General features: G+C 30.9%; 1 protein-coding gene and 1 pseudogene across 2 annotated transcripts; both read right to left on the bottom strand.

The window, feature by feature from the left end:
• LOC114175447 overlaps window positions 1-2,489 on the bottom strand; it is a 4,302-nt pseudogene extending 1,813 nt beyond the window's left edge.
• Window positions 2,490-38,782: 36,293 nt separating this feature from the next.
• Window positions 38,783-40,172, bottom strand: LOC114176983 (two-component response regulator ARR17-like). 2 transcript variants are annotated; one of them, XM_028062188.1, is made up of 5 exons: window positions 39,912-40,172; window positions 39,708-39,796; window positions 39,513-39,593; window positions 39,326-39,396; window positions 38,783-39,241 (listed from the first exon to the last, which is right to left on the bottom strand). In XM_028062188.1, the coding sequence occupies exons 1-5, from the start codon at window positions 40,072-40,074 to the stop codon at window positions 38,986-38,988; spliced, it is 660 nt and encodes a 219-aa protein (XP_027917989.1). In that variant the 5' UTR covers window positions 40,075-40,172; the 3' UTR covers window positions 38,783-38,985. The 2 variants fall into 2 exon arrangements, with proteins under 2 accessions (XP_027917989.1, XP_027917990.1); XM_028062189.1 differs by having other exon boundaries at window positions 39,513-39,590.
• Window positions 40,173-72,089: the final 31,917 nt, after the last annotated feature.

Raw genomic sequence — 72,089 nt, 5'->3', positions numbered from 1 at the left:
ACAAAATTTTTATAAATAGAATTAAATAGATTAATTTTTTTATTTTTTAATCAAAATAAAGTAATAAAATAATATCTTTTTTATTTAAAAAATAATTTATCAAAATTTATTAAAATTTTGTATCTCAAAATATCACTATCCATTAACAAATTAAATTATATGATAGGACATGTCGTGCTTGGACGCCATCTAAAATAAAATTGTTGTGTATGAAGATGATTTATGTTGTGATGACTTATTTGTAATTTTATTAAACTAAAATTGTTATAATTGATGACGGTTCTATAATAATTGTATTGATCTCGAGACGTTATCATTTATGATTGACTTTATTTTTGTTAATTTAAGAAATTATCATCATACATGACCACTTTATTTTAAATATCGTTTACACTTTACATAACTTGTCCTTATCATGTAATTTATTATTAAACTTTTCCATTTTTTAATTAACGGAGAAGTTGTCCATTCCAGTAAAAAAACCTGAACTTCAGAAATTATGATAATTTAAAATTTGAAGGGAAATAATGATTGAATTAAAATAAAAAGGTTAAATTATTCAATTAGACCCAAATTTCGTATGAAAATTTGAATTTGGTCCCTTAATTTGAAAAAGTGTTAAATAGGTCCCTAATTTTGATAAGTTGTCTCAATGAAGTCCCTTCCGTTAAAATGGCAGAAACGGCGTTAAGAGTACAGTGACGTGGAAATGGTAGACGGAACTGAACAGTGAAGTGGCATATTAAATGTGGTACACGTGGAATTTTGAAATGCTTTAATAAATAATTATTTTGTGAAAACTGTGTGGAAAGTTATTAAATGTTGTAATAGTGGGTGGTGGGAAGCTGAAAATTGAAGAAATAGGTGGTGGGAAGCTGAAAATTGAAGAAATGGGTTGTGATGGGAAGCTGAGTATAAAGAATGTTGAAGAAATGGGTTGTGGTGGGAATAAGAATGTAGAAAAGACTACTGCAGTGAGGTTTGTGGTGGCAGAAGAAATGGAGAAATATGAAGTCAATTGAAAACACTACTGCTGAGGTCTATGGTGGAATTGCCCTGTAATTCCAGTATTTGAAAGGTCTAAAAACCGGAGATGCATTAGATCGCCTATAGTTTCAGGTACCTCTTTAAGGTTAACACAACCACAAAAAGATAAAACGTGTAAGCACTTCAACTTAAATATCAACTCAAGCGTCAAAGTCTCACAATACCAAGACCAATAAGATATCCTAGTTACAGGCAAAAATGTCCATAGCCTTATTGCATCATATATATTCTCGTACTCATTACATGATACTCCGTAGTCATCAACAAATGAAATGTGGCGTGTTTCCTTCAATGTTCTCTTTGCTCTATCAACTCCAAACCTGAAACATATGTCACCAGAAATATATTTTGCCAAATCATTAAGAAGGTCGTGCATGACAAAACATGATTTCAAGCCTCCGCTGGATTGTTGAAAGAAGCACCTTGATAATAGAACACTATGATTCCACTACGAACACTATGATTCCAGTTGTTCGAAAGCTAACTTTCCAGCACAAAGATCCCACACTCTCGCGATGCTTCTGCGAACCACTCCTTCGTCCAATTTCAAAAGACGCAGGAAAACCCTAGACGAACCCTGAAGCCCCAATTTTGTCAATGCCCTTTCTGTTTTATTACAGCCCTTTCTGTTTTATTACATCTTAATTACAGCATTTAGTAAATTCCAACAGCGTTTTTGGAAAAAAAAATTATTATAGCATTTAATAACTTTCCACACAGTTTTCACAAAATAATTATTTATTAAAGCATTTCAAAATTCCACGTGTACCACATTTAATATGCCACTTCACTGTTCAGTTCCGTCTACCATTTCCACGTCACTGTGCTCTTAACGGCGTTTCTGCCATTTTAACGGAAGGGACCTCATTGAGACAACTTATCAAAATTAGGGACCTATTTAATACTTTTTCAAATTGAGAGACCAAATTCAAATTTTCATACGAAATTTGGGACCAATTGAATAATTTAACCAAATAAAAAGGAATAATAAACGGCTGAAAAAGAAGTATTACGGAATGTGGTTTACCTTGAAGAGATGATGGAGCAGGCCGTTGAGGTGGGTCAGCATGAGCTCTGTAAAACGGGAATAATTGAAACCTGATATTGCAGCTTGGATATAGAATTCTTCCATTTATATCTGTGAGACAGCCCACACAGTCGTCACTGGACAAATCCTGCGTACACTGTTCATCATTCAATGCTGTTGATTCAGTCACATATTTCACCGTGGTTTTGTTGAAGCCGGTTTCAGTGGTAGCATTATTAGATAATATCCATAGGAGCGTTTTGAGGTTGGATTGGAAGACAGTGCCGGCAATTGTGTCTTTGGAGCAATTTAGGTATACATAGTCAACGAGGTCGGTGAGGTTCCTATAATCTGTGTCAGCAGTTGCAAAACTGAGGAAGCTAAGGCAGACAAATCCATAGGAAGCCAGGGCCATGGTTTGTTAGTGTCTCTGCCAATGTCACAGTTACGGTGACTTGTGTGCATAAGATGGTGAGAACCTGTTCCACAAATACTTTTAATTCATCGTTCCACAATAATGAATGGATAGCTATTTTTGTCATTCAATTAAGAGGTGGTCAAAAGTTGATCAACAAAATGTGTGTCACGTGTTTGATGCTAATCACATTGATTGGATAAGCAACACGTATGCTTTCTTCAAATCACTTAATCATGTATAATACCTAAGAATGATATTTTACTATTAAATTTTGATAATTTTATCTTATAATATTAAGTGACATTTTTTAAGTGATTTAGAAATATTAAGAATGAAAAAATAAAAAAAATATCACTTAAAATTATAAAAAAAGTTGTCAAAATTTATTAGTCAAAAATATCATTCTTCTTTTAAAAAATCACCACTTTACACTTAACTTTAATATATATATATATATATATATATATACACTAGTATTTTAAGTTTAAAAAAAAAGAGTATAATCAAATTATATATATGGGTTATCAAGTGAGTAACTTCTTTTTTTAGGAATCTCCTTTTTCGAGAACCAGTACTGAAAATAACAAGATAGAAAGAAAAAGGAAAGAGAGGTGACGAGGGAAAAAAAGACAAAGAAGATAAAGAGAGGTAACAGAGAGGGAAAAAAAGACAAAGAAGATATATAAAAATCCAAAATATATTTAGAAAATATAAATTTGGATTTATTTTCATTCCAATTATTTGAATTTTGGTTGGATATTTAAAATTCAAGTCATGCACATCTATGATATTGTTTATGTAGTAAGGAGAGGAGATTAAGTATATTGTTTAGAATATTTTGTACATTATATTATTTAAAATATACTTTTGTATTTAAAAATATATTTTAAATTGTATATATATAATTTAAAATAAATTTTTGAATTGTATAATCTTAAATATAATTTTGAATTCTAAACTCACAATCCAAAATAGACTTTCAAATTATTCAATACAAAATAAAATATTTTTTAAACACTTTACATTTTTTTTGCCCTTACAAAAACGAAAGAAAGAGTGAGGGTTAAAAAAAATGTCACTTTGATAGGAACAGCAGCCATCCCAATTTATTATCTACCGAACTGACCCCATAACTGATGGAGAAAGGGAATTCAAGACTGTAAAATGTAACAACTCAATTCATTTGTTTAACTTTTATATTTTTAATTATATGATGTTATTTTCTGTATTCAATGACTTTCTATGCATAATTATTTTTCTTTGTAAGGACTATGTCCTTTCTTATTTCTTCAATTATTGTCTTCTATATTCTTCTAAAATTGATTATGCTTTACTTTGGATTCTTTTTAAAATTTAATCTTATAATCAAAGTTATCATAACAAGGTCTGAATTATCCAAACTTTTATTGAGGCTAGATTAATCTAGTTCGTTATACGATATTTAAAACTATTCCATATCCATGTTAATCTTCTATTGTAATTTTGGTTATATATTTTTTTGTTGATAGAATTTTGGGTATTATGTAGTTGATTTTTAAAGTTAAGATAAAATTTGAATATAGCGCGTGATTTGAGAAATAATATTTTAATAGTAAAATTTTTTACTATTTTCCATCTTGATTTTAATTTGAGTTTATTAGAAATCTTTTGCCCCACACTTCTATTATATTTGTTTATATCGGATTAGAAAATCATTTAAGGGAAATAGAAGAATCTAAATTTTAGCTTATATTACATTGTGCTAAGGAATGCAATTTTTTTTAACTTTTTTTTATCAGCAAAGAAATATAATATATATATATATATATATATATATATATATATATATATATATATATATATATATATATATATATATATATATATATATATATATAATTAATATAGAAAATTACAGAGTTTTTTTTTGTGCTTTTTTTGGTTGTGCTTTCCTATTACAAAAGCATTTATCTATTGTAAACATGATACATTTAAACTTAACAAAATTCGACTAACTCTCCCTTTAGACATTTATATAAAGTGACTACAAAGTTACATCAGATCTAAAGTTTGGGTTTGTAGTCAAACATCATACTCTAACAAATCCATAATACATTGTTGAGTCCTTGATATCCATTTACTGATACACCTTTGTTCTGCATTTGATCTTGGTATTTCCAAGTTGCCTCTAAATATGATAAGGGTTGCATGAGACAAATCTTCCCTAATTTCCTGCATAGACAAAACGAGCACTAGACTAAAAGCCTGACATGGTTAGGATGTCTTGAGAAGAGACGAAGCACCTGAATCACATTTCTTGCTTCCTCATAGGCATTCGTGGTCCTTACCTAGTCACCTATTTATGATTGTGATTATGTTTCTAAGTAACAGAGTGGAGGCACTGAATTGGACAAAGAATCCAGTCTGAATAAGAGAAATTAACCTTATCAATTTTATACTTTATCCAAGTCCAAGCATTTAATTGTGCCATAGTAAATATTTCTTCTACATCTACTTTCCCTTGCCTAAACACAATTTTGTTCCTGTGATCCCATATGTTCCTTATAATTGAAACCCAAACACCCTTCCATAACTTATTTCCCTTACTATTAAGGGTCAATACATCAAATTGTTGGAAATGAGCTTTAAGTTGATTGTGATGCGCCGTACTCACTTCCACCCACCTATTACACATGTTCCAAATCTTTTTTGTTACATTGCAAGTGAGGAATAAGTGTGTATTAGTCTCTTCTTCTAGCCCACAAAATACAGAGGAAACATCAGTTAATTATACTCCTCTCCTCCTCAGATTTATCCTTGTAGGAACCTTATTCATGATTACCCTCTAAGTCAAAAATTGTGCAGAAGGAGCTACCTTTACAGTCCATAACATATGGTACAAATCTGAGTTTTCCCCACTAGGAAAGTTTTGTATTTTTGAATACCCAAATTTAACAGTATATTTACCTTCCTCATCTTTCCAAAACCAAGAATCCACACTCTCCTTATTTACCATTACTTGTTGTATAAGGTTCTCAAATTCATCTACTTGAGGCAACTCCCACTGAAACCATTTCCTTCTCCATTTTACTCCCCATTCCCACTTGTTGTTTTCCCATTTCCCAAACTCCTTTATAACTTTATCCTTAAGTATGGAATTCCATATAGCCTAGGGAATCTAAGCTTTAAGGGATCTAATCCAATCCAAGTATCTTCCCAAAATTTTATAGTAGAGCCTGACCCTACTTTCCATTCTACATTTTGGTCAAACCATCTCCCATTTTCCCCTTCCCCGCATACCTCCCTTAAGTCTTTCCACCACGTAGACATATATTGATTACTTTTCCCAATGAGACCTCTCCAAGATCCATATTTTGATTCCAAAATATCTTTTCAAAGACCATGCTCTTCCTTACCTAGTCTCCATTTCCATTTGGCTAACAGAGCTTTATTGAACAACTCAATGTCTTTTATACCCATTCCTCCTTCCATTTTTTATTTACATAATTCCTCCCATCTAACCCAAGCTATTTTCCTACCTTCATTTTCCCACCCCCACAAAAAGTTTCTTTATAATTTCCTAATAGTCTTACACATACCTTTTGGGGCTTTAAAAAAGGAAAAATAGTAAAGGGGTAGGGCTGTGATCACTGATTTTATTAGACATATTTGTCCTGCAAATGATAAGTTCCTCCCTTTCCATGTGGACAACTTCTTTTGGATTTTATTGATAATTGGCTGTCAAAAGACTTGCTTTGTAGGATTTCCCCCCACTATCATTCCCAAGTACTTAAATGGGACTTCCATAGTATTACAATTCAATATTTCAGAAAATGCTTGTGTTACACTATTGTGTACTCCCAAAACCCCAACCTTGCTTTTGTGGAAGTTAACCCTAAGCCCTGAAGCCATCTCAAAACATCTAAGCATACTTTTAATTGCCAAAATATTATCATTATTCACTTCACAGAGAAACAAAGTGTCGTCAGCAAATTGTAGTAAGTTAACCTTGATTTTATTGTGCACTACTTCTATGCCTGTATAGAGTTGTGTTCTAGCAACCTGATTTACCATTCCAGAAAGACCTTGTGAAACTATTAGGAACAGGAAAGGTGCTATGGGGTCACCTTGTCTCAGTCCTCTTGATGGATTAAATTCTTTCGTTGGACTACCATTTACCAAGACTGAGATAGAGGTCGACATTAAGCACTCCTTAATCCAACTTATCCATTGCCTACAAAAACCTAATATTTCCATCATGTAATAGAGAAACTCCCAACTTATCGAATCATATGCTTTCTCATAATATATCTTCACTATAACCCCACTTTTATTTCTCTGTTTGATCTCTTCCACCACCTCATTGGCTACAAATATGCTATCAAGATATCTTTTCCCTGATATAAATGCAGATTGGGACCGTCTATTACTTTATATAAAACCTTCTTCAATCTATTAGCTAGGATTTTTGATATTATCTTGTACATGCATCCTACTAAAGAGATAGGTTTTTATTCATTTAATCCAATGGGGTTCCCTACTTTAGGAACTAGGGTGATGAAGGATGCATTGCTTCCCTTTGGTATAACCCCATTTTTATAGAAATCATGGACAACTTCTATGATTTCCTTATTTATGACATCCCAATATTTTTTTATAAAGCTGAAGTTAAATCCATCTAGGTCTGGGCTTTTGTTACTACCACATTCCCATACTACCTCTTTAATTTCATTTTCATCAAACCCATTGATTAACATCTTGTTATCCTCCTCTGTTATTTGTTGGAAGTGAATGTTATCCAACCTAACTCCACTATCTGGTGTTGCTGTCAATCTCTTTACATAGAACTCCCTTACAACTTCCTTTACAATTTCAGGTTCCTCACTCCATTGTCCTAACACTTCTAACCCTTTGATATTATTCATGAGTGATCTCCATTTGATATATGAATGGAAGAATTTAGAATTGGTATCTCCATGTGCAATCCACTTAGTCCTAGATTTTTGTTGCAATATTGATTCATTTTTCAAATTCAACACCCTAAGTTGACTAAGGAGTTTTATACGTTCAGCCTTACTTTTCTCATCTAAATTACTCTCATCATCCAAACTGTCCAACTCTCCTATTCTCCTAATTATATCGATTTTTAGTTTTTCAGTATGATGAATATCACCATATAGGGCTTTTCAGCTTGGGTCAATGGGCTAGCCCATTTAGTTTGATGAAGGATTATCTTGTTTCCTTTTAGAGTTATAAATATGGTGAAGTTGTTTAAGAAAGCTTTTTAAAAATTCCCATTGGACATTAAGATAGCATGCTATCTAGATGTGAAGGTTCATTTCTCAAGCTCATCAAAGGAAGAAGAGAGTTGGATTCAAGCTTAAACACACACGGCAATAACAGCACTAAAGAGCAAAATGAAAGAAGAAACAATAAAAATGGAAAGCATAGAAGATGAAGAATGGCAGAAGCATGCCACTCATAGGGGGGGATCTAAGCCAACCAAGCCCTAGAGATGAGTGATGGTGCCGCCACTTGCAAGCAAGATAAGGCAAATGTGAGTTCACTTCTAGGAAGGAGAGCTCACGAAAATTGGTGGTTGAATGCACAAAGTTTATAACAAAATGATGAACCCTTTTACAAGACAAGGAGCACCCTTTAAATAGGAGTTCATAGGGGTCCTTTAGCAAATACAAAAATATGAAAAATTATTAACTAGTAAACCTTAAACCTAATGTGAGAGTGAGTCTTGGCCAAGTGAAGGGAGATGATTGGTGGAGGCATTCCCATGAGGATTCTAGGCCAAAAGAGGAAGGAGACCAAGTGACCTTCTAAGGCATAAACCACAAAGGCAAAAGGAGACAAGGTATATGTCTACTTTTGCTTTTGCTTTATGCTTTTTGCTTTCCTCTCTCTTCCACTTCATCCAAGTGCTTCAATCACCAAGTGCCACCTAGCCATGCTCTACTTTCTCTTAATTACCTACAAAACAAGACAAACAAGGATTAGCATGTTAGTTTAAGTTAATCTAATCTTGGTAAAAGTCAACTTTGGATCAAAGTCAACAAGTCAACTAAATTAAATCAACTAGAAACCAACTTAGGGAATTCAAACTAAAGTAATGCAAACCAAAGATAAAGGTGATGGAATAGAAGACTCCCCTCTAGACATGCTTCTAGTGATCCTTCTTGAGGGAGCTTCTAAGGAGGTGGTCATGCCTTCATCATCCTCCCCTTCTTGGAGAGAATTCGACCACAAATTCTTAAACCCTACATCGAAAGGAGAAAGGTCACAAACATTAAATGAGTTACTTATGTTGTAGCTTGGGGGTAAGTCTAATTCATAAGCATTGTTGTTAATTATCCTAATGACTTGAAAGGGGCCATCCCCTCTAGGGAGGAGCTTAGACTTCCTTTGAGTAGGGAATCTCTCCTTTCTCAAGTGAAGCCAAACCCAATCTCCCTCTTAGAAGATGACTTCCTTTCTTCCCTTATTACCATCCTCTTGTTGTTTCTTAACTCTCCTCTCAATGGTTTCCTTGACTTGTGAATGCAAGTCTTGGATGTACTTGGCTTTGGCCTCACCATCTTGGCAAGTCCATGCCTCATGAGTGGGTAGGGGAAGGAGGTCTAAGGGAGTTAGGGGATTGAACCCATACACAACCTCAAAAGGGGAATGAGAAGTAGTGGAATGCACAACCCTATTGTAGGCAAACTCTATGTGGGGAAGAAGTTCCTCCCACTCTCTAATGTTTTGCACTATCATACATCTTAGCATTTGCCCTAGGTTTCTATTAACCACCTCGGTTTGGCCATCACTTTGGGGATGACAAGTGGTGGAGAAAAGAAGCTTGGTGCCAAGTTTACCCCACAAGGTTCTCCAAAAATGGATTAGGAACTTGGAGTCCCTATCACTTACAATGGACCTAGGTAGGCCATGTAGTCTTACCACTTCCTTGAAGAAAAGATTTGCAATATAAGTTGCATTATCAATCTTATGGCAAGGAATGAAATGGGCCATCTTAGAGAACCTATCCACCACTACAAAAATGGAATCCCTACCTTTTTTGGTCCTTGGGAGGCCTAAGACAAAATCCATAGAAATGTCAACCCAAGGCTTGGAAGGGATAGGCAAGGGGGTGTAAAGACCATGGGGTTGGACTCTAGACTTGGCTTTCATGCATGCTATGCAACCTTTGCAATGCCTATCTACATGCTTCCTCATGTGAGGCCAATAGAAGTGTTCTTTCAAGACTTCCAAAGTCTTGTTTGGCCCAAAATGCCCCATTAATCCTCCCTCATGTGCCTCTCTAATGAGTGAGGCTCTTAAGGAACCTTGGGGAATGCAAAGTCTCTTACTTTTGAAAAGATATTGATTGAAAAGGTAAAAATCTTTGTAAGCCCTTTGGTGGCACTCCCTTAATATGATCAAAACTAAGAAATTTAGTTTCAAGAATGGAAAGGAGGGAATGCCTTCTTGAAAGTGCATCCGCCACAATGTTAGTCTTTCCTTGCTTATGTTTGATCACATATGGGAATTGTTCTAAGAACTCTACCCACCTAGCATGTCTCTTGTTTAACTTGCCTTGGCTTTTCAAAAATTTGAGTGACTCATGGTCACTATGTATCACAAACTCCTTTGAAAGAAGATAGTGTTGCAAGTTTGCAAAGTTCTCACAAAGGCATAAAGCTCTTTGTCATAGGTGGAGTAGTTGATGTGACTCCCCTTGAGTTTCTCACTAAAATAAGCTATGGGGTGCCCTTCTTGGAGAAGCACGGCCCCAATGCCTACATTGGATGCATCACACTCAATTTCAAAAGTTTTGGAGAAGTTAGGGAGGGCTAAGAGTGGTGCATTGATCAATTTTTGTTTTAAAGTTTCAAAAGCCTTTTCTTGATCTTTGCCCCACTTATAGGCCACACCTTTCTTGACCAATTCATTGAGAGGGGCGGCTATGGTGCTAAAGTTTGGCACAAACCTTCTATAGAAACTAGCTAACCCAAAGACCTAAGCTCACTTACATTCTTTAGGGGAGGCCAATCCTTGATGGCTATCACTTTTTCTTGGTCCACATGGATCCCATGTTTATTTATTTTGAAACCTAGGAAGATCACATGATCCACCCCAAACACACATTTCTCCATGTTAGCATACAAGGATGCCTTCCTTAATGTTTCTAACACACTCCTTAAATGATGCAAGTGGTAATCTTGAGACATACTATAAATGAGAATGTCATCAAAGTACACCACAACAAACTTCCCTAAGAACTCTCTAAGAACATGGTGCATGAGTCTCATGAATGTACTAGGTGCATTGGTCAAGCCAAAAGGCATGACTAACCACTCATATAATCCAAACTTAGTCTTGAAAGAGGTTTTCCATTCATCACCTTCTTTGATTCTAATTTGATTGTACCCACTCTTCAAGTCCATTTTGGAAAATATGGTTGCACCATGTAACTCATCAATCAAATCATCTAATCTAGGAATAAGATGCATATACTTGATGGTCATGTTGTTGATAGCCCTACAATCTATGCACATTCTCCATGTTCCATCCTTTTTGGGGACAAGAATCACGGGCATTGCACAAGGACTCATGCTATGTTGCACCCACCCCTTTTCTAAGAACTCATTCACTTGTTTTTGAATTTCCTTAGCCTCCTCGGGACTAGTCCTATAGGCTGGCCTATTAGGCAAAGATGAGTCTTGTATGAAATCAATTTGGTGTTCTATACCTCTTAGGGGTGGGAGACCCTTTGGAGGTTCTTGAAAAACATCTTTGAACTCATCTAAGACTAATGACAAGTCTAAGGGACATCTAGAGTGAGGGTTTTGGAAGGAGGGGGAAGATTCACTAGGATAAGCTAGGAAGATGGGTTTTTGGGCAAGCATTACCTTCTTCACCCCTTTGAGGGTGATCATGCTCTTCTTGGACTCATTGCCATGCCCTTGCGCCTTCTCTTCTTTTCTTTTCTTTATCATTTGCAATTGGTCCTCATTGACTTCTCTTGGTGAAAGAGGTAGTAATGTGATCTTTTTGCCTTGGAAGCTAAATGTAAATTTGTTGGCATGGCCATCATGAAAAGCTTTCCTATAAAATTGCCATGGCCTTCCTAATAAAATGTGGGTTACTTCCATGGGCACTAAGTCACATAATACCTTATCTTTGTAGTTTCCAATGGAGAAGTTAATAAGGACTTGTTTGTCCACTTTAATCTCACCTTCCTCACTAAGCCAAGAAAGCTTATAGGGCTTGGCATGAGGGATGGTTTTCAAACCAAGCTTGTCCACAACCCTTGTGCTAGCCACATTAACACAACTTCCACTATCAATTATGAGGGAGCAAGTTTTGTTGTTGATTTGGCACCTTGAGTGAAAAATATTTTCTCTTTGGTTTTCAAATTCTTTATGCACTTGGCCTAGCATGCGCCTAACCACCAACAAACCTCCTTCATTAGGTTTGATTTCATCCTCACTTGAAGATTAGGAAGAAGTGTGGGAGGAAGAACCTTTAGGGGAGGGGGGAGAAGAATGTTCACTTTCAACCTCTCCTTTAGGGTTCAAGATCATGTTCCTCTTTGTTGGGCAATTTGAAGCAATGTGACCATAGCCCAAACACTTAAAACATTTGATGGAACTAGTTCTTGAACTTTGAGAAGAGTTTGCACTTTCATGGGAGGTTCTAGACGAATTAGTCCTAGGTGGGTGGTCTTTGGAAGGTGGTTTCTCATCCTTTCTTTCTTTTCCTTTCCAAGTTCTAGAGTAGTATTCATTGTATGAAGTATTCCTCTTGGCCTCTTGTTTCTTTTTCAATTGACTTTCAACTTTTAAGGCCAAGTGTAAAATTTTGTCAAGAGTGGAATACTCATACAACTCAACTACATCTTGAACTTCTCTTCTAAGACCACTCACAAATCTAGCTACCTTTTCTTCTTCACTTTCAAATTGGAGTCCTACTTTGAGAAGCATGGACTCCATCATTTTAAAATATTCATTCACACACATAGACCCTTGTTGAAGCCTTTGGAGCTTCAAAAGAGTCTCCCTCCTATAGTAGGAAGGAACAAATCTAGTGCGCATCAAAGTCTTAATGTCCATCCAAGAGGCCACGGGTGGCTCTTGGTTAATATTGTTCATACACAATTGATGCCACCATGTCATGGCATAATCTTCAAATTCTAAAACTACTAAATCTACCTGTTCTTGATCACCAACTAAATGAATGTTGAAGATTTGGTCCATTTTTTGCTCCCACTCTATGTAGAGGTTTGGGTCATTCTCCCCCTTGAACTTTGGAATCTTGATTGGTGGAGGTTGTCTTTGTGGGAGTTGATTGCGCCTTCCACCACCATCATAGTCGTGCCTTCTTCTTCTTCCACCATGGCTAGAGTCCTTGGAAGAGGACCTCCTCCTTCTCCTCTCATCTTCCCTAAGCTCAAGTCTTTGGATGTGCTCTTGTAGGAAGATCTCACTTTGCCTCCTATCCGCCCTCAATTGGTCAAAAGTTTCTCTCCTACTCACTTCCATCTCACGTAAGATGTTGGCAAGGGTCATTTGTTCACTTTCTTGGGCCATAGGAGTCACCATGGGAGGGGAATAAGGTGAGACCGACTCCTCCTCTTCTTCTACCTCCAAGATTGGATCCATATTCATGTTCCTACACCAAATACTCACCAAAAACCGAGACAGGGAAGAGGTTAGCTAACAAAAAATTCCAAACCCGAGACCAAGTGTGGTCTTCTCAAGCACCCAAGTGTTTTTGATCACACTCCCAAAGCACACAAGCAAGGCTAGCACTCAAAAACCTTCCAAACAAGTGAAAATACCTTTAAAGAGATGAAAACCTTTTCAAGGCTCAAACAAGTGGCTCGGCCACAACACTCTAGGAAAACAAGGAAAAGAAAACTACTAAGACAAAACAAAGATTACCTAAAGACAAGCAAGCAAAGCTCAAAAAACAAGAAAGTTTAACTTCTAAGGAAACTTGTTTTTAAAGACAAAACTTGAACAAGACTAAAGTAATGAAAAGCACTTTCAAAGACTCTATGGAAAGCACTTGAACAAGCCAAGATTATACCTCAAATTATGCATACACCAAGAAAGATCATAACCAAGTTAAAGCATGGAACTAATTTGCCAATATCACCCAAAATCCAAGTATAAAATTTGGTAGCATAACACCTAGTAAAAATGGCCAAATGGATTCACCAAGCAACACATTAGCTCTCGGCCAAACTGTTTTTGGTCATGAAAATAATTTTTCTTTTCAAAACTAGGTACTTAAGATGATGAGAAGGATATTTTAGGGTGTCTTGAACACTTAGTTCACAAAAAAATTAGGTCAAAATCAATTTTAAGGAGCATACAACAACAAAAAGCAAAGATCTCATGCAATAGCTCAAATACTTAGAAACATGAACAAGAAAACTCAAAGAAGAATATGACAAGAGACTCAAGCATCCAAAGATATGTTATCCAACCACATTTAGGAGCAAAAGAGTCACAAAACCGAAGCCAAAATTGCCACAACATAACCTGAAAACGTTGTTTTTCGTATTCTCGGCAACTCTGACCTTTTCTCACTCATTTGATCATAACTCTCTCCACAGAACTCCAAATGCGTTAATTCTTTTTTTGTTGGAAACTAGACTCACAGGGCTTTCTTTTGATATAAAGAACGTTACTTTTGACCACTGAACTAGCTGCAGTAGTTTTTTCAAAAACGCACACGTTGCTGTGAGCACTGTTTTTATGTGGACCATTCAAAGATAGCTACACAAGACAAGGTTAGAACATGAAAACACCATATTCAAGGACAACCAAAGCTCTGGATACCAAATGATGAAGGATTATCTTGTTTCCTTTTAGAGTTATGAATATGGTGAAGTTGTTTAAGAAAGCTTTTTTAAAATTCCCACTAGACATTAAGATAGCATGCTATCTAGATGTGAAGGTTCATTTCTCAAGCTCATGAAAGGAAGAAGAGAGTTGGATTCAAGCTTAAACACACACGGCAATAACAACACTAAAGAGCAAAATGAAAGAAGAAACAATAAAAATGGAAAACATAGAAGATGAAGAATGGAAGAAGCACGCCACTCATAGGGGGGGATCTAAGCCAACCAAGCCCTAGAGATGAGTGATGGTGCCGCCACTTGCAAGCAAGATAAGGCAAAGGTGAGTTCACTTCTAGGAAGGAGAGCTCACGAAAATTGGTGGTTGAATGCACAAAGTTTATAACAAAATGATCAACCCTTTTACAAGACAAGGAGCACCCTTTAAATAGGAGTTCATAGGGGTCCTTTAGCAAATACAAAAATATGAAAAATGATTAACTAGCAAACCCTAAACCTAATGTGAGAGTGAGTCTTGGCCAAGTGAAGGGAGATGATTGGTGGAGGCATTCCCATGAGAATTCTAGGCCAAAAGAGGAAGGAGACCAAGTGACCTTCTAAGGCATAAACCACAAAGGCAAAAGGAGACAAGGTACATGTCTACTTTTGCTTTTGCTTTATGCTTTTTGCTTTCCTCTCTCTTCCACTTCATCCAAGTGCTCCAATCACCAAGTGCCACCTAGCCATGCTCTACTTTCTCTTAATTACCTACAAAACAAGACAAACAAGGATTAGCATGTTGGTTTAAGTTAATCTAATCTTGGTCAAAGGTCAACTTTGGATCAAAGTCAACAAGTCAACCAAAATAAATCAACTAGAAACCAACTTAGGGAATTCAAACTAAAGTAATGCAAAACAAAGATAAAGGTGATGGAATAGAAGACTCCCCTCTAGACACGCTTCTAGTGATCCTTCTTGAGGGAGCTTCTAAGGAGGTGGTCATGCCTTCATCATAGTTTTTCGTTGTCATTAAATAAATACATATTTTTGAATGAATTATTTTCAGTCTAATAATATGGCTCTATTTACAGCACATTTTCCACGTTGTGGGCCTTTGAAGGCTAGAAGCCCGTATCATGCTAACTAAGATGAGAAGCCAATTTAAGTTGCTGCTAATTCATCATGAAGCATCCGCTGCAACGCTCCTTCAACTTGGGCTTCCATTTGCTAAAGGCAACCCAACATTTGATTCCAGCACACAATTCAAACTGCAATAACGTACCTCATATGTTGGGCATGCAAAGTGAATCAGCCAAATTGCTTCCCGGGCTTACATCACAACAAGTGTTCTCCACGTGCAACCCATTTTCTCTAAAGAATCACGCTTCCAGCTCACAACCATTTGAATCAGAGTTCCTTTCACGCATGTTTTCATAAAGCGTGTCTGCTAGGGTACTTTCCGCTGCCCCTTTCATGCGGTCCACACCTTTTGTTCATGTTTCACACCTTCACACCAGCCAATCTACATCTGCACGGGTTTCACACCTTAGGGTTAGGGTTCATCTCTGTTAAAGCTTATGTTAAGTTTTCAAACCCTAGCCTCTAGAGATGATATCGCCGTTAGGATGCTGTTAGACGATGTTCTTTTCTTCTCCGTTTTCTTTCTGGTTGCCTTCATCTATAAAAGGCAAACCAAATGCTTTGTAATGGAGCTTTGATGAATGAGAGTGATAAGTTTTCCCTTTCGTCTCAGCTCAACCCTAACCCTAGATTAGGTTTTTAACCTCGTCGGGTTACCAATTCAGTGAGAGTTCCCCACATACCTCGTTGGTTCTGATCCACATATAGGCTGACTCTCTGCTGCTTTGTTTACATCGGTCTATTCTGCTTTGTTTACATCAGTCCATTCTGCTTTGTTTACATCAGTCCATTGCTTATTGTGTCCAGTTGTGTTTAGTGCTTTTGTTATGTCTTTGCTGCCTTGATTGAATCTGTTATGGTGCAGTTCTTAACTAGCAGACACATTTAAGTTGATTCAAATTGTTATTGGACTTCAGTATCTGCAGTTTATATTTGTATGACTCAGTGTTGAAACTATTTTACACTTGTGCATAAGTGATTCCTATTTGCTTAACTCAGTACCGTGATTTTAATTCCTGCTTGTGTATCTGTTATGCAAACAGTTTTTCATTACATTTTTGTGTTTAATCTAGTGTAACTTTCCAATCTGATTCATAACTGCTGTGACCAAATTCTTGAAACTGTTGGATTGAAATAAAGTGTTGGCGCATCAGTTCCTTAGCAGTATACAAAGAGTGTTTGAACTGCTTTTCTTTTTCGTTGAGTCTTGATTCATGTTGATTGATCCAGTTGGTGATCGTGATGCTGTTATATATGCATCAGTCTGAAAAAAATTGCATTCTCTTCATTTAGTTCTGTTGCACCACTTTTGTTTAGAGTCAAGACCATGTCATTGTGTTTTACTGAGTTGATTGTGTATTTGACTTGTGGCCAGATTTTCATATGCAAATTATGCAGCATTGCACTGCACTTCTGGTTTAATATGCTATTGTGAATCTGATGCATAACTTTTGTTGCCTAATTCTATTCTTGGCTGAGTGTCACTCTATTTTTCCTTGAGTCTCTTTCAATTTTTTTTAAAAGTTAAGTCATTTTCTTTGAACATGATTAAGCTTTTTGTTAGCTGAATGAAAATTAACTTGAACTTTGAGTTGTGAATTGTAGCAAAATTATTTCAAAATATACAAGTGTGTAACAGTATGGCCTTGTGATCTGATATAAATAGAAAAAGAAATCTGGAAAAGAAAATGATAGTGCATTTCACAACTCCTTTAAATACTCTTGATGCCTTCTTCACTTGCTCAATGTGCTTGTATGGGAGCTTCATTGAGTTTTGATTCTATATATATTCATTCCAGCTGCATCTATCTTGTCATGTATGATTCAACTTGTTTGTTTTGTGTCTTCTTGATTTTAGTTTTGTTAATCTTGTTCTAGACACATTCCTTAGGTTCTACTTTGTGTGCTATCCTTTGTTGCTTTGCCTTTTTCTTGCTTGTCCTTCTTATTTTTTTCAATTGAGTTTGTCCATTTAATTCTATCACTTGATGTTGTCCAATTCTTCCATTTGAGCTTTTCTTGATTTTCTGCTTTGTTATTCTTATGTGGAAGACCGTGAGTGATCTTGGTTCATTTGGCTTGATACTCACTAATTTGGCCACTTTGTAGGTGATTTCCTTATCTTGAAGGTAGAGCTGCAGTGAAGGAGGAATTGTGAGGAAAGACATTGAGATAGCATTACGAGAGAATTTTGTGGAGATAGTTGGGACTTGGATACAAAACAGTTGAGGGGTACATTTTTTTTTGGGGCTGGCCGAGAGGGAGAGATCTAAGAGGGCTAGACCGAGAGAGATATATGGGAAGCAGCCAACATCCAGTTTTATTTTTATTTCTGTTTTGATATCACAGAATTTTGTGGTGTAATTTTCTTAATTTTAGTTTCTGTTTCATTTGGCTTAGGTGGAAAAATGCTTTAGAGCAATCCTAACCTTAGCTTGGTGTGTAATAGCTTCTTAATGTGTAGTGTGAGGTCATCAAGGGGTTCCAAGTGCCACTTGATTCTTCACTTAGGAAAACTTTTCGTCTAGTTTATGTTTTCTTGTTTTTATGTTTTCTTGTTCTTTATGTTTTCCATGTCCAGGTTATGTGTGTCATATGCATGTTGAAATTTATGTTTTACGTCTCTATGATATCTAGGTGCAAATCTTTAAACACTTAGTTGACCTTTCTTTGGTCATAAAATTTCACACACTTTGAAAGTTCTTTTTCACAATTAAGATCTGTCTTGCTGGAAAATTTTATTGAGAATTTTTGTGAAAGAAATTTAGAGATTTTTAGCTAGGAAAGGTTTGGTTTCTAAGCCTGTCCATGAGACTCACCTCCCTTTCTTGGGAACATCTCTAGAAATCTTTTCCTTTATATTCTCTTTAAAATTCTTAAAGTTTCTTTGTGAAAAAAAAATTGTTTCAAAAGTGTTTTCCAAAATGAGTTTTCATTCGCACAGTGAATTGCATTTAGGTAGTCATAGTAAGGATAAAATGCATCATACACATGAGAGTATATTCCCTTTCTTTGGTGGGGACATAAGTGCATTATCATACATATCTTGGGAGAGGGAAATAGATGATTTGGTGCATTCATTCCATCATAGACATAGTAAATACTATATTCTTACTTTGTGCATTTCTAGTTTAGTAGGACATGCAAAGAGAGTGGTGGGATTATAGGCAGTCTAGAGTGGAAAAAGGAAGAAAATCTCCCATTCAAAATTGGAGTGAGTTGAGAGCATGCATGAGAAGAACATTCATACCACCTTCCTTTGAGTTAGATCGTGAGATAGAGAAAAAGAAAATTGAGATAACAAGAAGGAAGGAGAAAAAACTCACAATACTTCTAAGAGAAATGAGGGAGTTGGAAGAAAAGGAAAGAATAAGAATTCAGAAAAGAGAGCAAAAAGAAAGAGAAAATTTTGAGAAAGAAATGAAAGAGGAACAAGAAAAGGATCAAAGAGATATGGAAGAGATAAAGAAGAGAGAGCTTGAAGAAAGAAAAAGCTCAAAAATTAAGAGAGAACGAGAGAAAGAGGAGAAGCTGTGAAAAGAGGAGGAAAAAGAGAGAAAACAATGTAAAGAAAAAGAGAGAATAAGATAAGAGAAAGTGTTTAAAAGAAAAGAGGAAGAGATTGAGAGGAAAGAAAGAAAAGAAATAATGCTTAGGGAAGTAAAGATACAACATCTTACTCCTTCCATAGACCTCAAGGGAGTAATCCCATCTTTCAACTTTCCATTATTTGTCATTAATGCTTTTGCCTTAGTTCTCCCGAAAACTACTTTTCCACCTTCACCAATCATTCCATACTCCTCAAAAGATTTGCAAAAATTAACCTTTGACTTAGAGTTACCTTTTAGGTTACAATTAAGTCAAAGTAAAAATCCATATTTTTGTGAAAAGGGCCTCATTGAAAATGTTTCCAAATATAAAATCCCATCTTCATGTGTCTTAAGAAAATATACTCTGCATAGTATCCAGATTTTTAATAAAAATTTATTTGATGATTCTTGCAAATGTGTTTTTGATCCCGGAGGAACATAGCTTCTAATGCTGGGAGCCTTAAAGAATCCTCTTGATCTGAGGACAGATCCTCTTTAAGAGAGAGTGGATGATGAATATCACCCTACAGGGCATTTCAGCTTGGGTCAATGGGCTGGCCCATTTAGTTTTTTGTTGTCATTAAATAAATACATATTTTTGAATGAATTATTTTTAGTCTAATAATTGGGCTCTATTTACAACACATTTTCCACGTTGTGGGCCTTTGAAGGCTAGAATCCCATATGATGCTAACTAAGATGAGAAGCCAATTTAAGTTGCTGCCAATTCATCATGAAGCATCTGCTGCAGCGCTCCTTCAACTTGGGCTTCCATTTGCTAAAGGCAGCCCAACATATGATTCCAGTACACAATTCAAACTGCAATAACGTACCTCATATGTTGGGCATGCAAAGTAAATCAGCCAAATTGCTTCCCGGGCTTACATCATGACAAGTGTTCTCCACGTGCAACCCATTTTCTCTAAAGAATCACGCTTCTAGCACACAACCATTTGAATCAGAGTTCCTTTCACGCATGTTTTCCTAAAGCGTGTTTGCTAGGGTTCTTTTCACTGCCCCTTTCACGCGTTCCACACCTTTTGTTCATGCTTCGCACCTTCACACCAGCCAATCTGCATCTGCACAAGTTTCACACCTTAGGGTTAGGGTTCATCTCTGTTAAAGCTTCTGTTAAGTTTTCTTTTACAACCCACGTGCCATTGGCTTGTATTTTGTACTCCTCCTATTTCTGTTTCACTATGTCTCTAAATCTAATATCAGTGTGCCAAACATGTAGACATCTAAATGGTTTTGGACCCCAATCTACTTGTGTGTTCTTTATTATAATGGCACAATGATCTGAAATTTGCCTGTCAAGTATGTACTGTCTATACCCAGGCCAATGGTCCAACCATTCACAAGAAACAAAGATTCTATCTATTCTACTTTTTGCATTCCCATTTGGTCTATACCATGTGTACTTTCTTCCTACATATGGGAGTTCAATCATTTCAGTTTTTTCAATGAAGTTGTTGAAACCTATATTCTCTCTTTTATTGGTCCTTCTTATGTTCAAACCTTTCCTCTCATCTGCTTTCTTGACTGCATTAAAGTCCCCCATCATGCACCATGTCTTACACCTTTCATTTTTCCTAATATTAACCAACTCTTCGCAAAGATTCCATTTACTTTTTGAATCACATGGTGAATATACATTCACTATTACTATTGGGACATGTTTTTCATTATGAGTGCCTATTAAGATCAAATATCCCTTACCCTTTAAATGTCGCTCACACACAAATATATTTCTATGCCACATAGTTAGTATCCCCTTGCCCCTTCCACAGCTTCATTATGTATCCACTCTATGTTGTTATCCTCCCAAAGTTTGTAACATCTTTCTTTATTCAATTCATTTAATTTAGTTTCTTGAATACAAATCATTCCAGCTCCCTCCTTAATTCTTAAATCCTTGATATACCTCCATTTAATCGCATTCCCTAATCCTCTTATATTTATATTTATTATCCTCATTTATCACAATTTTTTCCCCTGCATCCCTTTCGATTATAAGTTTTCTATCTCTTTTTTCTAGTTCGTCTAGAGACTTTAACACATTTTCTTCCTCGCCATTTAAAGTTACTCCTAGTTGTTTCCCAAATTCCCACAATCTAATAACTTCTGAAGTACCTTTCTTCAACCAAAACAGTCTATTACAATTATTAGTATTATTGTCAATGCAACCCTTACGTCCATCCACCTCATTATTTGCAATTATTATCTTCTTAAAGTTAATTACATTTGAACCATTGATTACCTAATTTATAGTTAGTATTGTACTTTATTTCTTTAAAATACATTATAAACAATGGCATCTACACATTTATATTTTCATCGACATACATAAAATCAATGTAGAAAAAAATATTTATAACTGAGCAAGCACAACAATTTGATTTAATATTCATCAGAAGTTGGTTTTCAATTAGAATTTAAATTTTCTTCATAAATTTAACTCTATGCTTTGAAATTGCAATACGTGATTCTGTTGTAGACCAGAAATTCAAACTCCCGTAACTAACAGCTTGTTTAGACTCTATTGTCACTCTTATTGTTCAAACTATCTTCTAATGAGAATTTTGTTTTTTGAATTACATAAATAGAGATATATTTTTATATGCGGTGGTGTTTTTTATTCTTTAAAAATAGTGCAAAAAGAATATTTAGTGGGAGGTGAAGGGTGGAGGCAAGTGGATGAAGGTGATGGGAGGTGGATAAGGTAGTGGGTAAGGATGACAATCAGTTGGTTAGATAATTGGGTCGGGTATCGTTAAGACTCCAACAAATGTATCAGGTCGCGTAAGTAATAATTGGTAAGACTGGATATCGTTTTCCAAGAGACTTGTGTATACTAAATAATTGTGTAATTAATAACTAATTTAAACTAAAGAATGAATCCATAATTTATAGTTTCATGTAAGGAAGTAAATTTTGCACAAATGATTAAAATTGCACTTTGGAAGTTAAAGGCAATTAGTGAATGGAAAAGATTAGAAATGATATGAATTGATATTGCCGGGGTTAGAATTCACCAACTATGCTCTCTGCACCTACAATTTTACATCTTCTACATTAATATGCTAATGTTAACCCACAAATCTACCCAAACCCTAATTTCTTAGTGAAATGAGCCTAAATTTCCTTATTAAGAGTCAATCCTTTGAACTTTTAATGAGCAAATTTGCATTATGCACTTGGGTTTAAAACAACCAAAGGGTTAAGTCCTATTCCTAGACACAAACTTCATTAAGTTTTCTTGTTCCAAATCAAGCTTTCAAAAGATATTTCCACACTCAATGAACCAAATATCATGCAATGGATGACCAAATCAATACAAGCATTAAGTGAAGAAACAAGAAGACTAGCAATTAATGAAAGCGGCATATATATATATATATATATATATATATATATATATATATATATATATATATATATATATATATATATATAATTAAAGCATTTGCATTTACACAAGAGTTTTGTGGCTACATCTAACCCCAACATAAATTGGTTTAGCTCTCCATTCATGGAGAGCTCAAGCTTACAAATGGTAAAAATGGAAGAGAAAGGAGATACAAAGAGGAAGGAGTCGTTCCCACAAGCCTTAGTACACCTCCAAGCTCTCCAAAATGAGTTTTCTCGCGCCTCTCACTGCCAAAGATGCATTCCTCTTGAGAATCTAGAAGAAATAGATTTAATTTTGCCACATCAGCACAAGTGCCGCTTAGCGCTGTCCTCGCACCGTTTAGCGTCCAAAAAAATGCGAGTCAATTAGCGCTCAATGCGGCTTCTGGCGTTCTGCGTCCAAAAATGCGAACCTATATATAAAATAGTGACTCATAATTAATTTTGACTCATCATTTAGCTTATGTATTTTGAGTGTTAACACGTTAACTCCGCTTTATGTTTAAGATTCATACGTGCAAGCGTGAAAGCTAATCTATAAGATTCACATCAAAACCTATATATAAAATAGTGGGGATGTTGTATTGGAAAATATTTTATTCCCTGTATCAGACAACAGATTGGTGGGATGTTACTTTAAGACGTAAGATTATTTCTTATCATTATAACTTAATCGTTAAAATATTTAATTATGTTAATAATTAAATATTTAACTATTTATTTATCAACAAAGAATATTATATATACATGAGACACTAAGATGGTTCAACTCTTTTATAAAGTTGTTATTTCTAACACTACAAAATAGTAACGTATTTGGGACGAAATAATCCCTAGCTAATCTTTTAAAAAATCATTTCGTGAGGGATTAATGAGAGATTCTTTCGTAGTTAAATGGCGAAGAAACTATTTCCTCACTATTGCTCACAATTTTGGTAGTTCATCCCTAAAATTTTTTCCCCTAGTTGATCTCTAGTTAATTTTGTCCCTAGATAATAACAAATTCTTTTCGTAGCTAATCCTTAGTTGATCCCCAACTAATTTTCTTCCTAGCTAATTCCTAGTTGATCCCTATCTAATTTTATCTCTTGCTAATTCCTAACTGATCCATAGCAAATTTTATCCTTGGCTAATCCTTAATTGATCCCTAGCAAATTTTATCCCTAACAAATTGTAACAACTTATCCCTAGTTAATTACTAACAAAATCGTATATATATATATATATATATATATATATATATATATATATATATATATATATATATATATATATATATATATATATATATATATATAATAAAAGTAAACTTTTAACATTACAACTCTCAACATACGAGATTAAAACAAAATTAAACATCATCATCTTCAATTCTTTCTCTCCTATATTTGTTGTATAGACACTCGTGATAGTATCTTTCATATTGTTTATGTACTTGCACCTGAACATAAACATTGTAATAACATAAAAAAAATGTGCAAACACTAGTTTTTCTACAATGAACAATGAACAATGAGTGCTATCCAATGAACACGGGTTTTTGTAGATGTAATTTTTTTGGTAATGGCGATGAACAATGAGTGCTATCCAATAATATATATGATGAAAATATGATGTCTTTGAAAAATTGTCAAGTGTATGATACATAAAACTAATCAATTGAGAACCTAATAAAAAACATATTGTTGTTGCTTTTAGAAGCATTGTTGCTCTATTTCATTTTTTCTTCTGTTGTCTCCTTTTTTATCTACAAAAAAAAAAAAGACTGATACAAATGAGCACTTTATAACGAAGTGTTACCAAATTACACCTCTTTGTTCAAGCTGTTTTCAAACTACATTTCTACAATGAGATGTTACAAACTTACACTCAATGGCGGAGCATAGAAGGAGCTGGGAGGGGTCATGGCCCCCCCAAAGATTTTTGATTTTTTTTTAAATATATACATTTTGAAATTTTTCAAAATTTTTTAAATTATAGGTAGTATATTTTATAAATTGATGAAAACTTTTTATTTCTTTTATAAAATACAGCCAATTAATGTTAATAGATAATAAAGCATAAAATTTAATATATAAAGAATAAAAATATTTAGGTTTAATTAATCTTTTCGTCACTATTTTCATCTAAAAATATCAAGTTGGTTCTCAAGTTTTTTCTAGTCTCAATTTGGTCATGACTTTTGAAAAATTGATGCAATTTGGTTATTCTCATTAAATTTGTTAAAGCGGATTAAGGATTTCATCAAGATTGATAGTGAGAGTATGTTAATTACACCAACAAAACAAACTATCTTTATGTGCAACTTTAAGTTTAATGAAAAAATATTGATTTGTTTCAAGAAATTTAATTAAAATAACCAAATTGCATCATTTTTTCAAAATTCAGAACCAAATTGAAACTAAACAAAATTGGAGGACCAACTTAAAATATTTGACCTAAAAAATATAAAAAAATAATAATTAAACCAAATATTTATTAAGATATGTTTTATGTCATTTCTTGTTGTCTTGTTAGTTTTACAAAAATTGTACTTATCTTTCACTCTCATATTTTATTTTTTAAGAAAAAAGTAATTATTTTTTCTCTCATTTCTCATTTGTCTTATTTCTTTTTCGAAGAAAAGAAAAGTAATTCACTTTTATTTTACTTGATAATGAAATATTAATTTAATAGCTAATATTTTTTTTTTTATCTCATGAGCCTTTGGTATATTCATTTTTTATGAATATAAAAGAAAAAAACAATGTATTATGTGTTTCTTCATAACCGATTTTTAATTGTTACTTAACTATACTATTTTTTTTCTTTAATATTTACACTTCTCAATTTTTTTAGTAAGGTATGATAAATTATTTTTAATATTATTTTAAAAATAGGCATATTGATGAAGAATAAAAGAATATATTCATTATTCAAAAATGATAAAAGTGAAATTATTTGTGAAGATGAAAACAAGATATATTATATTTTTCACAACATTAAACTAAGGATCAAATTATTCAGTTAGAGGAACCAATTTTAAAACATTATACTAATGATCCAATAATTTAATGATGAAAGAATTATACTATTTGGCCCCTCCAAAACTTGTGGTTAAGATCCGCCACTGCTTACACTAATGTTTATTACTTCTTTCATGCAACCTTTCTTATAGCACCATCTTCCTTCTAAGCCTTGCATTTTGGCAATTATTTTTCTCCAGTCCAGAACATAACTTGGAATACTTTGAAATATAACAATTGAAGAAGAAGCAAAGATATAAATAAGTTCATCTATGTTTATACAAATGAATCAATTAAAATAAGAATAAAAAATAATTAATTACATACCTATAATCTCTTTTTTGTTAGAGTTTCAAAAATTCCTTTGTACACAACGTTTTTAGTTGTGTTTGAACCTGTTTTCAAATGATTGTATGACTTCAAAAGCGGAGGATATAAACAGAATATAAATAAATCTTTGATATAAGAAGAATTAGGTAATAAACAAAAGACTCACTAAACTCCAACTCAGTTAATGACTGCCTCTATATAACATTTCCAATAATTTATCATTGTGAAGTTCGAGTAAAAAACATATACATAATAAAAAAATATCAATTTCAAATTGGTTAAGTCCAATCAAACCTGATATGTTGGTACTTTTAGAAGCATTGTTGTTGTGTTTAATTTGTTTGTTCTGTTGTCTTCATTTTTATCTGCAACAACAAAAAAATGACTGATACAGAAGAACACTTTATAAAGAAGTGTTACCAAATTACACCTCTCTAGTCAAGCTGTTTTCAAACTACATTTGTACAATGAGATGTTACAAACTTACATGAATGTTTTATTACTTCTTCAATTCAACCTTTCTTGTTGCAATTTTTCATATTTATTTAATATTTATTAAATATATAATAAAACTTAATATTTAATGTTTAGGTTAAATGATTTTAATAAAAATAAATTAATAGCTAGTATTTAATGTATTTGAGTGATGTTTAAAATTTGAATTTAGATGGAAACATAATTAATTATAATTAATTCAAAATATAATTAACATTTATTTATAATTGTTTCAAACTTCTGATTTTAATTTATTTGATAAGAACTTCATAATTTAAATAATGACTTTGAGAAAACTATATAACATAAAAAGAAAAAAACACATAACTTCATATATATAAAGTTTAAATTAAAACACACATAACTTCATATATACAATAACTACAAATATTATAAGAAGTTTAAATTAAAATTACATGCAAAATGCTAAACTTTAAAAGCAATTTAATAGATACAGAACTTTGATATGTATGCTTGTTTTTTTCACTTTCAACTTCAAATACAACTTCATGGTGATCCTTTGCAGATAGTTGATAAAGAGCACAAAATTTTTCCAGTCAGCTCTTATCTTAACAAACGTTGGTCTTATGATCAATTTACATTGGACTTCGCCCCTTGGTCCGTGGAGAACAACAGATGAAACTCCAATGTTTTCAAAATAACTCGCAAAGTCTTTTTTCAAATACTACAAACATAATGTGAAGAGATATTACTTATTAATAAGGCATTTAAATAAATATTAAAAAACATAAATAAAAGAACTAACCAAGTGGCTGGCTTGACGATATTCAACTTGAAAATGAATTAACTTTGACATAGTTAGAGGATGACGGATGACAATATTCTTTAGGAAGTTGGCTTGGATGCTTGATTCTGAAGAACGTCTAGAGAAGTGGATTTGGAAAGAACAATTTCTCACATATTTTAAATCATTCCAGCATTGGGTAATCATTGGAGTGTGAATATCCATGTTGTAGGTAACATTGTGAACATTACATTCGTAATCAACAATGGTCCACTGTGAACCAATGTCCTTCCCATATCGTATTATGAACAGTCGGTCGACGTGTCCAAAATCCTTCACAGATGAGCAAGTTGAGAATAAAGAAATAAAAATAAAGATAAAAAAAACTGTGAAGGAATCAAAAATAAACCTGATCTTTCAAAAACATAGTAATGAATTCGCCAATAAGTTCTGTAAAAAGTATGGACTATGGGGTAGGCATGGATTCCATTACAGGATAATGGAGTGGTGGTGAAGAAGATTGGTAAGAGAAGAAAATTGGTAACAGAAGAAAAAGAACATTTGTCACTTGTTAGTTAGTAACGAAGAATTGCAAACATTGGGAATATATATATATATATATATATATATATATATATATATATATATATATATATATATATATATATATATATATATATATATATATATATATATATATATATATATATATATATATATATATATATATATATATATATATATATATATATATATATATAAAGAGAATAGAAGAAGTCATACATGTTCCAAGAGTCAGTACTTACTGGTCAGCCTGCTTCAAAATTATTGCAATTCCTTGGGAATAAACATTTTAAAAAATAAGTAACAATTGTAAGAAACAAACTCGTTAAATAAAAAATTATACAATATAAGCTTTATTAAATAAAAATAATAACATTAGAACAAATACTAAAATATTAATTATCAAATCAAAACTCGTAAAATGAAGAATTGCAAACATTGAGAATATATATAAAGAGAATAGCAGAAGTCGTACATGTTCCAAAAGTCAGTACTTAATTGTCATCTTGTTTCAAAATTATTGCAATTCCTTGGGAATAAACATCTTAAAAATAAGTAAGAATTATAAAAAACAAACTCGTTAAATAAAAAATTATACAAATACCAAAATATTAATTATAAAATCAAAACTCGTAAAATGATCAATTATGAAATAAATGCTTCATTAACTTTTAAGAAGATAATAACAAAACAAAAAAAGATCAATTTGTCAATCATGAAAACGTGTTAGACCGGTGGTTCAATGAAAAAGATGAAATCTTGTGCAAAGTTTCTGTTGTTTCAAACTCTTGCATGACTTGGACCTCTTCATTTCAAACATTTAAACAAAAACAAAGTTAGCATCAACACCAAAACCACTAAGATAAAAGAAAATATCAAAAGAAGATGATTTCTTTGCTTGAGAAAGCTGAAAAAAACTGAGAGCTGGGTAAAAATATGAACTTTACATACCATTTTCATTCTGCAACCAAAAAGATAAAAGTTCTAGTTTTTTGTTGTTTAAGACTCTTTCATGTCTTCGACCTCTTCATCTCAAGCATTTAAACAAAAAGAAGTTAGCATCAACACAAAAAGTCACTTAGATAAAAGAAAATATAAGAAGAAGATGAAGTCTTTACTTGAGAAAGCTGAAAATAACCGAAAGCTAGGTAAAAATATGAACTTTACATATCACTTTCATCCTGCAACCAAAAAGATAAAAGTTCAAGTTTTTTTGCTGTTTAAGAATCTTGCATGTCTTCGACCTCTTCATTTCAGGCATTTAAACAAAATAAAGTTAGCATCAACACAAAAATCACTTAGATCAAAGAAAATATAAGAAAAAGATGAACTTTTTGCTTGAGAAAGCTGAAAATAACTGAAAGTTGGGTAAAAATATGAACTTGACATACCACTTTCATTCCGCAACCAAAAAAAATTAAATCTTATGCAAAGTTCTTGTTGTTTAAGAGTTTTGCATGTCTTCGACCTCTTCATTTCAACCATTTAAACCAAAACAAAGATTGGTTCAACGCAAATATCAGTTAGATAAAATGAAATCAAAAAGAAAACAAAAATAAATAGAGATGTGAAGATGTTAGTGACAAACATTGAGATGAATAATCGAAAAAAAAGCAAAAATAGAAAGAGATCTGAATGTTTGAGTGAGAAAGAGAGAGATGAAGCTGAAGAGGTTGCGTTGGCCATGGTGTTCTGTATGAGTGAGAAAGAGAGAGATGAAGCTGAAGAGGTTGTGTTCGCCATGGTGTTGTGTGTGAGTGAGAAAGAGACAAATGCAGTTGAAGAGGTCGCATTGGCCATGGTGTTCTATATGAGTGAGAAAGAGAGAGATGAAGCTGAAGAGGTTGTGTTCGCCATGGTGTTGTGTGTGAGTGAGAAAGAGAGAGAAGAAGCTGAAGAGGTTTGAAGGAGGATGAGAAAGAGGTATTGTGTGTGGGACACGGAGGGTCTCTTCAAAATACTGTGAGAGTGATTTGTTTTTGATTTATTTTTTAATCTTCAAAATTCTGAGAGATCGACACGTAACCATATTTTCCTCTTGTAGAAAGACAATTTTGAATAAAAATGGTTCAAAAATATTAAAATATTGAAGAAGTTGTCATTTGTTAGTTCAGAATTGTATATAGTATTGACATGTATGTTTAGTTCAATTTATTCTGTACCACTTAAATGTTTACAAAACTAAGTAACTAATAGAGTCTCGTTTTGAGTTTGCAAGCTTTTCTTCCCAAATGATATGCATCTGGGAAACCGTGCATAGATGGTTAAAGCAATCCAAATTCCTATGAAACCTCTAATAGATGATGAACCTACAAACTGATCAAAATAATTAATATGAATTTGAGTTACCACAACTAAAGATCACACTTGGTTTACAAGCACATCATAACACAATATCAATCTCAAATAGACAAGAGAAAGAAAGAGCATTGGGCAAAAGTCATAGAACTAAGCAACTTTGTATAAAGCTATGGATCAAAAAGAACAAGTAGCGTGGTTGAGATGCCACGCTGTGATCAAAATAATATAGAACGGTAATCATTGTTGCTGGAATAAATGATCCAATAATATAGACAACCGGCACATTTAGCATGTTTTCTTGTGATTTTGAATATTTTATTAAAACCTTCCATGTAAGAACTAAGAATATAATGAAACAAAAGTTTAACAATCCTAATTCCCAACATAAAATTATTTCCACATAAGACCTAATGCCATTATGACACTCCAATTTTCAAATGCATTCCAAATGGACATAGAAGGAAATTCAAGCATTTTCCAACTACTCGGTTTCTCTGTTATCACTTTAAATTACCAAATTGTTACGCCGTTTTCATGTTGTTTTCTATTGGTACTCTGTTTTTTCTAATAATGAGAAACAAAGTGAAAATAAGATGACCTAAGTTATGACAAATGATAGCTTCTAGTTTTGGGTAAACACTATTTTTTACTAGTTTGTAGTGTTATTTTAAAACTCTAGTTTCTAGTTTTTTATAGCTTTTTTTTTTAATTATCATTCACTCATTCTTTTAATTTTTTTTATAAGGTAAGACTTTTTACATTTAACGTTTTCTCTTCAATTAATAAAATAGGGTTTATTTATTATTTTTTATTTAAGATTTATTTTTCTCTTTACAGTAATTAATTTTATAATATTTTTATATTATACTTTTATCATGCCTTTCTTTTGTTTTATAATTTACCCATTAATTATGTACATTCATGTTGATTTTTATACATAAGTATCGAAAGAAAACTCAATGTGAGAAGGTCCATTTACACTTATTAATATAGGTTTTATATTAAAATTTTAATGTTATTAATTATGATTTTTTTTATATATATTAGGTATACGATGAAGGAAGTCTTCCTAATGAAAAAGCAAATTACCAACATCAAGATCTAAAATAATGTTATTTGATTTTTCATTTTGCAGAGATATTATAATGTTTTACTGGTTTCAACTTTTATAACTTTATACCTTGAAGTTCTAAACTTTGTCCATTTTATGAATATTACATTGAATTACAAATAAAAAATCAAAATTTTAGAATTCATTTTTTATCTGTATTAGGAATTATGTTCATGAAAAATTGCAACAAATAGGGTTTCAACCCAAAAAATAATAATGATGACTTACATCATAAGAAGAAGTAATTGGGATTTTATGAACCTCAAATATGTACTAGGTTTTTAGAATGGAGGCAGTTTTAAACCGAAGGTAGTAACAAGGATTTTAAACCGCGGACAGTACCAGGGATTTCACAAACTCAAGGTAAGTTATGTCATTTCAGAAATGTTAAAGACTTCAGTTAATATCTTAGTGACGTTGGCTCTATTAAGGGTATAACAAATCGCAGATAAAGTCCAGTTAAAACTCTCATAAACATTAAAAATAACCTCAATTAAAAAATAATTATTTTTGCAGTAACCATTATATTAGTCGACAAGTTTGATATTTTCTTAAGTAAAATATCTTGTAGTTCTAAATTCGAAACATTATAAATATGCGCTGTCTAGTTCTTGTAGATATTTTTGATTCTCACACTACAACAAAAATAATTTTTAGTAGAGGTTATTTATGACATTTCTAGAGGTTTTAACTCCTGTTAAAGAATTTACTGATGGTTTGTTTTTCTCCTAGAATAACTAGCATTGTTAATGAATTACTGGTGGTTTTGACTAACCCCTGGTAAAACAACACTTACCGACGGTTTTGAAATCCCTGGTATGTACCGGCAGTTTTAAACCCCAGGTATTTACTGACGATTTTAAACCCCTAGTACTTACTGGAAGTTTTAAAACCCCTGGTAATTATCGGCGGTTTCAAAACCCCCAGTAATTACCAGCGGTTTCAAAACCCTTGGTAATTACTGACGGTTTCAAAACCCCTAGTAATTATAGGCGATTTTGGAACCTTTGGTATTTATTCCTTGTATGCAGTTTTAAATCTTTTATACTGTATAATAGTACCAAAAATCCATTTTTTACCATTGCAATGCAATTCATTATTTGTTGATGTTTTTACTTTTCAAATTCCCTTAATTTTATTTGTTATATTTTTTGAATGCATATAATTCATAACACATGATAAGCTAAAATTTTAACATTTAGATATTTGTTTATAACTAGATATAACATTCATAAAAACAAGGAACGTAGTCTATAAGTTCAAAGTAAATAATAAAGTTTAAACGTTCAAACTAGTGAAATAAAATGAAAGTCTAATAAGATGAACTAATTGTTATAAAGTCAAATAAAATGAAAGTCTAATAAGATTCTTCAACTATTAATTTCGATCTGAGTCATTTGTTTCTCAATCGAGAACACTCCCCTGATCAGATACCTAACATTAAAAATAAAAATAATTAGTAACATTCTTCACAGTATAAAATATATATTAATATACTTAAAACTTAAATATTATTGATGATGAATGAAACACAAGAAAGTCATGAGGTAATTCTCCTTAATAGTTTTGTACAAAGAAGGTCATCATTGCCTTCATTTCATTGACTTGTGATGTTAATGAAGAAACCTATTTAAGAACATAACTAATCAAATTAAAATTTTACAACATGCCTAATAACAGTACAAACTTAAATCAAAGTCAAAATCATCAACAATGAAACATATTAATAATCTTTTCATTAATAACCATGTGCATCAGTGTTAATTCTTATAAAGACATGCTTATTAATAATCTCCAACTTATGCTTATTAATAATGATCAATACCATTATATAGAAGAGATAAATTAAAAAAAGCAATAATTGAAAATAAGAAATTATTAACCTGATTTTGTAATTGTGTATAAGAAGGACAACTTGAAGACGCCCCACTATGTGAATGTGCATTGAAGCCAAAAACTTTATATGGGCAAGGTCCCAAACCTAAACCCCTAACACGTCTGGAATGTTCTTGACTTCCGAAAGCAAAAGCTAAGGAATCAGTACTTGATACATCTTTTGATTGGGATGTTGATAATTTTGATTCATATGATTGAATTTTTTCCTATACAGAACACGAGAAGAAACTAATTAAAATAACATGAATTGTGGATGATAATTATAGAGTTTATTAGAATCGAAATTACACCAATTTCCCTTGCTTCATCACTAACAAATGTTCCATTAGCATGCTTGTGGGTGGCTATCCATACCTCTCCTCTACTAACCTTTTGGCCACACTCTTTTTCCTATTGAATTGAAGAAAAATTTTATGACACAATTTAAAAAATTAAAACATAAATTTCATTTGAAGATATGTAATATTGTCATCATTTCATCTCTTTTCCTTGCAAGGCTCTTAGATCCACCTGTATGAGCAATGGTTTGCTTTGTCCTATTCTTTTTATTTTTTAGGGCATGGTCCTAATCATCAATGTATAAAAATTAATAATTATGAATAAGGTTGATGAAAAAAGTTTCAATTATACCTTTGTTTTTTTTAATTTAGACGATAATCAATAAAATAAGCTCATTGGTCTCTATCTATTCCTTTTTGAGCCATTGTGATCAATTCATCTCTAGTATGTGTACCATCATTCCTTTGTTGCCACAATTCTTGTCGATGGTCTCTCCACTTTGTGTTAAGTGATTTGAGAACATGGTTTACATGAACATCAGAATAGACATCAAACTTAACCTTCAAAACATGAAACAATTAAAATTAACAACAATCATGGTATAATTAAATTATAAATTCAACTTTTACAATCTTTACCTAAATATATATATATATATATAGCATGTTGTTAATTGAGACACTTTTCAAAAGTTGGGACGCAATTAATATCTTTTTAAGAATGAGCACCAAATTAACATACTCATATAAAAGTGGAGATCCTTCGACTAATTAAACCATTTGATTTTCACATAACCTGGTTAAATTTATCCTATGATATTTATTTTTTCCTTGAATATATTATTAGTTGTTTTTTTTAATTAATTCAATTGAAATTAATATATTAGTGCAACAAACAGGAATGTTTTCATTGATGACTCTTATCGACATGTCACATGTTATTCTCTAGATGTTTTTTTTTTTTTTTTGTAAATTTTTTTTGTTGCCACGTGTCAAGTCTCTCTTGTGTGAGACGTGACATTGTTAGTGTCACATGTCAAAACAATGCCACGTATCACTTTAGCCTCCATATATTTGTCTTTGATTCAATTTAGTCCCTACTTTTGTTTCTTTAATTCAATTTTATTCCATTTAAAAAAAATTGAAATGTATTTTTAATCTTTTTTATAAGATTAAAACTAATTAAGTATAAATATTTTTACAAAATTAAGTAGCATTATTTATATTAAAATTTAGTGGTAAAAAATGTTATAATAATAGAGCAATATAGTCACCCAATTTTTTTTTCAAAATAAAGCAATATTGTCTTTCTTCAATTTCAAACCAAATTTCTTATTTGTATAAATATTATACTAATATTTTTTTATTAAAAATGACTTTTTAACATATTACATTACTCTAACTTATGGTTGTTCATCCTCTAGAGATGCCTCTAAACCTGCAACTTCATCTGTTCATATGCAGGGACAACTCAAGAGTTTAAGAGGTATGAAGCAAACTTAAAAAATGAGGTCTTTTATTTAAAATTTATTTTTTAAGTTTTTTTTATGCAAAATTATTTATTAAATTGTCATAATTAATTTCATTTAACATTTAATCTTTTAAGAGACATTGTTGAAACTGGAATTATTAATATTATTTTATAAGTTATATATGCATTTTGGAAAAGAATCTAATCTTTGTATAGAATTAAAATTGTCAATTAGCTTATCATTTTCCAAACCTATAATTTCTCTTAAAATATTTAATTATGAAAATAAATCAAATTCATCACGATCCAACAAATTATCATGTCTTGAAGATTTTTCAATATTTAAGCATTTTTCTTTCAAAAATGTACAATCTAGGGACTGTAATTTTTTAACACCACATAAAAAAAAATATCTTCATATATTTTAAATTGTTCAAATCTAATGTGAAGTGCAATAATTTCTTTATCTACAATATAAAAAAAAGTAATCAATTCTAAACAATTCTTGAAGAGATTTTACAATTTCATTCTCAATATTTTTATCAAATTGTTTCGTTTTGCGTCTAATACGTTTTTGACAAAAACTTAGGTTCTTCTGAACTCGATAATAAGTCTTTTTTTCCCTAAACTTGAATTATCTTTCTCCAGAAAACTCAACTTTGAATTATGCTTAAATTAATCTATTATCCACCAAAAGACTAACCTATAATCTAATCAATAGGTCTGTAGAAAAATTTAAGTTCCTCGTCAAAATATATGCAAAAAAAAAACTCTTAAAACTCGTAAATAAAAAAGTATCGAAAAACAAATATGGGCAAAAGAAATGCATTTCTTATTTTTGTAAAATTTCAAATTAGGATAAAACTACAACAACACAAATTAAAAGAAAAAGCATACTAACTAGAAATGAGGATGAAAAACCAGTACATACAGGCAATATGAGATTGAAGGAATGTAATATGCCAATACCCCAAAAAAATGACTTTTGGAAGAGAAGAAAGTAAAAAGAAGCAAGAGAAATCACAAAGAGATAAAAAGATAAAAGAAGAAAAATAGAATCATAAGAGAATAAGAATAACTAATCATTCTTAAGTTCGTAAACAAAATTATAATATACTAAATAAAGGTTTTAACTCATTAATTATCATTTTTAATACCAATAAAAATTAATATACACTAATAAAAATTTAATTAAATTCTATTCTCAAAAGAAAACTTATAATCAATGTAATAATGCTATATTAGTAATAAAATATATTTTTGAGAACTTTTTTTATTTCAAACATAATTTTATAATTAATTTAATAGAAGTATATTTGTACAAAAATATTTTTTTGAGGCTTTTTTTCTTAAAAATAATTTTATAATTAATTAATTAATAAGAAAATATTAGTAATAATATTTTGTTTTTCAAATCTTCTATTACTGGAGGTTAAAGCAAGTGACTTTACTTGCTTTACCCTTGAATCTGTCCTTACCAGGACATTTGGCGCTCAGTGTCATTTGCAATGGTCACCAATACTCAAATATATTGAATAAATAAAGTTTTCTTATAATTATCACATCTTGTAACTTTTAAACATATATCATACTATATTAAAGGCTTTTAAATTTTTAAAATGAACAAAATAACTTAATTAAACTTATCACATGCATATTATATTTCTAAATTTAATTAAACCTTATCATACGTAATTAAATTCTAGACTGGATTAATAAAGTTGTTTTTTTTAACAAAAAAGTAATTTTTTATAAAGGAAAGAATTTAAAAAGATACTCCCATTTTTGATGATGAAAGGGAGGTGGGGGAGACGAAGTTAAAGGGGGAAAGGGGTTGGAATAAAATTAATTCAAATTTCTTAAATAAAAATTTGGATTTAAATATTATAGACGAAAACAATTTTAAAAAAAAAATGAGAGATTTAATTGAAGTGTGTCCAATTGTTGTGGTCATTATAATAAAATTAATAAATATATTTATAGCATATAGTAAAAAGATAATAGGAGATGTTTGTGTAATAGGTTTTGTGACATGTGATTGAAGCTGAGGAAGTGTAGCCATGCAAAGGAACAGGTGAATCCATAACGATTGTGATGAACGTTTTGATTAGGCAAGTTGATTACAATAATTTGTGGGAGTTTAGCTAAAACCTATTTAAGGCAAAGAAAAATGGTTTTAGAAATGAAAGCGACAAGAGAATCTATACATGATCCATCAGTAAACTTTCGTCTCCAATTATGAGAAATTGACAACAAATATTAAAAGACCCATATGTCCCATTGTAGCACAATCAAACAAAACATAGCAGATTTTACGTATCATGATTTTGCCAACCATGACACAAATAATTAAATTTAAACTTTGGACTGAGACAATTATTATGGGACCAACCTGCTGATACAACATTCATGTCCACCAGAAAGATCGTTATTTCTTCTATTATACCTGGCATTTTGGGTTTCATGGACCCCAATATCACATTGCATATCTTCACTCCTAATTACACAGGCCCAACCCATCAACTCATATCTTCATTCTTTCATTTTCATTATACCAAATATCATTTATTTCATATCTAAAGTTACATTACAAAAAATTGATTAAAAGACATAATTTAGTAGCATGGTAAGAAATCTAACATCGACTAAAAATAAAACAAACAAATAAATTTTGCATAATTAAATTAGATATTAAAATCATCTAAAATATGTCATAAATATTTATTGGAATATAAAAAATATATTAAAAATTTTACATTAAATAAAAGTAAGATAAATTTATAATATATAAATAAATACAAACTTTATCTTACAAGTTAATATTAAAAAATTGAGTTAGATTTAACGTAAGACTAAGATGTGTCGACCGGTATTATTCACCATTTTTTAATTTTAACATTATCTATTATGATATTTAACAGTAGGAGGGTACAGTTTTATTTACCACACATCAGTAACTTTTTATAATTTTGTTTTATGAATTTTATCTGTTAAATTTTTGGATGTTGGATTCAAGAATTAGGGGAGCTGGAAAGGAATAAAGAAAGAAAAGCATTAATTATAAGAGTGAAGGAGGGTTGCATAACCGATAGAGGTTGAAAGGGTGTGATAATTAAGAACAATAGATATGATGAGTGTTGAATTGGGTGACGTGAGAAGCCGGTAATTATAGGAATCTTGACTATATCTTTAACAAGGGTTATTGTTATTGTTATTGGTATTAGCTAGGTGAGAATGGATAGACAGAAAAAGACAGAATCTAAGGTAGGGCTACCACAGAAGCGAGAGAGAGAGAGAGAGCGAAAACAGGCTCAACAGTAGTAGAAACACGGTTGAGTGCAACCTGTGTTGAATGTTTCATGTGCGAATGCTTTTCTGCTTTTAACCGTGTCTGAGCACAAACCTAAGACGGTAAAACAGAGAAGTAAAATGTGGCATGTGATGATGCCAAAAAGAGATAAGGAGTTGTTAGGAAAAAGGTTAAAATTAAAGAAGCAAAGGTACAAGATGGTGTGTGTGTCCCCTACTCTCTTTAGATCACCCTGGTCCAGCACCAATGACCAAATATTCCAATTCCACATGGCCAAGGTTTGGTAATATACCATAGTAAACGGCTTATGCCACAAAACCCTTCTCCATTCCAGACAACTAGACAAATGCAGAAACCACCCTCTGTCCCCACTACACTTTCCTATCTTCTTTCTCACACAACATTTCAAAACATATCCGATTCCAATCCCCATTTTTTCGTTATTCTTCTTACCTACAACATCTTCCACACTTATATTCTATCTCATTTACAGAATGATATTATGACTCTCATTTGTTTACTCTCTTATATGATTTAGTATGAATTATTAATTAACGTATTACTATTTTTTTTCTTATAAAAATTAATAATTCACACTAAATTATACTAAAGAATAAAGGATGAAAGAAAAAAAAATGAGAGTAAAAGTATAAGTTTTCTTCACGTTATCTCATCGTCAAATAACACACCTCTTTTTTACCTCTTTATCCTCATAGTTAATCTTCGTCACTAAAGCGATTAATCTTTTTGTTCAGTTTTGCTTTTACCCTTTTGTAAAACGAAAACAACGTAATAAGTGAATAACTTTATTAACCAATCTTCATGTAAACAATTAAAATAACTTGGTGAAAGATAAGAAAAGGGCAGCGCAACAAAAACCGTTACAATTAACGGGGAAGGTAATTGCAGATTAAACCCTAAAAGAGGAAAAAACAAATAACAAGAAAACACTAATATAGAAATACACATAGCAGCTGTAGTGTTTAGAGGAATCAGAGAAGTAAAATATATGTAAATAAATAAATACATCAATCAGTGCTGGTCATTTTAAGTCGTCTGATTGGTGAGTCAATCACTGAGGGTGAAGATGATGAGGAAATAGACGGTGGTGATGATGATGACACATCGGAAGTGTCCGAGAGCTTCCTTTTGAGGATCCCTTCCCTTTCCCTGTCTCGGCCTTCAACCTTAGCCTCCTTTGTTGTCATGTAATCCTTCAAACGCTTCACGTCTGATAACTTCACTGGCTTAACTATGAAATCCTCTGCACCCTCCTCCAAACATCTGCATAAATTTCCAGAAATTCAAAATCTTTTTCTTTAACCAATTCAACTCCCGGAAAAACTAAACTCTCCAACACAATGGTACCTGTCTATGCGTGGCAAAACGTTTTCAGAGGACATAATCACCACTGGAGTTTCCTTGAAAGTGGACGATTCCTGTTCCATGTTAACCCTTTAAAAACCGATTCTTGTGTTTTTATTATAGTAAGATTATTTTTATCATTATAATAATGTGGAAATTTGAAGGAACATTGTTTGAATTATTGTCTAACCTTGATTTTCTTCAGTAACTCGTAACCTGTCATTCCAGGCATGCAGTAGTCTGTGATAATTAGATCCACCTTTAAACCCTGCTAAAGAAAAAAATAGCACAACCCAGATTAGAACATTATGGTTTCATTTTTATGTCAGTGTATCTTTTTCTGGAAAATGGAACTGAATTAAATGATCCCCATGATGATACATACTTCAAAACCATTAGTTTCAGAGGGAATTTTCGGCTCATCCAGTAGTCCAAGCAATTGCAGTGCTCTGAGCCCACTATCCACAGCAGTAACTGCAATTTAACAAAGAAAATGTTCAGTTCACAAGGAACAACACTGATAAAGCGAAGATTTTTATGAACAAAAAACTTGTCTTTTTGATTTCATTATTCGAGAGAATTAATTAACCTTTGCAAGCTAAGACTTTGAGCAAGCGTTCGATGACTTTGCGATCAACGAGGCTGTCATCAACTGCTAAAACATGAACCTCTTCGGATTTGTTGGGTGAGAGAGGAAAAGCCTCGATGTTTTCTGACATCCTGGGCCATGAAACGAGAGTGTTGGAGTCCATCTCTTGCTTCGACCAGAGGAAAAGCAAAGCGAGAGAGAAAGAGACAAAGACAGAGACGAAGGAATCCTCAACGTGACGCTTGTGCTTGCTTAGATCTTAAATACAGCTTAGTGTAATATAATAATGTAACATGATATGTTCTTCTGTCAATCTATCCATTATCATATCATGTCACGTCACCATTTTCTTTCACTTTTTTTCTGTAACACATTTGTGGAAATCTTCACAAGGGAAATAAAATATTTTCATACTTGTTAAAGGATAATAAAAATATCTAGATCAACGTTGAAAGAGCAAAAAGGTAATGTTTTTTTACTCTAAAGTTTAATAAATCATGTGTATAAGCTATATATCCTTATTAATATTTTAAAAACAAATTTATTATTGGCATTTTATCGTTACTTTTAAAATTATACATTCCAAAGCTCAAAATACTTTCTGAATGAAATATATTATATAACTAGCGAACACAACACCTGTATTTTCGTATTTTTTAATTTTTAAGAAGTTTAAATTAAAATTAATATTAAATATATAATTAATTTTTAAAATAGTTAATAAATATAAAATTAAAATAATAAGATATGTAAAAAAAGTTTTTAAAATAATGATTTAAAACAAAATATATTTTTAAAATAACGGTTAAAAGTAAATTATTTATAAAATAACTAATTTTTAAAATAATTAAGAGTAAAATTAGTATTATAAAATATAGACACAAAAAGAGAATTCTCTTTATATATTATCATAGATATTAATTTTTGCAGTTGAAAACATTAAAATTGGATTGGAAAGTATGACATATCTTTACACTAGTATAATTTATTTATAAGTAACTACTCATATTATAATTGTTGAATTTTGTATTACGTCAATGGTTGTTTACAGAAGTTTAGTCAAATTAGAAAATTTTGTTTAATAAAAATTATAATTGGGGTATATAATTTGAAGTTATTATACAAGTAACATTGAACAAAACTCACGAATTTTCATTTAAATGAATTAATCACCTGAAAAATAAATAATTGTTCAATGATATAAACCTCTTGATTTTCAAATAAATGATTTTCAGTTAGCAAGCCAAATAATTACAAACAACTATATTATTTATATAAACATTCTTGTTTATTTATATAAATAACTTACTTAAAATATATTGTGCTTTAAACAAGAAAAAGTATGAAACATACTTTTAAGCGTTAATATTGAGTTTTTTTAGAACTTGTAAAATTAAGTTTGACACCCACTTTAACCTTTTAGCTTTAGAATAAATTTTGTAAAGTTTGTTTACATATGTAGCTGTAGCAAAACTCGTAGAATTAAGATTAACCACTCATTCAAATTATCATGCATTGTGAATACTCTTAAACAATGTTACTTAATATAAGCAACTAAGCATATGTGGAATATCAAATCATTTCCTCAATGGTAAATTTTGTTAAAAAATGCTACTTAACAAGTAATGTTTTAAGTAAGTATTGAATATGATCAAAGACAAACAATAAATAAATAAATATATATATATATATATATATATATATATATAATCAATTGATTTGTGGAAAATAATTAAGTGCATACATTCAATTTTAAAAATGAAAAATGATTTTTTAATAACTTCATTTTGATAATTTTCTATTACCATACGATGGTATTTTCTAAATGATTTTTATTTTTATATTTTTTTATTCTTTTATATTTTTAAACTACTTCAAAAATGTCATCTAAAGAAGGTTGTGTGAAAATTTAGTTGTTAAAATATAAATATAATTTTTAAAAATAATGTAATTATGAATGAAAGATTTTGTATTCCATGTATCAGCTAATATAATATCCGTGTATAATATAAAGTCCCTTTGGCAAAAGCAAATCTATGAGGAAATCACAAAATCTTTAGTATCCCTTTTTCTTCTTCTTATTTTATAGTGTTTAGAGAAGGAGTTCAGATTCTGAAATCCACTTCCAAATAAGATCTCTTTGTATCACAAAACCTTTCTTTTAGTATTAATAAATATTATTATCATTTTGGGAACGCCATATATGGTGTGTGAAAGAGGAGATTTTGGTCAATCCTCGGGATGTGAAAAGATATGACGTGTCAAACAGTGATTGGTCGGATAGGTTGACCCAAAGTCAATGCTTTTCAAAACTGCGCCGTCAAATCCCCAGCTCCCTCAACTGGAACCGACGTAACCACCGCTTTTACCGGCGACACTTTCGCTTCTTTAATTTTTTTCTTTTTTCTTTTCTCCTTCTTCCTTTTGAAGAACCGTTGCGTATCTGATAATTTGTGAAAAAAACCTACGACAGTTTTTTTTTTTTTTAACTAACCTGACTTTTAAGAAAAAAAATCATGTTAGTCAAATAACTTACTTGTTGAAAATATTTATAATAGCTTTTATTCTGAAAATATAAAACTTTTTCTGATGTAAAAGTTCTCAAAAGTAATTTTACTTTTGTATCTAAACAATTTCGATGAGTAATTTATTCTTATAAACAGTAAACATAACCGATTATTTTTAGGTGATTAAAGTGTGTAATTCAAATTAATTAGTTAAATTGCTTTTCTTAAAATTAATTCGATTTTTATATTTATTTGAGGTTTAATTAAGTTTAAATTTTATTATAAATATAAAAACATTCAATTGAATCTTTATAAATTTTTATGATTTATTAAGTATTTAATAAAATAATAATTTTTAATTAAATTTTTACCGTTTAATATTTTATCTGACTATTATTTTATTTCATGATCTGATGTAGTTATCGTATAATTTTATAACTTTTACTCATTCTTTTATTTTTAAAAGAAATAATAAAAACATAATAGTGGGTAAACGATTTGTGACGAGACTCCGAGCAGAGTGGAGCGTGCAGAGTATCTCTGTCTTGAAGTGATAGCATGCACGTTTTGCCACGTGTACTGTTCTTTTTCTTCATTATTAGAGTCATGTAATGATTTATTTTGAAACAATTATAAATATAATTGGTCATTATAAGATTAAAAGTTAAAATAAAAATTTGCTATTATCAAAATTAAAACATTAATATTTTCTTGCGTATGAGACTAGATTAAAACATCTATATTTTATTACGTATAAGATTAGAGGTTAACGGGTAAGTATGGATAATAACTTTCATATATTCTGTTTATTGGATAAATATTTATCTTCTATCTATTTTTATATTTTGTGATATTTTAGATACTTATATATTATTTTAATATTTAAATATTTACATATATTTATGGATATTTATAAAAAATAAAATATTTAATAACATATTTTAATATAATTTAAGTAAAATATAATATATAATATTCGTATATTTTAAATAAAATTAAAATAACTTAAAATAAAATTAAAATAACTTATTTAAACAATATCGAATGATAGTTTATTAAAAAAATAAGATTTTTTAAAATTAATCAATAAAAAATAATTTATTCAGATATGTAAATATTTTAATTATATTTTTTTAATTTTCTTTAATTTAAATTAAAATATAACATGTACGATTACAATTATATCCATACATGACCTATTAATCGTAGATATAAAAAATGTTCTACTCATCACACGTGATATCTATTTCCAATATTGAATTTTTACTTATTGTAAATTTTATCTATCACACGTGATATCTATTTCCAATATTGAATTTTTACTTATTGCAAATTTTATCTATGGATACATATTTTGTTTACATTCATATATGAGAGCCTTTAATTATTGTCCTATTTATTTGTTTTAAGATTATTTTGATATTAGCTTTTTCGCAATTACATTTCCTTATGCTTTTCTTTTTGTAACAAATCAAATAGAATAGTAAGAAAATACTATTTAAAATGTTTCATGTGCCAGTGAACCCAAATATCTTGTATCACTTTTTATTTACACTATTTCTGACCAAAGTCGCTGCTTTTGTAGAACAGAAAATTAGATGTCAATAATTCAAATTAAAAAACTAAAATTTTCGGATTATAAAATTATGAAGAGACTAAAATTATATTTTATCTTGAATGAAAAAAAAAATTATTTTCAAATTTTCAAATTTTCAAAAAAAAAAAAATATATATATATATATATATATATATATATATATCACTATTAAAAATTATTATATTAAATGAGATTTTTCTTGCAAATTTGTTACAAAATTTACAAAAAAATACTTTTTTCTGTTATAATTTGTGACAGGTAATTCTTTTGTGGATAATTATTTCCTACAAAATTGTGAAATTCGTTAATATTTCTTACAAAATTTATTGTGAATTTCATAACCAAATTTGTAAGTATTTCTGAAAAAAAAAATCAAAGCAAAATTGGCATGAAAAATGAGTTTTTTTAGTAGTATATATATATATATATATATATATATATATATATATATATATATATATATATATATATATATATATATATATATATATATATATATATATATATATATATATATATATATATATATATATATTTGTAATTACTTTTTTTTAATAATTTTACTCTCTTAATTTCTTATAATGTTTTATGTATTTTTATTTTATTGTTTTTAACTTTAAACTTAATTATTTTATTTTATTAATTTTAACATTTCTTAAATCAACTACTTAGATATTACAAAAATTAATACAAATAATTAACTTATATAGCTATTTTTTATGTATATTTTTATACTTTTAATACACTACAAGAAAATGCCTCACTAGTAGCCAATTTTAATTATCAAAAGTTCTTAGTTAATATAGTGATCAATTTAGTTATCAATTTACAAAATAAAAAATTATTGGTTATTAAAGTAGTCATAATTATGAATGAAAAATTATAATTGTTCTCTAAATTGGTTTCTAAAATTTAGCTACCAGAGAAAATTGGTCACTAAAAATTAGTTACCTTTGTTTTTGCTACCAAAAGAATTGATTTCTAAATTAGTCTCTAATTAATTAGTAACCAATTTAGCGACCAATTATAATTTTTTATTTATAATAGTGACTATTTTAGTAACCAATATTTTTTTATTTTGTAAATTGATATATAAATTGGTTACTATAGTGGTTAACAACTTTTGGTCACTAAAATTAGTTGTTAATGAGGTATTTTCTTGTAGTGATATAAATTTAAATGTTACCTTCATGATAAATTTATGTTTATATTACATTATCAAATTTAAATCATATCCATTTACATTCTATACTTTCTTTATCACAACTATATTTTTAATAGTATTTTTTTTAAAATTATTATGAAAGTTTGTATTAGTTTATAAATTTTATTATAAAGTATTTTATCCCTATACTTTATAAATTTTGTGAGTAAAACATCATTACCTACAAACAATGTGTGAATATTATATTTTAGTTCACCATGACTTTGTCACATGAAAAATACTTTACATGTCATATGTTGAAAATGATGTTGTACATTGATTTTCATAAAGTACAAAGACTAAACACTTTATAATTTAGTTTAGGAACGAAACACAATTTTTTAAATAGTCTTTATACTATTGTTACTTATACTCAATTCTATGCGCAATAAACTCACTATTACTTTAGGCTTGAAATCATCATATAATAAAAATAGGAAACGAACTGTGGGGGAAGATACAAATCTATATGGGATATTTTGGAATATCAAAGCATCACCAAGGGCTCTACATTTTGCTTATAAAGTGTTGTTAAATAGAATTGCAACTTGTGACAACCTAACCAAAAGAGGGGTGAATGTTATAAGTCGTGAATGTGTCATGCGTGGAAGGATAGAAGAAACAATTCAACACTTATTCTTTAATTGTATATTTGTAGGGAAAATTTGGAATATGTGTGAAAAATGGATAAGAATTGTCACAATACATCATAATATAGCAAAAAATCACTTTTGACAATTTAGGCTACTTGGGCTAACTAATAAAAGTAACAATTTGTGGAAGTGTATGTGGATTGCTATAGTTTGGGCAATATGGACACATAGGAATAATATCATTTTTAGGTCCTCTGTGACAGATAGAGGAGGTATTTAACTTAGCTCAAGTAAAAGCTTGGATTTGGATTACACATAAAGTCCCAAAAGCTAGGTTTCCATACTCTGATTGGTGTTTATGTCCAATTTTATGCCTAAAATCCTTGAGTTGTTTTGTTTGAAGGTAGATATATTACATATTGGCCTACTCATCCTCTCATTGAAAAGACAAGAGCTCTAATATTGTAGGTTGGAGTTTTGGTTTTGCACATACTTCTTTCTTTTTTAAGCATTTTGTGAGAGTTTGGACTTTTTATGTTTGGCAACAAAACTTATTTGTAAAATCTCATTATTGTTTGTTTTTGAAGTTGTTTTTGTCTTGTTAAGTTTTAGTGATCAAAAGAGTAGAGATTTTTGTTGTGCTTTTCATTTCTGATTTTTTGTGTACAGAGACCTTTCGAATGGAACATTTTTTGTTCCACTAATATATTAATTCTTTATTGCTGATAAAACAAATAAACTTTAGGCATGAAATTCACTAATAGACTATAGACTAAATGTACTTCAAAAAAAACTCGAGTGTTATTGTTTAGAGTAACATATTTAATATAAATATTTTTGAATATATTCATTTATTTATTATCTTGTGTATTTATAAAGTTGAAGTTTGCTATAAATTGGTAATACTTTACAATAGAAAATATAGGTAACACTTTGGAATAGATAATATGTAACACCCTTCTTTTTCAGTCTCTCCCTTTAAAACAGAAACCCAACACCTCTCTCTCAGTTTCTCTGCAATCCAACTCTCTCCCCATCTTTCTTTCTCTCAACTTTGCTGCCATCTCACAGCCTCTTGGTTCATGATTAGGTTCTGGGGAAGTAACCACAATTGAGCCTCCTGCTGCCTCCACTCTTAGCCTCCCTTCCTCTAAGTAAGCCTCTCTTTACGTTTTGAGGTTCAATTTTGGAATTCAACTCGAAATTTCTGCTTCCATTTAGAGTTTAATCAAGTGTTCATCCTTTCCATGTGGCTGGATGATGAATTCTCTAGGTTAAGCTAAGGAATTCTGCTTCTCCTATCTAAATTTGCCCTCACTCAAAGTATTCACCAAAAATAGGTAAGGGAAGCTGACTCTTAGCCCAATTTTCGTATGAAATGTGTTCATGAGTGTTTGAATTTCTTGATTATGTGTTTAATTTGTGTTTGGAACTGCTTGTGTGTGAAATTGAGTGTTAGATGAATTTGAGCGATTCTGCATGTGAAGAACAGATGAGAAATCCTGGTAATTTTGCCCAGGCGAGCAACTCTCGCCTGAGCGAAAATATCAGAAGATCGCCTCTGTCACTGCGTGAAGTCTCGTCTAGGCGAGCTGGAGTCGCTTGAGTGAGAGAACTTCTCGTCTAGGCGAGCCAGCTTAGCCTGAGCGAGAGTTCGCTTATGATTATTGAATTGCCACTATAAGAGGTCTTGCCCAGGCGAGAGCAGCTCGCCTAAGCGAGACAACTCTCTAGCTCAGGCGAGATTCTCTAGCCTAAGCGAGATTCCCTGCAGAAATTGAGTTCTTTCTCTGTTTTTGATTAAATAAAGCTGTACTACTTGGATTAATGTGATAATGGCTAGTCTTGTATGTGATCCTTATGCATGGTAGTCAGTGTGATGGAATTATGCGAAATGTGGTCTGTATGAGAATGTGTTGGAGTTAGGATTTCAAGGGAAATTCTAAGGAAGGTGGTTTTAGTAAATGTAAGGACATGAGGACTCATATTGGTGGCATCCTGATGCTCCTAATAACCATTAAGACTCATATAGAGTATAATGGATTATGTTGGGGGGGAGTAGCAGGAGGTCCTAGTCTATGGATCTGATCTGTCATAGACGTGAAGGGGGCTTACCTTGGGAGTGGTTGGGTGAATACCACTTGTACCTAAAACTCTACAGAGTTTGGGAACCGTCACAAGTGCAAGCCACCAAGAGCTCCAATGTCACTTATATAATCCAGATATTGAGTCTAGAATGGTGATATTGTGTTATGGTCGTGGTGAATTGGATGATTCTGATAGTTGTGCGATCAACCCTGATTGATGCTTAACTATTAAATTGTATGATTTATTCTGAATTAAGTTAGCTTACCCTTCTTGTATATGTGTGTTCTGTATGTCTTCTACTTTTGCAATGATCGTCCTTATTGAATGATGTGAGCAGATAAAGGTGCAGGTGAGGATACACCCCTCCTGGACAGGAGTTGAGTGGTGTTTGGACGCTTTCAGCGGTAGTGGTCACCTTTTTGTTCCGCTTAGATGTTTTGGCTGTTTTGTAACCCTTTTTGCTTTGTATGGGTTGTATGTATATACAATATATGTATAGTTATTTTGAGGATGACTGTATTGTTACTTTATACTGGCCTATTACTAGCATTTGCTTCTGAATTATCAAAATTTAATGTTTTGTTTGATAGTATAAAAACTATGAAAACGGGATGTTACATAATACAGAGTTGAATTGATACATTTAAATTATGACTAACTCGTGTATGTATGTTTATATATTGATCATGATTTTTTAATATAGCTTATTTGTTTTTTTTTTTTTTATGTTTCTATTTATTTTTCTAGTGCAACTTTATCTTATATGATAATATAGTTTTATGAGACGTCTTGAGACAAGAAAATTTATATTTTGACTCTTTTTTGTTTACTCTTATCCTTACTTCGTGACGTGGCTTAGTATGAACAATTAATTATTTCAAAGAAAAATATAGTGGTACATTATCAATGATCTACATTAAACCACATCAGGAAGTAAAGAATATAAGAGTCAAAAAATGAGAGTCAGAATGTGTGTTTATATATATATATATATATATATAAGTTTCGGAGTATTAGAGTTTGTGAAATATCTCACAAAATCTGATGTTATCCACTTGGTTTATTTCTATTTCAGTTATATGATACAGATTTTGTTTTGGAGAGTACATATTCCAACACCCAAATTAGCTGTATGTGACTATATGCTAAGATGTCATTGGGATTTAGCATTTCTAATATTTTTTTGGCATGTCGAATGTGGGATCGTAATCCCAATTGGTAATTTTTTAACCCTAAAGTTTATCGGGGAAATTTCTTTTTATCCGTTTTAGAATATTGAAGTAGGAGATTGGTGGAAACACAAAACACTGCAAGCTCCAATAAGTATTATATTTTTCTGTGTTTGTCACTTATTTGTTTACTCTGATGATACCATATATCTAATTCAAACTCATACTATAATACAAGAATTAGTGATTTATACTGTCGGAGAGCATCGAGTAGAATCCAATAAGTTAAGGTAACGCAAATTCCAACTATACTAATTAATTATTAAAATAAACAACTTGTATTTCAATCAAGATTGCACAATCCTGTCCCACCAGCTATATTTTTTTATTAGTGATTGACCAATTAAATTAATTACATTTATCTAAAAGTGATTGACATCATGCCACTAAATTGCAAGCATTTCTGTGATGAAGGATTTAAAATTAATAAATAGGTTTTACATAAGATTATGATGAGTCTTAACAAAAATTACTATGTTTAACAAGGCTTTTCAGCTACTTCTCCCAGCCCTTTTATACCTATTTGAAGTAAAGACGTTTAAAAGGTTATCATCTGACTTTTAATTTTTTGTTTTTATTCTTCAAATATTTATTAGATTTCTTTGTTATTATTTTTTAATATGGTAATATGCTTGTTCTTTTATTTATATGTTTTCTCTTATACTTCACCTTTTTATTTTATACTATTTAATTTAACTATCACCGTAAACTTTATAAAGTTTTATTTTAAATCCATTCTAAAAAAAAAATCCAATTCTTTTTGTCTCTAATTTGAAACTTGAATACATTTGAGTGAATTACAGGAAAAAAGGCACCCTCTCCCTCAAGTTGGTAGGATGTAGTTATGTAAATAGTATTTTGTCATAATAGTAAATGAGAATATTTCTTTTTACAAACAAAGATACCACCATATACTTTAACATTTCAACTAAGCTGACAATTCAAAATTCATCAATTATTTGCAATTACATAAAAATTTATTGTAAAATAAAATAATATAAAGCATGAGGGACTACATTAAATCTATAATAAAATTTATACTTCATGAAACAATGACAAATTATAGCTATTATGAAAAAAAATATAAATAAATACATGGAAGTAAAACATTAAATCACTTATTGTTTTGTCCGAGTGAAAGTTAAATTAATTAATTTATCAGTATAATAATTCTTTCACGAAAATTTTTTACCAACATATACGTACATAAATGCAAGCACTGATACCATCTTCGACTTCAAAAGACCATTTGTTGATGAAAAAAAACCATACTAAACTAAATAAAATATAAAGTTTTTTTATATTTTTTATAGTATAAAATTGTTATAAAAAAAAATTCTGCTCTTCATAATAGACTCTCCCAAAAATTTAGTATAAACTAGAATTAGCAATTTTTCCTATAGATGGACTAAAACTTAAAATGAAAACATTTATAAGTAATAAAATAAATAGTTTATGTTTAATCTTTGATTTGTATGTGACAGTTGGTATGTCTAATGGCATCCAGCTGGTGTGAGCAATATGAGAAGATATGGCTGTGAATGAGACTTGCAAATTCATGTCAAGATGTCATCTTTAACTGTAAAATTTATTGTTAGATTCTGAACATATTTTTATGGTTCTATTGGAACTTCATCATGTAATCTTCAATTGTTGATTTTATTTTGGATTTTTAACACACTTTTTGTGGTCCAACGTGCTTAATGTAATTTAACAATTTGTAATGTGGATTGTTTCAACACTAAAATTTGATCTAAATTATTATCTTATTTTTAATGGGTATTATGATATCGTAAATTTTTAAATTTATATCTTTCTCATTTTATATCTGTTTTTCAAATAAAATCACCACTTATACAAAACATACCTCTCATTCGGGCAATAGCACATCGTTGAAAGCAAATATTTATACATATTCTAAAAATGAGCTAATAAATAAATTAAATAAATTTTGGTATATTTTAAAAAATCAACATGCAAGAAAAAAAATTAAACCTACTTTTATACTATAATTTAGTCATATTTTTTATCCAAAATTTGTCATAATTTTTAATTTTATAATTAATAGTGAATTCATCTCTATATAATATGAAACAAATAAATAAATAAAAATTAAATTTTATGCAATAACTATTAAAAAATAAAGTTAAATATAATTCATCTTCCTAAATCAATTTGTAAAGTAAAATTGTTTTTATTTATATACTTTAATTTGGTTTTATCATTAGCTATTTAAAACTTTCAACACACACCTTATGTTGATGTATATGAAATTAGATATTTATAGATTTTAGTGAGTAATTAAATAATAGGTAACACAATAATTCTATCAAAAACTTTGATATCTAAATTACCTTTACAAAATCAATTTATAAAGTAAATATCATAGTTTATAGTTTGACATTATATTTAGGTAACATAAAATATTATAGAACAACCTAATTCAGCACATGTGTTAGAGATGCCGTGACTATGATCTCTGAAAAATCAATCTGGGAAACATAGACGTATGAAAGGAAAAGAAAATAAAAAATCTTGGTGATTGGACCTGGCACTGTCTACAGGAAAAAAGCATGAAAAAAGTTTGAAGAACTGAAATTGAGAATTGGTATTTGCTGAGTTGGTCCCATCTACCAAAGATTTGTTTTGGAGTTTGCATATCTTCTATAATTTTCTCTCACCAACGTGTCGACTTATCTTTGAACCAAATTGCATTGGTTAATAATTGATTCACATTCTACAAATAGCAATATTGTGGGAAATTTGAATCTCTGTATGCAGTCTCTGTCACTTATGTTGTTCCTGTGAGACAGGATAAGAAAAGAGATAGGAGGCGTGAAAAAATGAAAAGGAAAAGATGATAAGATTGTAATATGAAGATCAGAAAAATCCGACCAGAGAGAGAGGGAAAGTGGAGACAATCTTAAGTATGTTTGAGTGAACAGTTTGTATGTTTACTTAGGAACATGATGCACGTTCCAAGGACACAATGTGAGTGAGACTCCATATTTGATTCCAGCTCATCTAATGTCAAACTTCGTCTTAACCATCACAACAATGGATATAACGTTAATTTTAATTTTTAATATCAAATTTATTTATTATAACAGTAAGAAGTTTCACGTCCATCAAAATAAAATAATTTTATAATATATAAGTAAAGTACAAATATTTAAAATTAAATTAGATCTTACAAATCAAATGTTTGCAAATAATATTTCAATTAGTTTCTTTAATGACATCAACTATTAATACTACATTATCACATACACCTAACTATACTTTTAGAAGACTCTAAATAGTGATATTAGTTGGCCATAATAACTTTCTTACACTCTCACGTAGATAAATTGTTTAAAGGAAAAATAAAGAAGCTTATATTGAATGTTTCATATTATCTTGCATGAATTAGAAATGAATACATATATAAGCTACACAAAATAATAAATAAAAACAAAAAAGAGAAAATTAGGTAGACTTATTTCTAATCATCCATAAATAAAATAAAATAATAAAAAATGCCTTCTAAAGCAAAAGATTTTGTGTTCAATTTGATTTAGTTTATTAAGTAAACTCAAAATTTTCACCTACCATACTATCTTTACTCATTGAATTCTTTTTCATACCATATTATAGGTCATAAAAACTTTGATCAACTCTCACCACCTAATAATATATTGGTATATTGTTAGCATATATTATTTACCATAACATTATAATACCAATTATTTATTATTTACTTAATTTAAATTTTAATTAATTAAACTATACATCAATATATCGATGAACTTTCATACATAATGTGGAAGCTTTAAAACATTAATTCCATTTTTTATAGTAATATTATATGTGCAAATTAATATAAAAATTATAATTTAAAATACAATAATAAAAAACTGTCACAACCGAAATTGCGACAGTGATTAATGTAACGTCCTATTAAATTAACAAACATACTTAACGGAAATGTCGCACGAGGTAGCATAATAGCGCAGTCCTAAAGTTTAAATCCAACTCCTTACAACATAAGGCACACTACGGCGCCACAGGAAAACCAGTTATAAAGTTAAAAGGAAAATAAAGAGATCACAAGTCAAACGGATACATGGGTCGTAACCCTAAGAAAAGCCCAAACAAAATAAAACATCAGATCCAGCCCATATGGACTATGCAGCGGAGTCACCGTTCCCCTGTTGACCGCGAGAACCTCTCGCTTCTGCTCACATCAATAAATTGATGATCATCGCAAAAGAGAAGTACCACACACAAGACAATCAAACAAGCAAAGGGTAAGCTAGAGCCAAAACCATTTCATTAATAAAATTAGTTACATATTCACAGTCCATTATACATACATCACGCAAGCATGTTACGACCTTCTAAACAATACATTAAGACTCGACTCGACTCATCCGAATACATATAACCTGGTCGGATTCAGCGGATGCTTGCACTTGTGGTGGATACCTCTGTTCACCCCGAGCTGCTCACCCACGAGCTATGTGTTACAAGTGTTACAATGAATCAATTTTCCCTCACCACAAAGTTAGCCCTTAATGAATTTCAGGCCTCTTGCTACTCTCACCACAAGAGTCAGTCCGCTCTAGTTGAGACTAATTGACTCCTTAGAGTGTCAGGATGCAACCTTACCTTGAATCCTTACCTAGTTATACAGATGGGGCACCACCATGGACACCCACTAACAGGGGCCATGGGATTACGTCCCGACCACTGAAGCACGACCCTGAGAATCTCACCTAGAGATCCCCAAGGAATTACGCACTGACACGGACCAACATTCTTAATCAATCAAACGGATTCAGCATGCATACACACAGATATAAACATATACATCACATACAGTTTCTCATAATTCACCCCTTTCGTATTCCCGGCCAAACCATACCAAATCATTATTCTCGAACCTTGGATATGGAACTCCATCTCATATTATTACCATGCCACATTGGTACCAACTCTTTCATGTCTCATGTCGAACTCATACCACACTCATCATTTCAATACCATAATTCATCTCATACAATTATCATACTCACATCATGTTAAAACTCACAAATCACAACTCATACACCATCCCATTCATAAAGGTCATTCAGTTCATAATCTCAAAGGTAATACCCATTCAAACATATTATCAACATTTGAGATCAAGGAAAACACCAAGGTCAGCCACCCTCTCGCCCAGCTTCTCGCTCAGGCAGAAGGGTCTCGCCCAGGCGAGGAGGACCCTCGCCCAGGCGAGCTCCCCTCGCCTAGGCGAGAGCTCAACTTCCAGTACAGTGGCCTTGCACGCGTTCTCACTCAGGTGAGACTCTCCTCGCCTAAGCGAGACGTTCGCTCGCTCAAAAATACAACGGGTCGCCTGGGCGACCATTCGTGGAAAATAACTTAGGTGAGCCTCTGTTAATCTTGCCTAGGCGAGACCAGCTCACTTGAGCGAGTTTATCAGTGCTCGCCACTGTTTTCACCTGTAGCAAACTCATAGGCATACCCCAAACAACAATCCCACCATATCACACATCCATAACAACAGGCAAACTAAAACAATCACAGACAACATAGAATAACAGACTCGTACCAAACAAACAGGAGGGTTCTAGCTTCCCTTACCTGGAAAACAAGCTAGCAGCTAGGTCCTTGGGTACCAACAGCGAACGCAACAGCTCCTAGAGTGGATTAGCGAGCTGGAAAACAGTGAAACTAGATAAAAAACGAGCTCACCCCGACTGACCCTAGTTGGAACCACGAAGAAGGAACTAAATAGAACTATGGTACAAGTTAGAACAGACTTACGTGAAGTGGAGGTCTGGTTGGAGTTCACTTGGAGGGGTTGACGACTAACCCTAGCAGAGCTCTGAAATGGAAAAGGAGGCAGTGTTTAGGTTCAGATTGCATAATGAGGCTGAAAGGGAAACCCTAACAGCTCTAGGGCGTTTGCACCCTATGGGCCATTCTTTAGGCCTAACAGATTAAGGCCAGCCCTTAAACATTAGGGTAGAAAATTAAAACTGGGCCTTACAATTAACCAAAAATAAAATATAAAAAAGAGATTTGGAGTCGCCACCATAGTTATTATAGAAAACTATGGAAAATCATAAAAAGGAGCAAAGTCTACGAAAACAGAATTTGGGGGTACGGGAGTTAATTACGCGTAGAGAAGGGGTTATCACCCTACAATGTTCATCATAAGACGGTACCTTTAATTAAAGTACAAATTGATGTGGTCTCCTTGAAATGTTTATTTTCTCAAAGGAAACAAAATAGATTTTTTTGTTTTTTTGGGCCCGACAAAGATTACTCCTTGCTCTTATGTATCTCCATTCATAATGGAGAATCAGGCTCACGTAGTTCTTTATGAAAAAACTTTTTGAAAAAAAAATTGTTCAAAGATGTTGATATCACTCTTTTTTAATATTTGAAAATTTTGTATTTTTTTAGTAATCTTATAGAAGAGCGAAGGTATTAAGTACTAAGACGACGCGAGCGGTCACACGAGCACTTATACATTTTAAAAGTTAAAAGAGTATTTAAATTATTTATGTTATTACTTCCTTTAGAGAAAAACTTCCAAAATAAGACATGATAGCCAAAAATGTGACTATTATATATCCATAATTTATGAAAACATTAGGAAAATAAATAAATAAAAGATTAGGAAATAACGTTTAGGATTAAACATATTATTTTATTATAAAAAAGTTTTAAAACACTTAATATGAAAAATATGGCACAACATATTCATACAATGTTAAGAAATGATATCTCTCACTTATTCATGCAACAACGTTCACAACCCAATGCAATAAACAAACATTAATTCTAAAACTAATGAACCCGAAAATGCATGACAATAATTCTTTTTCCATATCAAAAAGAATTAGTGAAAACATCAAATTCAACCATATCATAACCAACTCTCAAGAAAGACTGTATAACACAACAAAAATTAATTTTTATGAACCTGAACGGAAGATCGGATTTACAATAGTTGCGTTGGAACACCAAGAAGCACGTGGGGGTGGCGATCGAAGGTGAGTGGGTCTTTTATATGCGAGGGTTAAAAGAAATTATGTGCTTAGGATGAGAGAGGTCTCCAGAATTCCGAGAGGAAAAAAATTCCCTTATTCTTTTGCTTGATGGGTTTCTATACCCAACATTATAAATCAAATGTAATCTCGTAATAAAGTCAATCTTGATTACAAAGAAATTTAAAAGGCAACAAATCACAAAAAAATCAGAGCACAAAATCAAACGTGATCAGCAAAATTGATTCTAATTAGTAAAAAAGAAATTGCTTTAAATCATATTACTACTTTCTTTATCTGGAAAAAGAGGTGTCATAAAATCAGAGCACAAAATCAAACGTGATCAGGACAAATTAAATACAAAAAAGATATTCTTGAGAAACATATTACTATTTTTCTCATCTGGAAAAGAAGGTGTCATAAAATCAGACCACAAAATCAAACGTGTTCAGCACATATTAATTACAAAAAAGATATTCTTGAGAAACATATTACTATTTTCTTCATCTGGAAAAAGGAGGTGTCATAAAATCAGAGCACAAAATCAGAGTAAATTATTCTAAATATTAGAACATATTCTGTTTCTAATTATTAGACTAACTTCTTAATCTGGAGCAGAAACGACAAAGCATAGAGTGGGGGTGCAAAAATTAAATTTTGAACTGCCATTAGTTGTAAGAATACGGTGTGGGTGTACAAAGTATTATTGGGCTAAAATAGAAACAAAGCCTTAGAAGAAAATACATAAAAGATTAAAACAATCTCTCTCTTTTTTTTCTTTTATTTATTTATTATTATTATTATTATTCTATTATTATTATTTAGACAAAGAAAAAAATCAAAGAAAAAACTTATTTTTTTTTTATTTTCTTAAAAAAAATGATTATTTATTCTACTATTTATTTTGCCAAACGAAATTGGATGTTGACACAAACTTATACTATATATTTATATTCTTAATCTTAAGAGGGATATTAAATTATTGTAATAAGTAAAATTTATGTAAGACCACATTTTTCTGATTTAAAAAGGTTTTAGGTCTCGCCTTACTAGAGGGTCCAGGGTCAGTCCACTAGGGACCTCCAGAATCCCCTTCCCAGCCACTAACTCTCATTTATGTCTCCTTTCTAAAAATAGTCCATCTCTTTTCTCCCTTGTCTGAAACAGAAGTTCTGTTAGGGCACAACAATATCCTCCCCTGAGCTTATTGAACGTTATCCTCCGCGTAAGTAAAACTCTAAACTCATGCTCCCTTTCATTTCTTTTCTGTTTGAAAGCTTCAGTTCCACTTTAACCTCTACTAGGGTCTCAATTTTCACCTCCTTTGGTTTTATTTTCCAGCTCCGTAAGCTGTAATCGTGTCGTAGTGCTCTTCTTTTGGGGCTTGTTCTTGGGTTAACACTTGTCAAGGTAAGGGATGCTAGAACTCCTTCTTCTTCTTTTTTGAAATATAGTGTACTTATTTTCGTTCTGGAATGTGCTGAGTATGTTTGATTGATGATTGCATTGAATGGGGATGAATTTCATGTTTGGGTATCTATGGGTTAGAGAATTTTAGGTAGTTTAGAATGCAATTTGAATGAGAGATATTGATTGTTGCTATTGTTCAGTTTGGTATCATCTATAAACCACTTTGAAATAAGTTTGAGAAGATAAAATTGTTGTTGGCACAAGCAAGCTTGAAGCAAAGAATTGATAAAGCCATGTGCATGAAGATCTTATGTGTTTGATGAAGATTGATGAAGATCCACTTGAAGATGTAGTTTTAATGTGTTAAATCTGTATATAACATGTTAAATGTAATGTGTTAGTGTTATACATTGTTGATAGGCTATATGACATATGTTAGATGTCTTGTGTGCCTTAATGTGTCTCTTTTAATCTATTAAAATGGGTTTTAACAGGTTAAAAGGCTTGCTGTATATAGTTTCTAGTATGAATGCATTCAGTCAGTTGAATTATTTTTCAATCGACTGATTTCACTTAAGTCAGGTGAAATCAGCTGACTGTACGAAAAATTCAATCGACTATTTTCCCTTAAACTAGACTATATAAGTTGTGTTTTCGCGAGCAGAGGTGTGAATCTGAGTTTTTTTGAACGAAATTGTGTCATTCATCTTTGGGAAGCGTTCTCTCTCTGCAATACACAGCTGGAACTCGTGTTTGAAGATCTTGGTTGATCTTGGTTGATCTTGGAGGCATTTTGGCTTGTGAGTAGCTTGAAGAACACATGTATGGTGTGCTAGGGACAACCACCATCAAGTTTGGATGTTCTTGTGCCTCTGGATGGTTTCCTTGATGTGATTTCAGGTCTGCAAGTGTGATTCTTGTAGGTTGTAGTTCTAGATTTTTGTGTGAGTCAAAAATCTTGTGTGCTTTGTGTTCAAAAGTGTAATCTTGGTGTTTGATTTGTAAAACTTTTGAATATAATGGAAACCAGGCTCAAGTTGTCCTGGAAAACTGGATGTAGCTCTGTGATTGAGTGAACTAGTATAAAAACACTTGTGCATTCTTCTTTCCCTCATCTCACTCTCTTTGAAACTCTTTAAAAACTCAAGAAAACCAAGCAATTTGATCTTTGGTGTGATTTAATGCATTCTTGTGTAATCTGAAGCTTTGTACTTGTTATAAATACTGATTGGAACGTGTCTTGTATGTAAAAGATTGTTGTTTGAGTTGAATTTGCGAATTCTGTATTTTGCATAATTCTCTAGTATTTTAGCCGATTGATTTGTCTTTTTAATCGACTATTTCATAGCATCAAGAATAATTTAGTCTATTGTTTTATATTTTAATCGACTGAAAGTGTACTGGTCTGCTGCATTTACATCCAAACATTCCAGTCTATTAGATTCAATTGAAAAAGGTTTTAAGCTTTCAAAACTAACAATTGCTAGATACCAAATTGTGTAGTGAAACAAGTCAAAATCTCACAACTAAGAAACATAGGTGTGGCGCTACTCATTTTACTACACTGCACACTTTTCGTAAAATGAAGGTTCCTATCTTTTTAACTATTGGATCGAGCTAAAATTTTAATAGTTGATCCTTAACACATAGTTCTTGACTTTGACCGGTTGGATCTTGAATCAGAGCTCTATAGTGAGATCAATTTTTATCGCAAGGTCCCTGTAGTTTGGTTGTTGACAACATTGACCTTTGTTGCTTGTTTGGTGCATAACTTTCTGTATAGTTATTCAATTAAGTTGGTTCTTGTTGCATTTGGTTCTTGATTAATCATATTGAATTTGAATATAAATACAAAATTTTTGGAGCTTTACACAAGCTGCAGTTTTATTTCTAAAACTCCAAATCGTTTGCAAAATGTGTTGTTAAGTTGGATTGGATAAAAATTATAAAAATTAGTTATTTTCCAAGAGAGACATATGTTATATGGTTTTTAATATGTGTTTTCAAATGCTTGTGTGAGAATATAGGAGATCCCATAGGGGAGATCCTATTTGATTTAATTAGTAGTGTGTTTATTGATGTAAGGAGTCAATACTGGAGGTTTATCCTAATACTCTAATGTTCATTCAAGACTCATGTAGAGTGGAATGATTCATGTGGTGAGAGGGGCAGGAGGTCCTGTCTTTAAGAACGGCCCCAGGGTTCTTATGACGGTTAAAGGGACTAACCTTGTGTGGTAGGGTGAAATCCATTGACAATGACTCTACATGTAGTAGAGGCCACCACAAGTGCAAAAACCATCAAGAATCATACATCAATGTCTAAATCCAGATAATTGAGTCTAGAGTGTCATCTTGTGTGATGGGTTAGTTGATATTGCTTAGCTTGGTGTTATTGGTGCGTTGTTTTGCAATTCTTTTGAGTATTATATATATATGTATATAGGTGTATTTCTTTTTCTTTTTGCATTTTGCTTACCCTTTCTCTCTGTGTTTGCTTCTTGTTTGGATTTTCTTTTTGCAATGATCACCAATGTTGGTGTGAGTAGATATGAAAACTTCTAGTGATCGTGCGGATGGCAGAGACGGTGGTGTTTAGTATAGGCATGTTTGTTAACACTTTTTTGAGCCCCTTATGGAACTGTTTATTATGTAATTCCTTTCTTTGTGAACAATCCTTTTGGACCACTATTTCATGTTTAAGTTCTACTTATGGCATTGTTATGTGCCTATGGTACTACTGTTTTGGTATATTTTGGATAACTGTAGAAGATTGATCACAAAACGTATGCGATCTTCAATTTTTATATATATTAAACCTACTTTTAAAGATTTTAAGAATGTATTAATCTTTGATGACATAATTGGTTATATCTTCAATATTACTCAATTATCTTAAATTTTCTTTTCAAGACCTTATTATGAATTTAGTATGTTATCATATGTGTTTCAAGAACCAACATAACCAACATAGAACAATATAATTAATTATATTTAAACATATTGAGTGTTTTCTTGAAACATAACTTTGAATTTAAGATTGTTAAATATACTCTTGCAAGAAATCCAAGAAGTGAAAAGCTTTTTACTTACTTGTTAAGAAAAAATTATATCAAGGCAAAGATGAAGATAGTTTATATTTTATTTTACTCTTTGGCTATCCATCACGACAAGTGATATATATTTCTTTTTTCAAGATTTTGAGCATTTACTGATACATCTTATTTGTGTTTAGGTTTTCTACATATAGGTGGTATCTCTTATGTGGTTACATGTTTTGTATGTAAAGTGTAATTTGAATTAGCAAGTAATGAAAACTATATTTGTTAGGTTGAGTATATTTATAATAGATGTAGAATCAATTTAATTCAATTTAATCTAAAATTTTGTGTGCAATCTCTCTTTGCTGAAAATTCGTCACTAATATCATCCATCATCATATTTATGAGTTCTAGAGAGTATTCATACACTCAACTGCTAAAGAAATGTAGAAAGTATTTGAAGTCCTCACGGTGACATGTCAAAAATAAAAGGAATAGTACTCTTACATAAGAATATGAGATATTAAGATGTTAAAGAGAATAATATTAAAACAAAAATTTACTCATACAGTGAATCATCTTATAACCTTAAGAAAGAATTTTTAGGAAAAAATTAAACATGAAGACCATAAAGTCTTTGAATAGGAGTTAATAACCAAAGGTGATGACAATTTCTGAATAAAATGATCTCACTTTTTAGAACATGACAACTCTTTTATGAAAGGTGGAGATCACGAGCTTGGACTTGAAAAATTAAAAGAATAACATATGATATCTTTTATATATATATATATATATATATATATATATATATATATATATATATATATATATATATATATATATATATATATATATATATATATATATTAAGTCTATTTATTTTATAATGATCATTATAAATTCTTAAAATATATTTTGTAATATGCACAACCTATAATAAACGGTCAAAATCTTAATATATTATTTAGAGACATCATTTCATTATTTTAAATTAGGATGCAAATTGTGAAAACTATTCAAATATCATTACGAGAACCACAATGATTTATAATTAACTTATAATTTTTTAAAATAAAGGAAGATAATATTTAAACATACTCTTAATTAAATAAAATTTTAAATACAAGTAAAATTACTAATTCAATACTAATTAGTAATATTAGTTAGACTTGTTAATATTGTTAATTTCATAAAATACAGGAGTATATTTTTAACTACATTCAATTATCTTTATGTTCATGGAAATAATAATAATACGGTTTGTGTAATATAAGAGTTTTTTAAGTAATAACATTAAATACAAATTATTAGAATTTGTTTATATTTAAAGTTATTTAAATATGATATCTTTTTATTTTTTAACTACATTCAATTATCTTTATGTTCATGGAAATAATAATAATACGGTTTGTGTAATATAAGAGTTTTTTAAGTAATAACATTAAATACAAATTATTAGATTTTGTTTATATTTAAAGTTATTTAAATATGATATCTTTTTATTATATTTAAGTTTAGGCTTTTGTACATTGTGTTATACAATCCTATTATAAGATTAGGGATGTCAAAAATATTTGTACCCGTGGGTATCCGCGGATAAAACTCGCAATGGGTAAGAAATGGATATTAAAAATGGATATCCGCTACCCGTGGGTACGGGTATTTTTTATACCCGCATGTTAATGGGATGGGTACGAGTATCATAGTATCCGTAACCATGGATACACGTACCCGCTAAACTTTAATTCACAAAAATACCCTTATATATATTAGTAAAAAACATTTTGTCCTAATTTTTCATAAGCTGCACATCTTGTCTTTTGTCTTCATTCTTCCAACTTCAAGTATTGGTACGTTGTCTTCTTTCAAGTACATCCCTTGACATTTTTCTCTTTCCCTTCTTTGAAATTAGGCATATACATCAAACCATATATAGATAGTGACGTTTATGATATGCTTGTTGTCAAATGATGGAATCAAAATAAGAATACTTGACACGTGACAATTGAGGTTTATTATTTGATTATTTCAGAAATCAATCGGAGAAAGTCGGCTTGTTGATCAAAACACTAATTAAAGAATTTTCATTGTGTTGAACGTCATTTTATATTTATTTTTATAATAATTTAGATTTGTATGGACTTGAGTTAGTTTGAAATTTATTTAAAATTTATGACAGTGATGTATTTTATTTTATTTTATTTAAATTTATGATTAAATATTTATTTTTTAAATAATTTTGTAAATACACACGGGTACCCGTGGATATCCGCGGGTATGAAAAAAATAGACGGGTACCCGGATAACGGATATCCGACGGATATGGATACGAGTATGGGGCGAATATTTGTCCAGCGGGTAGGGTACGGGGAAGCTACTACCCGTACCCTACCCGTCCCGTTGACATCCCTATACAAGATAGTGAAACAGGTTAATTTGACTTATTTTGACACACACAGAAGGGATCAAGAGAAGTCGTGGCTCCTTAATGTTTTTTTTTTAATTTATATATTTTAAAAAATATATTTACATATTATTTTATTATTTATATTAATTTAGTTTAAAAAAAATTCAAAATTTGAAAACTAATTTTTTTTCTCTTTTGTCATTTCTTGCTCTCTTTTATTTGTTTTTTTTTCTTTTTTGTATCTCTCTTTCTTACATCTTCTTTCTATCTCGATTTTCACCATCAATCTATCATCATTTTCAAAATCAAATTGCACCAAGGTAAAATTAAGGAGGTAAGGAACATTTTAGACTGAACAATTTATTTTTTTGAGTAGGTTGATTTTTTACCTTTTTTTGTTCGAAGCGATACGTTTTTCTCTTGTATGTGACTTTTCTACGTTATATGCATATCTCTATTTGTTACAAATAATAAAATCATGATCTAATTATTGATCGAACTCTTCTTTGTATAGATGAAGTTATTTTATCTTAATAAACATGTATTTCATATGAAGAATGTAATTGATACAGAGCGGAAGAACAATTGAACGAAATTGCGGTAACCATGGGAAAGAAAACATGAAACACGAGAAAGAGGGAAAGAGAGAGAAGCAAAATTGATTGTGTGAAAAGATATGGAATGAGTCTTATTGATTAACTTTTGGAAAGGAAGACAAACATATATACAGAGACTAAGTGATGCACGTAATAACAAAATGCGTAAAAATGGTTTTAACAAACTGATCATTGGTTACAGATTGATCATTGGTTGTGTGATCTTCAGGCTGAGCAATGTGACCCTGACCATTATTCTCATTATTCTGACAACCCCCCTCAAGCTGGGCATAGATATCAAGCAGGCCCAACTTGGATATAAGAGTGTTGAAAAGAGATGGAGGAAGAGCCTTAGTTAGAATATCAGCTTGTTGGTGATGGGTGTTGATGTGAAGAAGCTTGATGAGACCTTGTTTGACCTTTTCTCTAATTAAATGGCAATCTATCTCTATATGCTTGGTTCTTTCGTGGAAGACCTGATTTGACACGATCTGTATGGCTAAAAGACTATCATAGTACAGAAGGGAAGGTTGCTGGTGATTGACTTTAAGATCCTGCATAAGGTGGTGGAGCCACAAGATTTCACATGTTGTGGAGGCAATAGCACGATATTCAGCCTCGGAGGAACTTCTTGAAACAGTTTGTTGCTTTTTTTATTTCCAATAAATGGGAGAGTTACCAATATAAATTATATAACTAGTAACAAATCTTCTGGTGGCGGGGCATCCAGCCCAATCTGAATCACAAAAGGCCTTTAATTGTAGGTTACTGGTGTAGTCGAAAAAAATCCCCTGTCCATGATGTTGTTTTAGATAACAAAGAATTTGCATGGAAGCTCGATGGTATAGACTTGTAGGTGTAGCAATGAATTGACTTAAATGATGCACATCAAAAGTGATATTTGGCCTTGTATGAGTGAGGTAGATGAGATGGCCTATCAACCTTCGAAAGGGTGCTGGATTAGAGAGAAGTTCCTTGTTTCTGTGTTTTTGGGTCTAGAGAAATTCATGGGTGTTGATGTAGGGGCAGAACCAAGCATCCCGGCTTCACTCAAAATATCAGTAGTGTACTTTCATTGACACAGTTGTATTCCTTTGCTGCTTCTTGCAACTTCAAAGCCAAGAAAATATGTCAAGTTTCCCAGATTTTTAATCTTAAAAGTATGATAAAGAAGATTAGTAATTGAATTGATTTCAGCAATATCATCTCTAGCCAATATTACATCATCAACATATATAAGAAGGGCAATGATGTGTGAATTATTAAATTTGAGATACAAGGAATGGTTAGCAAATGATTGTTTATAACCATGTGAACATAGAAATTCTGAAAGCTTGGAATACCATTGTCTACTAGCTTGTTTAAGGCCATACAAAGATTTATGTAGGTGGCAAACACGATTTTTATCATCACAGTTAAAACCTGGTGGTAATTGCATGTAAACTTCTTCTTCTAAATTGCCATGTAAGAAAGCATTGTTTACATCCAACTGTTTTAAATGCAATTATGAATGGAAGGTAAGGATAAAAGCAACTTGATAGTTGTTATCTTTGCCATAGGTGAAAAGGTGTGTAGATAATCTAACCCTTCTTTTTGTGTGTAACCTTTTGCCACTAGACGTGCCTTGTCGTGTTCTATAGATCCATCAGCTTTATACTTCACCTCGTATACCCATTTGCATCCAACAACATGCTTTCCCTTAGGTAAATGGCTTATTGTCCAAGTGCCATTCTATTTCAGGGCTATTAACTCTTCTTTCATGGCTTGCTGCCAAAGTTCATAGCGGGAGGGTCTTCATAAGATTATGGTTCAGCATGAGAATCAATGGAACAAATAACCTGTTTGAAAGAAGGAGATAATCTTGCAAGAGAGATTTGAGCCTCAATAGGATATCTAGATTTCATTCCAGTTTTAGTAGCAAAAGAAGTTTGGAAATCTTGCAAATAGGCATGAGCAGTTTTATGTCTAGTAGATCTCCTAGGATGATTTTGTTCTAATATGGAATCAATATCAGGTTCATTATTTAATCTAGTGGAGTCACTAGTGTTCTCATCCTGTAATTCATTATTTTCAAAAACACTTTTGTCACTCAAACAGTTAGGGATAGTAAGATCAAAATCATAATCAAGAATAGGTGTAACAATTTTGTCAACAAAATTTTCATGAGAAATGATTTTAAAAGGAAATTTGTTTTCATAGAATATAACATTTCTAGATACGTGAATGGAATGAGATTTTAAATCATACACAACATACCCCTTTACATTTGGTTTGAACCCAAGAAATATACCTATCCGAGCCCTAGGATCCAATTTGGTTCGGTTGGCAGAGATGGTAGAAACATAGCATAAACATCCAAAAACATGTAGTTGTTTCATATCATAAGCTTTGCCATACAGAATCTCAAAAGGAGTAGAATCTTTAAGAAAGGGAGTAGGCAAACAATTTATCAAAGTAACAGCATATAAAATAGCAAAATTCCAAAAGTTTTGAGAGAGGTTAGATTGAAATAGTAAAGCACGTGTAACATTCATAATGTGTTGATGTTTCCTTTCAACCAAACCATTTTGTTCAGGGGTTTCAATGCATCTGGTCTGATGGATGATTCCTTCTGTTTTAAAGAAATTTGTCATATTAAACTCTAAACCATTATCTGTCCTAATTATCTTGATGGTTTTCTGAAACTGAGTTTTAATCATAGAGACAAAATTGATTAAATGGATGTGAGTTTCAGCTTTGCTTTTCATAAGATACAACCAGGTAAATCTAGAGTGATCATCCACAATAGTAAGGAAATATTTGTCACCATTCATGGAATTAACAGCACAAGGACCCCAAATATCCATGTGTACTAAATCAAAAATAGAATCAGCATAAGATGTATTATTAGGAAAATGCAAATTTTGTTGTTTGGCTAAGTGACATACATCATAATCAGAGTTTACAGGAAGAGAAATGAAGGGAAACTTTCTGTTAAGAACAACTATCCTTTTATGTGACAAGTGGCCAAGACGCATGTGCCAAATGTCATGGTTAATAGAACTGGTACAAGCTTGAGCAGGAGGGCCCTCTCTGGCATGGATTTCACCCTTGATCACGTACAGGCCTGACTGGATGTTAGTTGTACCAATTCTCTTGGTGGATTTCTTGTCCTGGATAGAACATTCATTAGTGGTGAAAGTAACAATGCAGTTGGAATGGGAAACAAGTCTAGAAATAGACACCAAATTATACGAGAAACTGGGAACAAAGAGGACATTTCCAATACACAAATTTCCAAAAATTTTCGCAGAACCCGAATGAGTTGCTTGGACTTTGGTTCCATCAGGAAAATTAACATTTATAGGAGAAATACGATAAAAAGAAACTAAGTTTGAGAGGGAACAACATATAAGATCGGTGGCCCCCGAGTCAAGGATCCAATCATTATGAGAACTAAAACGAATTAAAGAGACAAGATTCTTACCCTTTTCTACATTGCAGGAGACAATGGAACCAACCTGATTGGCAGAAACACCTTCACTGTCTTTACCATTTGTTTGTTTCAGCAGAGTCATTAAAGCTTGGTACTGTTACTGTGATAATTTGAAGTTGTGATCCTCTGGAACAGAATCAGTCTTTCCTTCTTGATTCGTGCCACACTATTCACATTACCTCCTTTATTATTTATTTTATAACCTGGTGGAAATCCATGCTTCTTGTAGCAATTGTCAATTGTGTGACCATTCCGACCACAAAAAGAACAAACCCTCTTGTTATATCTGACATTCTTGTTATCAATGTTGTTATTACCTGGATAGTCGTGCTTCTTGAAGCAAACAGACTCATTATGACCAAGCTTTTTGCAGTAGTTGCAAGTAACAATAGTGTTATTGATCTTGATCTCGGTTTCATTCAAGACATTATTCCCTCCAATCTGCCTTTCTTGCTGAACCACGTAAGAGAAAATTTTTGAGATGTATGGGATCAGATCCATCATAAGGACATGAGAAGTGATGTTGTTGTACTGCTCATTAAGGCCTACAAGAATTGCATAGCATGATCTTCAATCTTTCTCAGTTGAAAAGAACTAATGAGACCACAAGAACACTTCATAGAGCAATTGCAAATCAGATCAGGCTGAAAACTATCGAGTTCATCCCAAAGAACGCGAATACGTGTGAAATACTTTGTGACAAAGGAACTTCCTTGCTTAAGGGAAGATGCTTCTAGCTATAACTCATATATACGTAGCAAATTGCCTTGAGAAAATCTAGACTTGAGATCCTTCCATATTTCTTTAGTTTTTCCATCCATAAGATACTTTGCCTGATGGAGGGTGAAACTGAGTGTGTTAACCAAGAGACAACCATATTGTTGCATCTCTTCCAAGCCTGATACGTGTGTTAACTCAATGAATTGCATCTTGTTCTTGGCGCTAAGAGCAGTGGCGAAAGATTTGCTCCATGAATGGTAGTTCTGCGACTCTAATACAGGCGACACAAGAGATAGGATTGGGTTCTCGCTGGGATGAAGATAAAGAAAACTATGCGGGGCATTGAAATCATTAGCAAGCATTATGGATTTGGATTCACTTTCTGTGGCCATGGCAAAGAAAAAAATAAAGAAAACGAAGGAAAGAAACAAAGCGAGAAGGAAAAAGAAAGAAAGAAACAGAGATGTGCAGCAGAGCTCTTCAAAAGAAGAGCTCTGATACCATCTTAATAAACCTGCATTTCATATGAAGAATGTAATTGATGCAGAGCGAAAGAACAATTGAACGAGATTGCGGTAACCATGGGAAAGAAAACATGAAACACGAGAAAAAGGGAAAGAGAGAGAAGCAAAAATGACTGTGTGAAAAGATACTGAATGAGTCTTATTGATTAACTTTTGGAAACGAAGACAAACATATATACAGAGACTAAGTGATGCACGTAGTAACAAAATGCGTAAAAACGGTTTTAACAGACTGATCATTGGTTACAGATTGATCATTGGTTGTGTGATCTTCAGGCTGAGCAATGTGACCCTGACCATTATTCTCATTATTCTAAAATTTTAGACTTTGAAGTTGTGTAAGGGAATAACTTGTGTAAGGGAAAAGCAGTATTATGAATCTATTCAAGGTAAGGGAAGTTAATCATTTAGAAGTTGTTAATTTTTTTTTAAATATTGAGTTTTGATTTTGAGATTTAGGTTGGGGTATTCATAGTTTTTTCTTTTCCTAAATAGGTGAGAGAGGTGACAAATTAGAAAAATTATGATAAAGAGTAAAAAAATTGATTTTTGTTTTTGTTTCAAGAGGAAAACTTGTGATAAAGATGAAAAAAATGCATTTACGTCAATTAAACTTGAGAAACTTCATGAGGATCCAATAATTGAAAAAAATGAAAAAAACTCTTTAAAGTTCCTATAGTTACATAAAATGAATTAGAAAATTCTTTAGAATGTGATTCGGGGAAGCGTCCTCAAATTTGACAATACCCACCAAATCAAATTGACGAGGTATGTAGGGCTTATATAAAATGGGGTCCATATCATGACTCTTCCTGTTTTTATAGCTACAATTGAATGATATTTTTCTACAATGAAAATAATCAAGAACAAGTTGAGAAATAAGATGGAGGCTTAATATATATATATATATATATATATATATATATATATATATATATATATATATATATATATATATATATATATATATATTAAAAGCACATTTAATAATATAAATATTTTTTAAGATTTTAATTGATTAATTAGTGTCTCTGATTAGATAAATTAAAATGATTATTAAATTACATGTAAAATTATTTTATTATAATTAATAACTAGAATTTAATTCGTAAGTGTTAATAATTTATGTTAGAATAATATTGCATATTTTTATTTGTCAAAGTGCAATGTAAAAAATTAATCTTTTAAATTGTTTTTTATTATAATTTTTAATTTAAAAAATAGGTTGATGGATTAACTTGTCATTCTATCATGCACTTTGCGAGTTAGACAAGTTAAACTAAATAAGATTAATAAGTTAAAAATTTTAACATAATCCATTAAATTTTAAGGGATCCACAAACTAACTCAAAGACTATGTCATCCATACTTGTCATCGATGGACTTTCATTGTCTTCTTCCATAATTCACAATTTTAAAAAATAAAATAAAAAACACATCAACATTTGATTGATAATATAAAAATTGTTCATGAATAACGCATGGAAATGATTTCATCCATTTTAATTATATATATAAAGATACCAAAATTATTTCATTATAAATGATATTTAAAAACTTCAAATTATCAAAACTTATATAAAAAAATGAATACAATAGTTATAATATGAAAAAATATAATACATTTGTAATGTTTGTATATATTATTTATCTTATTTATTTTTATTCTATAAAGCTTCCGATTTATATTCAAATTTGTAACTATTATCACATTACTTGATATTATTTACAACTATTATCAATTTATACTCTTGCACAAAAGGAGTTGGTTCACTTTGTTAAGCATAACAAAAGTGAGGTTTGTTTATATTTGTATAGTTTTCTAAAAATATATCAATTGTGGAATAAATCGTAGTTTATGAGAGCAAATTTGCAATTTCTACTTGTTATATTAAGAAAGTTATCTTAATTAGTAACACACGATAATTTATCTGATTTAATTAAGATTATTTTTTATGAAATATACTTACGATGATCATGTAATTAGAGTTGTAGTATTTTCTACGAGGGAGCTCATTCATTACTAAGTTCTTTCTTTATTATTTAGTATTAAAAACTTAACATTCCAAAAGAAGTAATTGTTTAGAATATATTTTTCATTTTGTATAATTCAAAATGTTATTTTATTTTGTATTATGAATTGTATAATCTAAAATGGGAATAATAAATATATTCTAAAAAATATATTTTATAATATGGAATAAAAAATTTATATTTTAGATTGTGTAATTTAGAATATATTTAAAATTTTTACTTTAAATTGTAAAATTTAAAATGTTTCTGAGTTTTAGAACTTAAAATAAATAATAAAAAAAATTCAAATATATATGGGGTATAAGAAGATTCAAGTAGGTGCAGGAAGAAGTGGCCTACACTAAGAATTGGTGGCACAATTTTAGATAGGTACCAATGTACCCTATGTAATATTAATTGAATTTTAAAATATTAATAACAACTAATGAAATATTAGAGCAGTTTAAAAATATAAATTATAAAATTAAATATTTGTATAACCAGAATTAAAAAAACACAATAGCTTAACTATTTATAACAATATAACATATTAAATCCATATTTTTCTTATTTTATTTATATATTAAATTTACATATTCAATTCAGAAAATATTTTTTAATATTTTTTAATTTTAATATAATTTAAAATAGATTATAATAACATTATATAATTTTTAATATAAAATAAATTATCGTATCGAAATAATTTTATCATAATTTTTATCATAGGAGAGAAATAAAACCCGAAAATAAAAAGATTATTAGTTTCGTGTTTTAATGGAACAGATACATTAAAAATGGATATATAGTTTATTTAGTTCATATAACAATATTAGTATTTTTTTTAGTTTATCTTTTCTATAAAGAAAATAAAAAACTGTTAAGTTGTTTTAATCTTTAAACAGTTTTTTTATTGAATATTTGTTAAAAAACATAACAAACGGTATAAAACAATAATTTTATCTGGAATCTATATCTGTACCAATACCTGGTAAAGATTATATTTTTAACTATTTTTATACACAATTCTTTACCATTTTATCTTTTTATGCTTTGAAACTTTTCAAATATTTTTTTATTGTTTTTATAGATTCAATTAATTTATATTATTAGCTTTATTGTTTGTAAAAAATAAATTATCCCCAATAAAATTATAAAAATTAATATTAATTTATTTTTATAACTGTCTTTATGAGCACGCTTTTGATAGTTTAAAAAAATAGTAATATTTTTTTATATATTTTAATGATGATTTAATTATTTTTATTATCGTAAGAAAAAACAAACACAATGACAATTGTTTCCACTCATAATTAATAATACTCATAATTAATAATAAGATTGGAGCTTAATCTAATCCTTTTATTGGTATTAATAATACTAGTATATTTATATTTTTATTAATACACCTAAAATTGTAATCATCCTACCATGATAATAGTAAGATTATAAGAAACATATATAGTCCAAAACCGTTATTAAATGGTATTTATGCGTACATTAGCCTAGGTTAACAATATTAATTAGTACTTAATTATAAAAATGTTATTTATGTTTTCTTTTACACACCGTACGTAGATTCAGCGTAAGGATTCATGTAAACCCTTAATTGATCCCATCTCCCTTGTCCACATTGTATTTTATTTTAATGATGAGTCGCGCGTTCATTTGATGGAGATGGCCTTGACTCATTTTTCACAACCACAATCATTTGACCACACTCTAA

The sequence above is a fragment of the Vigna unguiculata genome, chromosome 3, assembly GCF_004118075.2.
Source record: "Vigna unguiculata cultivar IT97K-499-35 chromosome 3, ASM411807v1, whole genome shotgun sequence".
In the NCBI taxonomy this organism is placed as follows: domain Eukaryota; kingdom Viridiplantae; phylum Streptophyta; class Magnoliopsida; order Fabales; family Fabaceae; genus Vigna; species Vigna unguiculata.
This window is presented reverse-complemented; position numbering and strand designations above follow the sequence as displayed.

Excerpts from the sequence above, each read along its gene's own strand:
- LOC114176983 (XM_028062188.1), bottom strand. The coding sequence starts at position 40,074 with ATGGACTCCAACACTCTCGTTTCATGGCCCAGGATGTCAGAAAACATC. Across the intron at positions 39,594-39,707 it reads CTGAAACTAATGGTTTTGAA|CAGGGTTTAAAGGTGGATCT; the intron begins GTATGTATCATC and ends TTTTTTCTTTAG. Across the intron at positions 39,242-39,325 it reads GTTTTGCCACGCATAGACAG|ATGTTTGGAGGAGGGTGCAG; the intron begins GTACCATTGTGT and ends AAATTTATGCAG.